The sequence below is a fragment of the Vigna unguiculata genome, chromosome 11, assembly GCF_037176805.1.
Source record: "Vigna unguiculata cultivar grain cowpea cultivar isolate G323 ecotype 2 chromosome 11, ASM3717680v1, whole genome shotgun sequence".
In the NCBI taxonomy this organism is placed as follows: domain Eukaryota; kingdom Viridiplantae; phylum Streptophyta; class Magnoliopsida; order Fabales; family Fabaceae; genus Vigna; species Vigna unguiculata.
Genome location: NC_140802.1, coordinates 39,276,620 through 39,338,014, shown reverse-complemented (window position 1 = coordinate 39,338,014; position 61,395 = coordinate 39,276,620). Strand labels below are relative to the sequence as shown.

The 61,395-nt window shown below is 30.7% G+C and overlaps 6 protein-coding genes and 1 pseudogene across 7 annotated transcripts; 5 read left to right on the top strand and 2 right to left on the bottom strand.

The window, feature by feature from the left end:
- The first annotated feature begins 12,821 nt into the window (after positions 1–12,821).
- On the top strand, positions 12,822–14,090 carry LOC114169023 (NAC domain-containing protein 90-like). The gene is made up of 3 exons (XM_028054032.2): positions 12,822–13,060; positions 13,170–13,459; positions 13,540–14,090. Exons 1-3 carry the CDS (start codon positions 12,889–12,891, stop codon positions 13,798–13,800), a joined length of 723 nt encoding a protein of 240 aa, XP_027909833.2. The 5' UTR covers positions 12,822–12,888; the 3' UTR covers positions 13,801–14,090.
- A 2,629-nt stretch (positions 14,091–16,719) lies between these two features.
- On the top strand, positions 16,720–20,590 carry VAMP714 (vesicle-associated membrane protein 714). The gene is made up of 4 exons (XM_028052863.2): positions 16,720–17,045; positions 19,031–19,221; positions 19,905–20,068; positions 20,212–20,590. The coding sequence occupies exons 1-4, from the start codon at positions 16,829–16,831 to the stop codon at positions 20,300–20,302; spliced, it is 663 nt and encodes a 220-aa protein (XP_027908664.1). The 5' UTR covers positions 16,720–16,828; the 3' UTR covers positions 20,303–20,590.
- A 5,032-nt stretch (positions 20,591–25,622) lies between these two features.
- On the top strand, positions 25,623–30,132 carry LOC114168496 (mitochondrial fission protein ELM1-like). The gene is made up of 10 exons (XM_028053336.2): positions 25,623–25,965; positions 26,887–27,125; positions 27,660–27,756; positions 28,503–28,652; positions 28,760–28,886; positions 29,000–29,112; positions 29,207–29,270; positions 29,351–29,444; positions 29,549–29,657; positions 29,791–30,132. The coding sequence occupies exons 1-10, from the start codon at positions 25,777–25,779 to the stop codon at positions 29,890–29,892; spliced, it is 1,284 nt and encodes a 427-aa protein (XP_027909137.2). The 5' UTR covers positions 25,623–25,776; the 3' UTR covers positions 29,893–30,132.
- A 2,254-nt stretch (positions 30,133–32,386) lies between these two features.
- On the top strand, positions 32,387–38,103 carry OTLD1 (OTU-like cysteine protease family protein). Of its 2 annotated transcripts, none has more exons than XM_028054671.2 (10): positions 32,387–32,529; positions 32,698–32,743; positions 32,833–33,627; positions 34,213–34,374; positions 35,178–35,255; positions 36,861–36,939; positions 37,013–37,158; positions 37,381–37,446; positions 37,539–37,716; positions 37,801–38,103. In XM_028054671.2, exons 3-10 carry the CDS (start codon positions 32,983–32,985, stop codon positions 38,010–38,012), a joined length of 1,566 nt encoding a protein of 521 aa, XP_027910472.1. In that variant the 5' UTR covers positions 32,387–32,529; positions 32,698–32,743; positions 32,833–32,982; the 3' UTR covers positions 38,013–38,103. The 2 variants fall into 2 exon arrangements, with proteins under 2 accessions (XP_027910472.1, XP_027910473.1); XM_028054672.2 differs by having other exon boundaries at positions 32,823–33,627.
- A 1,631-nt stretch (positions 38,104–39,734) lies between these two features.
- Positions 39,735–48,401, bottom strand: LOC114169344 (M28 Zn-peptidase nicastrin). Its single transcript, XM_028054460.2, has 14 exons — positions 47,902–48,401; positions 46,952–47,121; positions 45,603–45,706; positions 45,207–45,273; positions 44,441–44,533; positions 44,193–44,357; positions 43,942–44,082; positions 43,773–43,850; positions 43,252–43,364; positions 43,120–43,180; positions 41,575–41,742; positions 40,731–40,832; positions 40,221–40,310; positions 39,735–40,133 (listed from the first exon to the last, which is right to left on the bottom strand). Exons 1-14 carry the CDS (start codon positions 48,179–48,181, stop codon positions 40,071–40,073), a joined length of 1,695 nt encoding a protein of 564 aa, XP_027910261.2. The 5' UTR covers positions 48,182–48,401; the 3' UTR covers positions 39,735–40,070.
- A 3,536-nt stretch (positions 48,402–51,937) lies between these two features.
- On the bottom strand, positions 51,938–56,351 carry LOC114168777 (NF-kappa-B inhibitor-like protein). Its single transcript, XM_028053720.2, has 9 exons — positions 56,143–56,351; positions 54,584–54,750; positions 54,308–54,412; positions 54,059–54,115; positions 53,826–53,906; positions 53,566–53,600; positions 52,960–53,049; positions 52,690–52,849; positions 51,938–52,339 (listed from the first exon to the last, which is right to left on the bottom strand). The coding sequence occupies exons 1-9, from the start codon at positions 56,288–56,290 to the stop codon at positions 52,220–52,222; spliced, it is 963 nt and encodes a 320-aa protein (XP_027909521.1). The 5' UTR covers positions 56,291–56,351; the 3' UTR covers positions 51,938–52,219.
- A 3,602-nt stretch (positions 56,352–59,953) lies between these two features.
- On the top strand, positions 59,954–60,995 carry LOC114170391 (uncharacterized; annotated as a pseudogene).
- The last annotated feature ends 400 nt before the right edge of the window (positions 60,996–61,395 follow it).

The following is a 61,395-nucleotide window of genomic DNA, read 5'->3' as shown; positions in this document are numbered from 1 at the left end:
GTTTAATTCTATATTTTTTTATATGAAAATCATAATCATTAACCTGGTGAGAGACTATAATTTTATATATATCAGTCACTCTATTTAATGAATTTATATAATATTTACGATCACTTTTAACTTAAAAACCTTAAAATAATATAGCGTCTTATATATTTAATCTCTTATGTTTAACTTTATCTTCGTTACTTAAATTATTCCGAGGACATTTATGTACGAAATATCCAAGGAAGTGATAATGATAATGAAAGGAGTCAAAAGTTATTATCTTTTCCAAAAAATGAAAATATGAATTTATGACCTGCATTAATTTCTACTTCTTCTGTTCTGGTTTCTGACACAGCCAGCAAGGCCCGACTATAACATAAAAATGGAATTATGTGTGAGATGTGTAAATGGGACCACCAACAATAATTAAATTTCAAAATTGAAGAAACTTTCACTAATGAAATATTATTACGTAAATAAATTGTATATTTTGTTTAAACTCTTAGAAGATTATGTTTATTTATTTATTCAAATTATCAAACTTATTTATGTTAATCTAGTTTAAAATTTTACATTTACATTCACACTCTTACATTTTTAAGCAAACTTTGATGTTGTTATTTCCTCAGTCATATTTCTTACCACCAGAGCATGAAATTGGAATGCTTAATTATCAAATTTTAAAATCTTCAATTCAATTACATATATTTTGAATATGTTTTCTTAATTTTTTTAATTCCAGATGCCGAATATTTGACCTTCAGTTTATATTCATTACGAGGGTACCGTAGGTGCAGATTGCATTTCATAAGAACGCATTAATTGGTCCAACTAAAATATTAAATGATATTTTATGTGAAGTTTTTTTTTGGATAGAAAACAAATATATGATTAAAAAAGAAAGTTACCAAAATAATGATAGGTCAAAATTTTGAATATTGACGAAATTAATGAATGTTTCACTCTCATATAATACCGTAACTTAATATAAAGAGTTTGTGAAATTCTTGAGAGAAGAAAGATTGAGTTGGAACGATATGAACCTTTTACATTTAATTTGAAAGTTCTTGATTAAATAAAATGATTTATTTGTAAGTAAAATAATTATTTCAACAAAGATCTTTTATTTAACAAAATATAATATATAAAAATTAGGGTTAAGTATGTTTTTAGTCCCTGAACTTTAATCCAAATTTAGAATTCATTCTTGTCCGAAACTTTAATATATTTTGGTCTTAAACTTTAAAAATTAATAAATATAGTCATTTTAACTCAGTTACGTTAACTTTTTTTTGAGGTGTTAAACATATTTCTCAATAGATATTGAACCAGGAATGTATAAAACAGTATAAAAAAATTTCAATATTAATATGAAAAGCGTTCTACACCTCAAAAAAAATTAACATAATTGAGTTAAAATGACTATATTCATTTATTTCTGAAGTTTAAGGACCAAAATGTATTAAAGTTTCAGACAGGGACGAATTTCATTTTTGGGTCAAAATTCGGAACTAAAAACATACTTAACCCTAAAAATTAATTAAGACTTGATAATTATTAACTGTATATTTTATATATTACATAGTAAATGTAAGAATTAAAAATATGGCATTAATTCTTGTCCATTCTAATTTTTTTAAGTTTCGATATTATTTTTTTCATCAACTTAAAAAAATTTAAATTATCATATAATAAATTTATCTATGTTTTTTCATCCAACACGGTCCAAATTCGTTAAAAAAGAATTGGTGGGTATACTTTGCTGTCCCTTTGCCTACTCTTGAGTGAGGAAAATTTGACTAAAGAAATATAGAAACTAATGGTCAAATCTTTAATATTTGTTTATACAAAAACACTTATTTGAAAGGTGTAAAATTTGTCTATTTCCACATACTACGTACTTTAATCATTTTCCGACGTTACATCATTAATTACTAAGTCATAGATACGTTACTAGGTTATGTATTAGGCAAAAGGAAACGCGGAATCAAATAGTAGAAGAGTTTGTGTGTGTTTTGTTCAAACAAAAACACACAACAAAAGCTTTATTAATTACTACATTTTAGTTTGGTTAAGTTTGAAATAATCAGTTTTAAGGAATTGATTTGCGTATGAAATTATAAAACGATTTATGAAAGGAATCACTTACATTAGAAGTTATTTTTGAGGATTTTCGAAAGTTTTTTAAATATACTTTTAAAGAAAGTCGCAATTGAAGTAAGAACTTGTAACTATTGAAGTCAAACTTATCACAGTTAACTTTATAATGCGACTTGTTTCTTGATTAACATAATTATTATTATTATTATTATAACATAAAAAATATGAGTATAATGATGGGTAAAAGGGATGAATTTTATTTATTTTTACTAGATATCAAAAAAGTTTTCTATTTTTTTAAAAGTATTTCTTACGAAACAATGAAAAAGAATGTATTTTTAATTTCATTTTTACTCATTGTTGATGAGGAGCATGAAAATAACTTATTATAAAAGTCCAAGTCAAAACGTGGGGTATTTGGACACACAATGATTATAATTAAATAATGCATTATGTTTTTATTATTTTCTTGTTATTTCATTTTTTCTTGTTGTTAGATATCTCTAATTGTCTATTTGTTTGTGCTAAAGAAAATTCACTTTTTATTTCTAATATTTTTTCATTATAAATATTTGTAAAATATATTTTTATTTATTGTCTATAAAAATAATATTGTTTATGTAAACTTTAATTATTAAATCATTTGTGTCCATTAGAAATATCTTTTGGTTCCTGATTTGGTCTTGTTTTTTTACGCGTTCAATTTAGTTTCTGTTTTATTAAATTATTTTCAATTTCATCCTTTTGGTTGATGTCGTTTAAATTGATAACGACAAAGTGTACATGCTAACACTGTCTACATTACGTGACCTGTTTTAATTATCATTGTTTGTATTTTGTTCAAATAAGTCCTTATTTTAGTTAAATTTGTTTATTTTAGTCTCACCCTCTATTTCATTACCCTCAACCTCCACTTTATCATGACCCTCATCATGACTTTCATCATCCTCACTCTTTATTTATGACCATTCACCACTGCATCCTTTACCATTGCCACCACCACCATTATCGTCATAACCACAACCACAACCACACTAAAATCATCATCACCACTAAACTAAATTCACAACCACAACCACCACCACCACATTAAAACAATAACCACCACCACAACCACCCTACAACCACCCCCTACAATCATCACCATTTCACTACAATCACCACCACCACTAGCACCACACTAAAATCACATTCACCGCCTTACATTAAACCCACCAACAACAACACTCACGGTGGTAGGAGTTTCAGTGTGATGGTGATGAATATGTATTTAGTGTGGTAGTGGTGGTGGTGGTGATTTTAGTGTGGTGGTAATGATTGTAGGGTGGTAGTGATTGTTTTAGTTTGTTGTTGGTGGTGGTGGCAGCGACGCGATGGTGGTGGTCGTGGTGAAGAGTCATGAAATAAAGAGTGAGTGTGATGAAGGAGTTCATGGTGATGGTCATAATGAAGTGGAGGTTAAGAGTAATGAAGTGGAGGTCGAGACTAAATCGAACAAATTTAATTAAATTAGAGACTTGTTTGAATAAAACACAAACAATCATAATTAAAACAATCTATGTAATGTGAACAGTGTTAGTCTGTACACTCTGTCATTATCAATTTAAATGACGTCAACAAAAATGACAACATTAAACATAATTTAACAAAATAGAGACCAAATTGAACGCAAAAAAATAGGGGACCAAATTGAAACAAAACAATGACCACAATAGTATTTAAACCTTATAGATAAGCTCAAAATATGGTAATTGATGTAAGCTTCTTATGTTATATTTAAATTCCATTTTATTAATAACAATAAATTATGTCAATATACATGTTCAATTCATTTACTGTATGTTAGCATGTATATTGGTGGATAGGTATGTCAATGGGACGGGTAGGGTATGTGTAGTAGCTTTCTCGTCCCCTACCCACTAGATAAATATCACTCATCCTTATATTCATGCGAGTATTTGTTATGCGAGTATCTGTATATTTTCTTTAATATCAATGGATATTCACAAGTACCCACGAGTATTTACAACAAAAATTAAAATATTTAACAACATATTTTAACTATTCAAACAAGATACAATACATAACATTTATAAATTCCAAACAAAGTTCAAATAACTCCTTTAAATAGTGTTTAATGGCGGTTTACAAAGAAATTAATTATTTTTTTAAATCAATTGATTAAAAACAATCGGTTCAAAATCAATGTGTTTTTTTAATTTTTTTAATTTAAATTAGAGTATAACGAATACAAGTATCTATAGGTACGAATATTATGATAAAAAATTCTTGTACCTGCTATATATGGATATCTGCGAGTACAAATTTTTTTGACATCCTTGAAGCCTGATATCCTAACATTGTTTCATTATAATGGATATAATTTAATATATCAATTGTATTAGATTGAGTAAATTGATTAAAATATTAAAAACAGTTTACTCAAATTTATAATTTTAAAATATTACTTCTATAAATTATATTATAATTTTAGAAAAAATAGAGTTTATAATTTAATATTTACAAAATTGAATAATTTAATATTTAAAAAATCACTCTATTAATAGAATAATAAATTAAATTAAATAATAAACTGTCTTTTGAATCAATCACCATATTCAAGGCATTGTCCATCGCATTCTTGAGTCAATCACCACATCTGAAAATATTGTCTCTTTTGAAAGTTGAAATTCTGTCACGAGTTTTCTTCTCCACATACGAGATCAAAGTTTCAATCTCAAACTCGTATTTATTTAGTCAATTACCGCATCTAAAATATTATCTTCTTTTAGAGATTAAAATTTCATCACAATTTTATCATGCGTATATCAGTAATTGAATGAGAAAAATATATTTAAATGTCTTTGTGCAATGAATATCATAATAATTATGCTTTATGAATATTGACTGTGTAAATAGAAAAAATAGTGAGAAAATGAAAACTATGTGGAAGACCCTTGAAATTCTTTTCCATAGATTGGGTCTTCGGTACCTTGATGACATGTGGAATTACGTATATTCTCGCATGTGCCTACGTATACAATAATAGAGAAATGCATACATAATTATTATTATTTTTCATTGTTAATATGATTTTTCAGCACTATATGAGCTTTTGTGCATTATTCTGAGATTTTCCAGATTCATTCACATAGTATTAAGTTTCATGATTTTATGAGCAATTAGAATTTCTTTCTAAATTTAATTAATTTATGTTTAGTCCTATTAATATTTGAGATTTTTTTTTTTATAATGAAGTAAATTAGTTTTTAGGTAAAATTATTTAAAGTAAAATAATGTTGAATAAATATATTTCACCCCGAATTCAAAAATAGAACACCTAGTGCTAATAAAAAAGTCAACACACGTGAAGTCGAATTAATACACATGTCAACTGAGTTAGCATTCAATGTTTTTAATTCTTACATTATTAGTTATATGACAAAAAAGGAGAGGAAACTTCACACAGATATTTTTTATTTGATTAAAAAGAAAAAAAAAGATTCTTAAAGGAAACATTATGAAATTATCTCATTATTTTGTCTTCTTTAAAAATTTTGATAGAAAATGAAAAGTAATAATTTTAGTTTCTCATAAAAAACAATAGTTTGTGATAATTTTGTAATTAAAAAAACAAAAAATATCTTTGGTAGACTAGTATTATAATTAGATCAATTATTCCCTGGAAAAAGGTGTTGGTTGGATTGACCGGTTACAATTTGATATATTGAATTCCACTAATAAATAAATAAATATATATATTAAGATTAAATATGTTTTTTTTTTTAATTTTTTTATTTTAAAAATAAAATTTGTAAATTTAATTTTTTTAACTAATTTTTTTTAATTTATTTGACATTTCAAATACGCTTCAAAATAATTTTTGTAGTTAACACTAAAGTTGAAATATGTGTCAATTAGTATAAATAATTTAAATGTTATTACGAGACTAGAATATTAAATAAACTTAAAAAAAATTTAAATTTGGTTAATAGTACTAAATCTAACATTTTTAAAATTAAATAATTAAATTAGGTCAATGTTATAAAAAGAGACTAATTCTAATTTTTACTTTAAAACTAAAAAATCAAAAATATATTTAACCTTATAATATATATATATATATATATATATATATATATATATAATTTTTACTTTAAATAATATATCAAAATTAAATTTTTCACACAAAGTACTTAAAGGATTATATTTTTACATAACATTTTTGTCAAAAATTAATTTTACTTATCATACTAAACTATTAATATTATTAGTATATTTTTGTCTAGACTAAAAATAGTTAATAATATAGTGCAAATGTTAATATTGACAATCAACAGAGATCATTTTACAATTATAAAAAAAAAAAGAAGAAGAGTATAATACCAAATGAATAAATAAATTACATTAAAATTAATTTTTAGCAGAAACTTCAGATGACAAAAGTATATTTAAACCTTACTTATAATTAAAGGTCTTACAAATAATTGAAAGTTTGCTGTTTTTCAATAGGAGGTGATGATAAATGTGTCTGGTGCGTCACCCGAGATTTGCTATGTTTATTTAAAAATGAATTATTTTTATACACGAAAACACAAATGTTAATTTTTAGGGTTAAATATATATTTGATCCCTATTTTTGTCAAAATTATTCAATTTGGTCCCTATTTTTGTTGTTTGTTCAATTTGATAATCATTTTTGTAAAATCGTATTCAATCGAGTCCTTTTGACAAACGGTGTTAAAATTGTTAATGGCACAGTGACACGGTGTAACTTTTTGGGTTAAGTGTCAAATTTTGGAATATATGATGGCACACATTGGCACAGTTAAAAAGAAATTGGAGAAAAAAGTTTGAATTACGTAAAAAGATAAAACATGGTAAAGTAAAAAAAATTAAAAAGTTTAAATTGAGGGTTTACTGTAGCAAGAGTTCGAGAGGAAATTGGGCATTCGAGAGTTAGAGAGTTCGTTGAGTGAAAAATTGAAATTGGGCATTCGAGAGGTCGAGAGATAGGAAAAAATTAAGGTTGGTGAGAAAGGGGAAAATTAGGGTTCTTGGGTGGTGGAGTTTCTTGTTCATCAATTAGGGTTCGCGAAGAGGGGAATTTGCGCTTGAAGAGTGATTTGCGATTGAATCTTCGAGATTGCGTTGGAACCACGAATATGAGACCCACCGCAACTTGGTTGCCCCCAACTATTACAGCAAGAGGAGGAAGACGAATGGTGACAAGACATACCTCTCAAACACGAATTCTGAATCACCAAGTAGATTGTGCACAAGTTTCTTGTTGGGCACAATTTTGCTTGAAACCTATCAAACCCTAATTTCTTCCCCAAATCAATTTCACTAACTTTTAAACCTACAACGGCCGTAAAATTTCACTATGTCAACGTCACTGCCAAAAATTTGACACGTAACTCAAACAGTTTCACTGTGTCACTGTCTCGTTAACAATTTTAACACTGTTTGCCAAAAGGACTCGATTGAATGCGATTTTCCAAAAATAAGGACCAAATTGAACAAACAACGAAAATAAGGATCAAATTAAATAATTTTGACAAAAATAGGGACCAAATGTATATTTAAGCCTAATTTTTATAAAACTTTGAGTTAAGATAATAAAATATATATAATTAATTTTTAAGATAATTATAAAAATAAAATATGTATAGAAAAAAGTTTTTTTTTTAAATAAGTGTTAAAAGGTAAATTATTTATAAATAAATATTTTTAAAATAATAATTAAAGGTAAAACTAAAATATTGAAATGAGAATACAAAATATTATATCTTCTTTATATATTGTTATAAATAAGAGAAACTTTGTGTACAATTTTTTTATTATACTACTTTTATTTTAATGAGCTTTATCACTTTTTGTTAGTTTTAATTTTTAAAATTTATTTAAATAAAAATATCAATACTATTTGTATATTTAATATATAATTAATAATTTGAACGAAAGGAATATAAAAGAAATAATATAAATTGCATATTTATATCAAAGAGGAAGAAAGATAACTATATTATGAAATAATAATTCGTCATGTAATTTTAAGTGGATTTTTACTATTTTTTTTCTTTTTTATGGTTTGTATAATAGTTTTAAGATTTTAAATTTTAAAATACAATTAAGATTAAAATAAAAAATGAAATATCTACATAGTTTATTAATTGTTATAACGTTATTTTAATAAGTAAAAACATTCACGATAATGATAACATTATAAAAAGGGTGTGCAGAAAAAACAACAGTTATAAATTTGTATTGTAATAGATGACCATTTTTAAGTTTAATAATATTTTCAACAAGTTTTTTTTCTCATAATTTTTCCGCTGAATTATTTTCAATTTTTTTTTTATATTTTATATTTTTTTAATAGTTTTTTTATTTTATTTTTTATAATTTATGATGTAAATGTCGTTCTGTTATGTAGAGAATGCTGCGTGACTTAATAATCCCAAAGTATCCTATGAAAGAAAAGACTCACAATATAATAAATCTCAAAATAATCTTATTTTTCTAATCATACTTTTAGAATTAATTGAAAATTAAATCTTTATAAGTGTTAGTTTAAAAATATATATATATATATATATATATATATATATATATATATATATATATATATATAACATGCTATATTTGATTTTGTTTATGAATTAATTTATATATAAAAATTATAACTTTTAAAGAAAACAAATTCATTTGATGTTTTCCTAAAGAAGTTTATAGAAAATGTGTCAATGAACCACTATGGAGATAACTTTAGCTAACTAGCAAGTAGAATATTCAAAGTATAAACTGAATGTTAAATTATTTTAGATGCTAACTAGTAGCGTTCAAAATTTGAGTTCGAAAGAAAAATTGGAAAATGCATAATTCTTTTTTTTTTCTTTCAACTAATAAAACATAATAGAAAATTTGAATTTGATCGGAATAAAATTTAAGTTAATAATAATAATGTTAAAATACTTTTTGTCTCAATTTTCGTCAAATTTTATCAAATCAGTCATAATTTTGTTTTTTGTGTTCAAATATGTCATAATTTTTGTCAATTTTGTTCAATTCTTCCTTGCTAACACGGTTTAAATCATTAACGATTATGAACAATGATTATCACATGTCACTTCGTACTTCTTTTTTTTATTTTTTTTAAAATGTCCACGTGTCAATCCAATAACATGCTACGTGTCAAAGTCAATATTTGATATTTAATTTGATCTCTATATTTGTGATTTTTGTTCAATTTAGTCCCAATTTTTGTTAACATAAACCAATTTTGTCTCTCCAAATTGAAATCAAATTTATTTTTTATATTAAAATTCACATTTTTAAATAAATCTTTTTATCTAATATATTAAAATTTACATCATTATAATTTTTATATAAAAATTAAATTTGGTCTTATCTTAGACAGTGACAAAATTGGTTAATTTTAACCAAAATTGGAACTAAATTGAATAAAAATAATAAATATAGGGACCAAATTGAATATAAAACATTGATTCTGACACTTGGCACGCGGCTGAATTGAGACGTGGACATTTAAAAAAAAAATATTAAATCATATTAGCAAAAAATGACCTAATTGAACAAAATTGATGAAAATGAGGACCTATTTGAGCACAAAAATAACATTAGGATTTGATTTAACAATACTGGACGAAAATTATGACAAAAAATTTATTTTAACCTAATAATAATAAATTATTATTATTATTACGTTTTATTTTAAATTTTTTATAACTAAGATAATCATTGAATTTTATCAAATAATTCTTTTTTTAATTTATTAAATCCAACAAATCGTTTGTTACCTTTCATCAATTTTTTTCTTATTTTTTTTTCATTTCTCATTATTTTTTCTTTAATTCAAATAACCATATCCTATCTTAAATTCACTCCAAAAATTTTAAAAAATAAACATTGTCTAAACATTGCAATTAAGGATGATAATGAGACAGGACATGTAGAGTGGACTGTCTCGTTCTTATTCTTAGAGTAAATATTCTCACTCTCATCTTAAATCCTCAAATCTTAAAAAATAAACACAATTTAAGAGTTGTAGTTAAAGATGCCAATGAGATAGGACAAGACGCAATGAGTGTGACCATCTCATTCTTATTCACAAAGTAAATATTCTCAATCTCATCTTAAATTCATTCTCCAAATCTTAAAAAACAAACATAATTTAAGAGTTGTAGCTAAGAATAACAATGAGACAATATGCCATGAGTTTGTCTATCTCGTTCTTATTCTTAAAGTAAATATTCTTTCTCACTAGGTATGTAATTTTTATCTTATTCTCAAATTTATTGGAGAACTGGTATATCTATTTCTGTGTTAATATTCGTACCTTTATTGTTTCAAATATTAATTAATTTTTTAAAATTATCTATTAAATTAAAAATATATTTTATTAATTTAAAACAAAATGACGATAAGAACTAAGACAAATATTAAATGACAAAACGGATATGTATTTTTATATTTAATTTAAAAAATTAAACATTACATATTCATACTCATTTAATACGCACTAGAAAGATTCTAAATTTTAGACTACATTATCATCAAAGCTGGAATGTTGATCTCTACTTTGGTTTTCAACCCAGTTTATTTTACGTGGAAAGTGACATTACCAAGAGTTGGATTCTATGTTATTTGATTAAGAAAGAGAAGTCACTAGCACCGTACTAATCAGTGTTAATATTTGCTTTAGATGACTTGTTTTTTGGTCCCTCATAGTACTACTTAGTCATGGAATAAAAAACATAGACGATAATATATTTGTATTAAACTCAAAATAAAGAAAATAAAAATAAATAAAATTTGACTCTAGAAAATTAATTTAAAAACTTTTATTCTTTAACTAATGATAAATTTACTTTCCATTTTTTTTAATTTTAATTATAAAATTATCATGTTAATTCCAAAAAAGTAATTTTAACATTCTTACATGAACATTGAACAAAACAGTTAAACATATGGGAAATATTTTAATTGAATGACAAAGTAAACCAAAAAAAAAAAATCATATATAAGCAGACAACATATTTATGTGAAAATAGAGATTGTTACGTTTTCAACTATGATGCACCGATACTTCAATTTTGGACACGTATCGTGTCTGATACTTTAGGATACTTTATCAATATTTGTCAATGAAGTATATTATTTATAAAGTCATATTATACTACAAGAAAATATTTGAATAATGACCAATTTTAGTGACAAAAAATAATTAGTCATTATATAGTGACCAAATTGACAACTAAAATAGTTTCAAAAAATTATAATTGGTCTTTAAATTGATATTCAAAATAGTTTCAATTATGAATTGATTCTAAATTGGTCACTAACATTAGCTACTAGGTTTTAACTACCAAAATAATTGGTCTCTAATTAGGAAATTTGGATTCACACAATAACAATCATATAATTATTATATTTTTTAAGAATTATTGTACATTTTTCAATATTCATATATCACGTATCTATCACAAATCGTATCTTATTATTTTGAAAATAAACGTATCGATGTATCGGATACATGTCGTATCCGATACACGTATCGTATCTATGCATATGTTTTCAACAATGAAGATTCATATTTATATTGCAAGAAATTAGAAAAAGTAGACATAATTATAAAAATAAATATAAATATTTTTACAATTTTATTATAGATAATTTTTTTATTACGAAAATTTATTTCATTTTAAAAAATATCAAATCTAAAAAATATTAAACAAAAAAATTTAAAAATAATTTCTTAAAACATGTACTTAATAACACAATTCAAAAAGAAATATGCACATTAAAATAATCAATGTCTTTATATAATAGTATAGATAAGGGGTTAAAATATTTATTTTCATAATAAAATAAGATATAAAAACAATAAGAATAATTATTATTATTATTACGCTTTACTTATATAATTGGATTTCATGTGTAATAAAAAATAATACTACTTTGGTAGACTTCAATATAAACAATTCTTTTATCAGATACACTAGACTTAAATAAAATTTTCTTAGCACCCTTTATTTAACCGTAATCTTATTCTAAGAGATTAGTGTAATTTACGATGTAAAGTTTCAATCAGTGAACTTTAAAAAAAAATACTGAGACTAATGAAATTAAATAATAAGTGACTATTATTTTAAAACAGATGTTTTCTTTTAAAACGATTATTATACAATAAAAACAATTATTTTGCCAAATAAAACGGGGATAAAAACCACATTATTTTGTGGAGAGGAGAAGAAAACATGACATATCTGACTTGTTCCACCAGTGAGATTTCCCAGCACACAAATGTCCATTGACATGTTGACAAAAAAAAAAAAAACTCTGCAAAATTAGGCTTCAAGAGAATTAATTAGGTTTGCTTACACAAAAACCCTAGCTGACTTAAACATAAAATGATTGCATTTGCATACACCTAAAGAAGCAAACTTTTTTTCTTTTTTTTTCCTTCTTATGGTTTTGGAGAGAGGAGGACTTGTTCAAAATGAGATTTTATTGGATGTATAGGTATGTAGCCATCATAAGGTACCCAACATGGATAACATAGACGATTTCTCCTTCATTCCCATAACCGCGTCAAAGTTTCCATCAAAACTTCCCAAATTTTCTAATTTTACACGGTGAATCTCTCTGCCCCACCACCCTATCTTTTTCTCTTTCAACCCCCTTCACGTTTATACATATATATATATTCACTCATCCCATTATGCAGAAAAGTAAAACAGACATAAAAACAGCTACTTTCATATTACAAACATCATGGAAGACCATCATCCACCTGGGTTTCGCTTCTTCCCAACAGAAGAAGAGCTTGTTGGCTTCTACCTACGAAATAAGCTCGATGGTTCAATAAATGCTGCCGCCGCCGCCGCCATTGATAGAGTTATACCAGTTGTTGATATCAATGCCCTGGAACCATGGAACCTCCCAAGTATGTGACACATATTAAAATAAATAAACAAATTTTATGTATTCTCGTAACCTCTCTTTTAGTCCTGAGTTTTTGTTCATATGATTCATTAATTTTTTGTTGTTTGCAGCACTTGCTGGGGAGCTATGTCGTGGGGATACAGAGCAATGGTTTTTCTTTTCACCTGGGCAAGAGAGAGAAGCGAGAGGAGGGAGACCAAGCAGAACCACATCGTGTGGGTACTGGAAAGCCACTGGTTCACCTGGCTATGTTTATTCTTCTGATAACAGAGTCATTGGGGTGAAGAAATCCATGGTGTTCTACAAAGGAAAAGCTCCTATGGGAAGAAAAACCAAATGGAAGATGAATGAGTACAGAGCCATCTCAGTCCCTCACCAATCCAACCCTGTCACCCCTCAGGTACACACAATTGCAAATTCTTCGTGTCTCTGTTTTCCGACATCACATTCACATGTTTAATTATGATGTTCGGTGTGTAGTTGAGATGCGAATTCAGCTTATATCGGGTGTACATCGTATCTGGAAGCTTTCGAGCATTTGATCGACGTCCATCGGAGAGTGGAGGAACAGAGTCACGTGTTCATCAGAGTTCTTCATCTCAGGTTTCTCACTTGCTGGAACTTTCTCAGCTTTCTCAGCTCCCAGAAGGTGGAGGAGATTCAAGTAGCACGAACTGGAACGAGGAACAGCTTCAAGAACCGTCGTGGGAATTGGATTGGGAACACTTCAATTGGGTCTGATTCAAATGACTCAAGAACTCAATGACTTGACATCGACCAAATCATAGATAATGAAACTAAACTCTACCATATTTGTTTAGAACAGACAATAATCGTATCATGTTAAAGAAGAAGTTCTGTTATTTAACCCCATTTTGTTTGCAGACATAGCTTCTACTTAGACGACACTTCCCACTATTTTTATCCAATTTCAACATCAAGTCCATCTCTTTTCCACACCCACTACTAGCCTTTGTAAATTCTTCTTCTCATTATTATAACAATTAATTAAACATCAACTCCTCAGTTCATATATTGTTCCCACTTTTCGTTTCCCCAGCTAAACACTCACTCAGTGATTTTGGTTTCGTCGTGAAACTTTTATTTGTTTTTTTTTTTTAAATTTTGTTGACCAAAAAATAAAAGTAAAAAGTTTACTCCAACCAAGCACCAACAAGCAGTTAAAAGAATGATTATACTATGAATTACTGAAATTTACATAATTTTACATGATTATAAAATAATTTAATATTTATGAGACAAAAGTGTTAGTTTATTGGTACTAATCCTATTACATACTGAAAATGACATTTCCCCAACCAGGTAACAGCACGTGCGTTGAGTGCACAACAAACCACCGTGTACGGTTGAGTTTGTGTATGGTCAACCTGAATCCTGATGTTACGACTCCAGATACTTTAATTTTGTTTAGTCTTTTACTAATTTTTAAGAAAATAGAAGTTTCTCTTGGAAAAACTATATCTTAATGATAGTTTTTATTTTATAAATAATAGTTTCTATAATTTAGTATTATACCTGTAATAAATTTACTTATTTTTAAATATTATTAGAAAATACGTTTTAAATTATAATTGAATCAAAATTTAAATTAGTACCAGGATAATAAATCCATCCAAACTAATGGTTCCTCAACCGTACTACTTACTTCACTGAACAATCCCCAACCACGACCATATCCAATTCAACATTTTAACCTTACCTGAAAATAATAATAATAATAATAATAATTACCGTAAATATTTTAACGTCCAGATACATTAAGAATTGGCATACATTTAATGGTTTACGTATATATTATAAATTATGAATTTGCTAATTAAAAAATATATGTACGTAAATAAACGAAATTAAATTGTTTTAGGTACATTCAGAAGTTTTTTCTAGTGTTATATCTTCGTATCCCACTTACAAATACAATAAATATAAGAAATATAAGCTAAGAAAAAAGATAATTATATGTTAAATATGATTTTCTTTTTTTTTCTAATTAACTTTAGAATTTTGTTTCTTTTGTCTCTCATTTAATTTAGGGAACTAGGATTATGAAGAGAAAACATTGTACTCATAGTATGCATGGAAGACCAATATATTAGAAGTCATTTTCATTTAACAATAATAGGATTTGTAACCCAATAGTAATATTTAAGTATTTGATATCTATTTGACTTTGAATTTTGGGTGTTGTGTGTTATTAATTGAAATTTTCACATTATTGTTTTTAACATGCACGCTTAAATATGTTTTTAGTTTTTTAATTTTTTGTGTTAATTGAAATTCTTTTTTTTTTAACTTTAAATCAATTTAGTCTTTATATTTAAAAATACGTTGATTTAATCATTTTAACAAAATTTTATTAAATTTATTTAACGTTTCAAATGTATTTCATGATATTAGTATTTGAATTATTTACGCTGTATTTGCCTTCAATATTAATTTAGAAACATATTTGAAATTTTAAATAAATTTAATAAAATTTGGTTAAAATAACTAAATTCATATATTTTTAGAATTGAACGATTAAATTGAGTTAAAATTTTAAAAAAGAAACTAATTCACTAAAAAATAAAGCCAAAACCATATTTAATATTAATATGTATGCAATAGTTAGTCATTACTTCTGGGAATAAGTTATACCCTAAAGTTATGTTACTTGTTTATACTTATTACAATAAATTAGTATCAAAGTTATCAAATTTTTTTATTACGAATGACAATTATTGGATTTGTTATTCAATAGTTTAATAGGAACATCAACTTGAGAATGTGAGAGGTCCATATATTGATTGTGTTAACTTAACAAAATTTGAAAGTAACACTTTTTAGCAAACAAAAGAAAGTAGCACTTCAAATTTGAAGGTAGGATTGATTATATTTACATTGATCAGAGGACAACACAGTGCATGTTACAAGGAAAATTTAGTATCTTTTATATATATATATATATATATATATATATATATATATATATATATATATATATATATATATATATATATATATATATAATATGCTCATAAAATAAGAAAAATCAAACATATGTAGGTATAATAAAAATAATTATGAGTTTGGTGTTCATGGAATGACAATTTCTCCACTTGTCCGATGAATCATGTAATAATAAAATGTGTTGTGTATAATTAAGAAGACGATGAGTTTGATGTTCATGAAATAATAACTTCTTCACACATAATACTTATATTTTGAGAATAAAATATGGTAACAAAATGTAACAATTATATTTTTATCAAACAAGTTATTATTTATTTAATGTTAAATTGATAAATTGGAAAAAAATATTATGTAAATTAAAAGAGAAAGATAGTTAAATAAATGTTATAGATAATAAATTATAAATTTAGAATTAAAATTCGGGAAAGGTAACGCGCTCACCAAAAGAGAAAATATTTCCTTTATTTATTTTATTTTTATTTTTATATTATGTTAGATTATATAGATAATATAACAGTAATAATAATTAAAAACCATTTACATTTACTTTTTTATTCTTTGTCTTTTATAAATATATATTTTACTTATAAAATTAGGTTGTGAATGTTTATTCGGTGTAAAAAGAAAAACATTTTCCATAATTAAGTAATAGTAATAGGTACGAATTTCCATTATGAAGTTGTAAATGATCTGTTTTGTTAACAATGTTGCTGTGGTAACCAATTAGAAGATCTAGCTAGAGAGAAAGGGAGGAGCAGCAGAGAACGATCTCCCTGTTCTTCTGGATAGCTCTTCGCCGATGGCGATATTCTACGCCTTGGTGGCCAGAGGCACGGTAGTGCTGGCGGAGTTCAGCGCCGTCACCGGTAACACCGGCGCTGTCGCTCGCCGCATCCTTGAGAAGCTTCCGGCGGAGTCCGATTCCAGGCTCTGCTTCTCTCAGGATCGCTACATCTTTCACATACTCCGATCCGACGGCATCACCTACGTCTGTATGGCCAACGACACCTTCGGAAGTGAGTTCTTCTTCTTAATCGTAGTCTTAATTTCATCGTTGTACGATCCGATTCACTTTCTGTTAGAACGTAGGATCTACCTAAGAGACGTGGCGTGTGTTAGATGCTAGTTTGAACTCTTTGTGAGTGAGATGCGTTGTTTTGCTTGGACGAAAATTTCCCCATGACCTATTTTTTTAAAGTCAAAGAAAGCAGAACCGGAATTGAGAACGTGTAGAGAGAAGGAAGAAGTTAAAAACCCTAGGGTTTGACCGGAGAGGAAATAGGCAGGGTTGGCCTTGATATCTTTAATTGTATTGTAGACAATTGTTCTTTAGAACAGAAATTGTTTGGATTTCACTGCTTTTTTTGTATAGAAATATTGTGAAATTGTTGAAAATCACCAGCGTTGGTCTAGTAAGTAATTTGAACAACGTTGTAATTAAAGACTGCAAGCTTGTTTCTTTGTTGGTTCTTCATTGACTTGGAAATTCAACTGTTTTGCTTATTGTTTTTTTTTGAGAGTTGTCTGTAGCTTCTACTGAATATTGAGAACTAACATACTCTTAGTTTGAGTTCCACTGTTGTTCAAGATTTCCTTATACTGACATGTCTGTAACGTGTCGGTTGACAACTAACAATACACCACTTTTAATGCCTCTGAAAGACGCTTTGTAACTATAGGATTTAGGAATCATGTGAATTTCTTAATGTGATTCAAAACAGACCATCTAATCCCTACTTTTAATAAACGCCATGATGTCAATAAACGCCATGTTGTCAAATATCTTGCCACCCAGACATGATTTAGACTGTTTTTTATGGCCAAGTAACTGATGAAAGAAATTGAAGAAAATGAGCGAGATTGCATTACTTTAGCTTGCTAAATTAGAGGAAGTCCCGTTGCTGGATAATCATATACACAAATAGAGAACTCCAAAGGAGTGCAGATTGAACCTTAGCCCAAGTGCCATCTCACGTACTAGTCTTTTACTGCAGCAAATGAACTTTTTCGAAAACCAAGGGCTACCCTTTGTGTTAAGTTTCGTAGTTTGTGTCCTTTTAGCTTCCTCCTGCTTGACAATTCCTAATTTGTATGTACGAATGCGCTCTTAGATCACTAAGAAAATTCAGGCTTTAATAATAGTGCTTCTATGGCAATCCTGATAGGGTCTGTTTTTCAAGTGTTAATAATAGGATATCATCCTCAATGCTTTATTACGTTTTAGAGTACTCTATGTTTTATTGATCTTGAAACTAACCATTAGTCTTTCTGCATGAAAAATTTTACTGCCAATGCCTAAATGGATAGATTTAATGCTATCTCATAAAGGAAGAGGTGGGGTGGGGTTAAATTATGACCCTTTTAACGACATATAACATTCTTCTTTAATGCTATATTGACTTTTGAACTAGAAGACGTTCTCAACAATTCTCCTCTCTTTATCAACTAAGTCCAAATTGTCAGATTTATTCTGAACAAGGAAATGATCAATGATTTCTAAATCTATTGGCAAGCTGTAATGATATGCTTATAATTGATAGAAAAACATATATATAATTCGTTTTAAAGGCATATTTGATAATTGGTATAGACTATTTTTGGGGAAATAGTCACATCCTTTTGAAAGCTCTGTGATGAAGCTGACAAAAATAAGTGTTTATTCCTCCAAAGAAGCTGAACAAACCACACACTTTAACCTTTTAAGCCTACAATTGATAAATTTACGCCTCTATTCGAGGCTCCACATATCTAAAAACGTTTGTGAGAGAAAATAGATTTTGGTACTGTTTTTCAAAATTCACTACAGACAGTTCCTCAATCTAATCATTACTAGTCAAAGATGCCGATTCCTTTTTATTGTCAACACTGACTTAGGGGATTAATATATAATCTGTGTCAACAATAACTATCACTCAATATTAACCAAACTGTATACTACGATAATGTTACATCTTTGTTTTCAAGTGCTTACTATGATATGACTCATTTTCTCTGTATCCAGGGAGAGTTCCTTTCTCATACTTGGAAGATATCCAAATGAGGTTTATGAAGAACTACAGTAGAGTCGCTAATTATGCACCAGCTTATGCTATGAATGATGAGTTTTCAAGGGTTTTGCATCAGCAAATGGAATTCTTTTCCAGTAATCAGAGTGCCGATACCCTCAATCGTGTGAGGGGTGAAGTTGGTGAGGCAAGTACATTACAAAAAAAAAAAAAATTTGTCCCTCCCTATTTTTGTGTTTCTCCTTTATCCTCTCCCTTTTATTTATATTGCAGTGTAAAAGGGGAGAAATAAAGTTTTAGAATGTGATAGGGGAAGGTGTACTCTGTTTATATGCATCTATACTTTTTGTTGATAATTTTCCCTTTTTCCTAGCTATGGAATGTAAGTGACAGATAGTTTTATCCAACATATGATCTGGTTATGTAACAAGTTACCAATAACTACGGATGTGGTTTGTCGGAGGGACCAAAGAAAAACACAAATATCATATATTTGTTTGTGCCCCACCTTTTTTACTCAACAAAAATTAAACTCCATGACGAGTTATTATATTTGGGATTTATCTTTATAGAAAAGTTGGTTCGCCAAACAGAGGTGGTATACCTCTTGACTTGGAATGCTCCGGTGCATTTATAAGGTGCTTAAGGAGTGATAGGAAAAAACGCTTATTGGAAAAGTTATATACCTTTTTCCCTGAAATTGTAGTGTATTAATTGATTTACAAGTATGTTTGAAGAGCATTTGGATTTAGAATGTATATATGCTGTACTTTTATTTATTCTATTGATGTTTCACATTATGTGTCTTGTCTGTTAAGCCCCTTAGTTTCTCATAGTTGGTGATATTCGAACTTTCAATCTATATTACAGATACGCACTATCATGGTGGACAACATTGAAAAAATATTGGAGAGAGGTGACCGGATTGAGCTTCTTGTTGATAAGACAGCAACAATGCAAGACAGTGCATTTCACTTTAGGAAACAGTCGAAGCGCCTTCGAAGAGCTCTTTGGATGAAAAATTTTAAACTACTGTGAGTAAAATTTCTTTCATACGTTACACACAAGAAAATACATTTTGGAAAGTATACATTTTGTATCTGGGATTCAAAAAATTATTTGGATTTAAAGTCATGGGGCTGGGTTTTTTGACTGTATGTTTTTTGGTCTTTGACAGGGCCTTATTGACATTCTTGATTGTTGTTGTTCTTTATTTAATAATCGCGGCTTGTTGTGGAGGCATCTCTTTACCGTCCTGCAGATCCTAATTGTCACCCTGTCAGTTTATTTATTTTCTGAGCTCTGCAAGCATCATAATCGTTCCTGTCAATATGTACATTGGAGGACGTTTTAGTATTCCATAGTCTACGAGCTGAGAGGATAAATTTGATAAAGGACTCAAACGGTTACATGTATTTTCCTTCTATGTCGTTCCTGGTTCTGTATTATACAAGTTCATACTGCGGCCTGATAAGGTTATCTATGATTATGAAACATCCTTCTGTAAATGTGAATTTTTATTATATTTCATAATCCAAGTTCAATTTCTTTTTTTACGGATTAAATTTAAGTTGAGAATGATTATTTCCCCCATTTAGTTGTGGAAGGTTATAGATTTTCACTGCAATGCTCTGATTTATTACGATAAGATAATCCATTGCCAAAATGATACACACACGGTGTGTATGTGTGTGTAAACTTATGGGTGACGAATGTTGATAAAAGAAATTAAAGCTACTGGAAAGAAGTAAAAATATAGTTGGCAGAAGCAGTCTTCTAGCTTCAGAATAGGCAACAAACTAAAGCATCTGTTGTGATAATTGCTCGGTAAGGTACTGGGATTTGTTTGGCCATATCAAGAATGTCGTCAAATCCATTATGTAGAATGCACTACATTTTGGCTAGGCTACTGGCAGGACGAAACTACAACAGAGACTATCGATGGTGTGACAAAATTGAGTTAGATTCAAAATATAATGTGTGCCAAATCAAGCATCAGGAAATTCTCTGCGATGATTTGGATGGTCGAAAAAGATGTACAACTTTTGGTGCGAAATGTTTGTCAGGACTTTACCTTTTTAAGTACTATAAACCAATATGGCTATCAGAAGTTGTTAATGATATTTTTCCGAAAGTAGTTGATCATCCTTTTATTTGGAAAAGACAGTCTTCATGGATTGCAGGCACTCCCATTTGGGAATTAAGCCTTTCCTGGCTACTTTACAATTCTAGTCTTCCTATATTCTTGTATACATGGCATTCAATTCCAACCAAATATTTCTAAGTGAAACCATTGTTAGACGTCAATATTTATCTTGCATGTAGTTTAAATAGAAAGGAGGATGACTTCGAGTAGGTTTGATATTGTAAAAAATCATTACAAAGTGAACAATCTTTCTCTAAAATATATGTTGGATGATGGCTAGATGGGAGGTTAGGAAATACACCTATGACCATATTTTGTTTAACTGCTGCTCTAGCCTTTGAGAAATTAATTCAGTTGAATGTGAAATAACATCAACCCTGATGGGAATAACGTACCCTGATTCTCAGCCTCTGGTTATTGAGCTATGTTTTACATTATAACAATGATACATCAAGTCTCATTCATTTTAGACATCTATACCCGTTATTATTTCTCTCCATCATTCTCATCCTGTCACATGTTTTTTTTTTTTTTCTCTTCGTGTAATTTTTTTTAGAGTTGAATATATTTCTAAATTTTAAGCCATATGATGTAAAATTAGATTTTCTTTTTATTTCAATTTTTTTATAGTTTGATTTCTAACGACGTTAAAGATTTGTTAAACGTGTGACAATATCATTGTTACATCGATAAATCTTTAATGCCGTCTAAGTTTAGATGAAAATATATCAATTTGAAACAAAAAATTGACATCATAATTTAAAAAAAAAAGAACATTTTTTTAATGTTTATGTATAATTTCTGTGACTCAGTTTTCCCTTTGATGACAGATGAGGTGAGAACAAAAATATAAATATGATAGATAGATAAGATAATGAGATATGAAGTAAAAGAAAAAGAAAAATGATGAATGTAGTTTAGGTACCTAAATTGTTCCTGTTACAACTAAAAGTAATAAAAGGTGTACCCGTGGCATAGCACAATGTGGCCACCCCTTCCGGGCCTCCCCTCGACAAAAACACCTGTTCACTTCCCGCTTTCTCAGCTACATCAGATGCGCCATCTCTTCTATCTATGCATATCCATTGTTCAATCTTTAGGAATAATAACATCTTCTTTAACCACGACATAAAGCCTCAATCGAAAGAGTGACATAACTTTGTTAACCAAAACTAACAAACAGTCGAAAAAATTTGGAGATGGAATAATGGGAACAAAAGTATCAATAATTTATTTCCATGCATCGGAGACGGGCCTAATGGGGTGGTCAAGCTCCATCAATCAAGACACTGTATAACAATAATGAGTGTAGTTTGTACACATTATGCAAGATTCTTGAGTTGATCGAGTCGATAAAAATGAGAAACTGTGGTAACAAACAGTAATGCAGAAGAATCCATTGGTACCGAGCACAAGCATGCAGAAGGTCACGGTGGGTTTCAGAGGTGGGTGGTGAAAATGTCGAGGATATTCATGCTTTGGTGGTAGCGTATGAGCTGGTCAGGTTGGTAGAAAACAAGGTACTGCCGGAGGGGCCTTATGCAGTGCCGGATTCTGGTGAGCGACTCCCGGAGCTGGTGCTGGTGGATCCTCCGAAGCTCCACGAGATGGTGGTTGTTAAGATGAAGAACGTGGCCGTTGTTGTTGTGGTGGTGTGTGGGAGCGCGGCGAGGACGGTGACTGAGCAGGGTAGGGAGGAGTCTGTGGCGGGTTATGTAATCTTGGAGGTGATCAATGTGGCGGAAGAGCCGCTCCACCTGGTTGCGGCTCTGGGGATGTGGGTGGTAGCGGTGGAGGTGGGTCAGCCAGGTTGACTGGCGGAGATGGCGGAGCAGCAGCGTGATGCAGTGGAGAGGATAAAACGGTGGGCAGCCTGAGGCCATAATAAGTAACCAGGGTGGATATGGGATAGTGAGAGATATAGAAGATGAGATGTGGGCATTTAGTGGTGTGAAAGAAAGCATAAATGCAGGAAAAGTAGGAAAAACAAAAGGAGGGTTTGCAGGGTTTGATGGCAGCTTAAGTTGCGGCATGGTGGGTGAAACTAATAATATCTTTCAACGTTTAGGGCTGCGTATATTAATTGGTGAGTTCTACTTTGGTGGCTGATTCATGCAGTGGCGGCTGCAACATGTGTGTGAAAAGTAAGTCTGAAGTATAAAGCATGTGGATTTTCCTCCTGAGTCTCTCATAACCTTCTTTCACACTCACATTCTTCTTCGCTGTAAATTCAACATCTCTGTGGAATCAGTTCACGATTCGGCATGCATCACACACACGCCTGATTCTCGGACGTTAGTGGAATGATATATAGGAAACCCATGCCTCGGTTTACAATGTAATAACATTTATACTTTAAATGTTAACTTCTTTGTTTTGAAAAAATTGTTGTCAAAATTTGAGAGTATTTAAAATTTTTATATTTTTTAATTTAGGTTTTTAGTTATTATTTTTGTGATTTTACTGATTTGTCTTTATATATTAAAAAAAACGTGATATGCCATGTAGTTAATATAAAATAATAACCAATTTTTGTTATTTATATCGTTATTGCTGATGTAAATAACGAGGACGATCCTAATTAATAAATATTATATTATTAATTTTATCATTACATACTAAACAATATAGCGTACAAATGTTATTTAATGATATTTATAAATATGAGTTTTAATATGGACCTTAACTCAATGCTAAGGTTATATATACTAAGGTGTATAATTATATATATATATATATATATATATATATATATATATATATATATTATTTACGTTACTTAATTCATTATTGACATGATAGCCACAACTTAATGGATGAACAAGATGTCTGATGTGATTTGAAAAGAAAAAAAAGGTTTGTTGTATGTTAAAAAATAAATTTTATCAAAATTATTTTTTGTCAGAGTATCATAGTCCTATTTTAAAATAATAAAACGTTTATTTTCTCATTCTCATACAATCACACGTGAAACTTTGGTTCGCTTAGTTCACCAAAATTTATCTAAATCTCATTTTTCTCCACCAACAAAAAGTCAAAATTCAAGTATTTTTGGAATGAATGTTTTCATTCAACGATTAATCATTAAGAACTATCATGCACGAATATGTTACATAAATCGGATACACTAATATATTTATTTTGAAAATAATAAAACATGATATATGATATGTAATTATATATATTTAAAAATGTATAATAACTTTTTAAAATATGATAAATATAAAATTGTTATTAATTAAATCTAAATTAAAAACATAAATACATGATTACTGGTGTTTGAATTTAAATTAAAATTATATATTAAAATTCTTAACATAAAAATAATTTTATGATAAATATCGATAAAATATCAATAAAATATCTAATATGAATATATATGGAATATATATATATATATATATATATATATATATATATATATATATATATATATATATAACAATATATAAAGGGGATTCTCTTTTTTGTGTCCACTCTTCAAAATACTGATTTTACCCTTTAAATATAATAATTTATTAAATTTTTAAAATTGACCGTTACTTTTACAATTTTTTTATTAAATTGGATGTCTATGCTTCTTCTCTTCTTTATTTATCAATGGTTATTCTTTTATCTGGTCTGATATATTTCACTTTATTTTTAATAAATATAATTTTAATTTATATATTAATTTAATAACATTATAATATTATCACCTACTAATATAATATCACACATATTTAAAAAGTGCATACATAGACGTTAACACCTGTGTTACGCTAGTATATATATGATTCAAATTAAAATCAAGATACGTCATAAATCAGAAGTAAAATCTCCGAATCCACCCATAAATACCCTCACAAGCTCGTCGGCCAAGATTTTCTTGGCGTACCCTCACAAAGTTTTCAAATAACCATTTTATTTTATGAAAAAGTGACACCCAAAATATATATTTTGAGAACTTTACATAACAGATTTTTAAAAAAAATTAAATTGAAATTTAGAAACAAATTTTGCAAAATCAGAACAAAATTTTAGAAAATATATTTTCAAAATGCATAAAATACATTTTTGGAAAAGATTTTTCTTCCGAATGCATATAATGTCTTCCAAATAATGTGTTTCAGAACAAACTTTTTAAGCATATAAAATACGTTCTGAAAAGAATTTTTTAGAACCAGGTTTTTACTGGAACGATGTCTTCCCTGTTCTTTATTTTTTCTACAGCGGCGGTGACGGTGGAAGCTATTAATAGCGGAGTGGTGTGGTGTAGTAGTAGAGAATGCGGAAATCTTTTCTGATTATTGTAAGTGCAGTTAGTAATTGTAGGGTGCATAAAGCAATGGCTATGAAGCAATAGCCTGCAAACAAAAGAAAGCACTGGGCTTGCAGCCCACCTACTTTTACCTTTCGGTTCACGGGCCTTCACGTTTTGGTTTCGGTTTTTGCCGGGAATGCGTTTTTGTAGGCAAAATCTGCAAACTTCAAAGTTACGACTCTGGCACTGCAGGAATCGGAATTTTTGGTTCGCTTTCTCGAGAAAATTCGTGCTCCGTATTCTTGAACTGAAACTGTGTTCATATTTTGCCGTGTGCGTTTGAAGTCGAGTCGATGAGACGAATTCAGCTTCCGGAGCCGCCGAGCCCTACTGCCCGGAGAGGAACTCCGGACATATTCGAGTCTGGAGTTCACACGTTCGTGCGACGCGCCGTCGTAATCGGCAACGGCTTCGCCGCATCGGAGAATCAGAGCATCGGATTGGTTCGTGCCCTTGGCCTCGCCGATAAGCACGTCTTATATGTAAGAATGCATAACCTTTGATTTTCTTTTTGTTTCTCAGCAACTATTTTTTCGCGGTCCTAGCATGACAACTAAGTATAATTATTTGTCTAGTTTTGAATTTTGCGTTTGACTTGATCGAGAAGTGGCGTGACTGGGGATAACGGTATAACTTTTAGAAAAGTTAGTACCGAAGTTATTGGCTGAAAAACTGCGGCTTTAGTTGTTGTGATCCCTCAAAGTTAAAATTACCAATTCAGTCTCTGATGCCTGCAATTGTTCATTACAGCGAGATTAGTGTTGTGTTGATGACTACTGATAGGGAATAATTGCTAATGGAGGGCAGAATTGGTGGTTTAGGTTACTCTTCTTAATATTGGATGTACAAACTATTCAGGCGTAGAGGAGATAGAATTGTGTAGTTTGAAGATGTGTTGTGGATGAAGTTTCAATGTAGAAATATAAAATGTTGTTAGAGCGTTTTACTTGATTCGCTCAGTAACCCTATGTATTGCATACTGAATTCGTTGCATCATGTGCCTTGTAACATGTTGATTTTAAAGAAGGTATTGTAATAATAATTCAAGCAAATGGATGAATCGCAAACCTGTACAAAGAACATATCTGAACGTACCCATTCTGCTTGTTTGTTATCTGTGTTTAAAAGGGAAAGCAAATTATTGAAGTGAAAACAACATCTATATATGGATTTATCTATAAGTAATATTGGGTAATTGGCGTAGTTTAGAAACACGCTAAATTGAGAAAGAAGGGCTATATTTATGAGCTTAATGTTAAGCCTATTGTTAATAATTTTTAGGCATCTAATTTATCTTCTTAACAAAGCATTGGCATTATGTTTTGTCAAGTCATGTTCAAATTGAAAGCACCTCCTAACAGCTGAATGAGTTCACTTATCTTTTTATGACTGGTTTTTGGCAGCGTGTTACCAGACCAAAAGGGGGAATTAATGAGTGGCTTCAATGGCTTCCAGTCTCGCTCCATAAAAAAATAGATTATATAGTAAGAATGATTCAAGGTTATTCTCAGCTTACGTTGAAATCTCAGGAAAAGAAGGTTATGCCTTTACCTTCAGAAAATGGTGTCAGTGCAGGCTTGTTAGCTGTCTTGGAAGCTGATGCAAAGCAGATAGTTAATTTTGCTCGTGAAACTTATGAGAAGTAACTGCCTATTCTTTTGTCTGTAGACTAGTGTTATTGATGTGTGTTATGTTATTTATAGATTGTCAAATAACTGTGTTGTTCATTTCTGGATGGAGACTGATTCAAATGTCTGAGTAACCTTGCCATTAATAATCTTACTTGTTCGGAGCAGTGTACTTCCTTTGAACATTAGAAATATATACCTAATATGATGTGTGATATGAATTATTTGGCAGTGTTTCTCGTAAGTTGTAATAATTATTTTTGTGCAACTAAGACATCTACTAGATTTACAAGATTTCCAGTGCATTAATGTTAAGACATGCTTTTGTCTTCCCGTTGTGGTGCTCAGGATAAAACGTAATCTTGTGACTTGTTATTTAACTTCCTGTGCAAATCTCAGTATTCTGATTTTGATATTGATGTAATACGAGTCTCTCAATTCATGTTTTTTGACTTTCTCGTAGCATTCTTTAGCACTTTCTTGTATCATCATCTGCAACTGATTCTTCAGCCATTTACAAAAAATGACATGATTGATATTTTATCCAGGGAGGGACCATTGTTGGTTGTTGCATGTGGAAGAGACACCATTTCTACTGCAAGTTCCATAAAACGCTTAGCATCTGAGAATGTTTTTGTCGTTCAGGTTTGCAGACTTCATGTATATTAATCTTTAATTTAATTTTGTAAGATGTCTTGTAAATTATGCAAGCTTTTAGTTTGTACATTAAAATTTGGAAGAACAACTTATAACGTGACCATGTTTTAATGAAGGTAATCAATATTATTTCAGTGGCATCAATGCTAAATAAGTGCATGTCTGGGCAAGGATGTATTAGGCATGACCGCTATAGTTTGGTTGGTTTTGCAATAATGAAGTGAGATAAAACTAGGTTCAATGGTTTAAATTAACGAAGAATGGAATTAAGCTGGTGATTGATGAAAGAGGGAATTGTGAATGCAATAGTTTTATGATTTCTTTCCCTTATGAACTCTTATTCAGTCTACTTTATTTTCTTTACTTTATGTATCACATTCAAAGTTTTAAAATTATAGTTGTGGGCTTGTTTGTGGGAGCATTCTGTCATTTCAGGTTGATTTTAGTCGCGATGTAGTTTGTAACTTCAAAGTGATGATTTCTACAACCACACTTGCATGATTACATCATCCATGTAGTTAACAATTTAAAACCTTGTTATGTTGCTTCCAAATGTGGGCTTTATATTGTATATATGTTAGTGTCTATCACCTGGTCAAAATTTCGTTGCCTATGGTGCATTGTTATTTATCATTCTTGTATTTTGCTTTGATGTTCCTTACTGTGTAAGATGTAAAAGCATATGCTCTGATTTCTTATCTTGGTCTGTCTGATTGTATTTGTCTCATGACCAGATACAACATCCAAGGTCACTTTTGAATAGGTTTGACATGGTAATTACACCTAAGCATGATTATTATCCTTTGACTCCAGAAGGACAAAAACAAATTCCTCGGTTTCTTCGAAGTTGGATAACTCCACGTGATCCTCCAGATAGTCATGTGGTATGCATATTGTACTTATGTTAGACAGTAAATAGCTTTTTACTTTGATGTTGGTTGGTTACTGTCAATTTCTGAATGAGGATTCTTATGTGGAATTGTATGTTCAGGTTCTTACTATGGGGGCGTTACATCAAGTAGATTTCAGTTCAATACGTAGTGCTGCTGCTACTTGGCATGACGAGTTTTCACATGTTCCGAGGCCCTTGCTTGTGGTTAACATCGGAGGACCAACAAGTAATTTCTATTGTAAATTTGATTATTTGAAATGTCATCAAGACCTAGAGAGGAAGGATTTTCTGTGTGGCTAAAAATTTGGGGGTATTGACTGATGTCCACAATTGATTTAGGGAACTGTCGATATGGTGTAGACCTTGCCAAGCAGTTAGCAGTTTCTTTGGTCAGTGTTCTAGCTAGTTGTGGCAGTGTTAGGATATCCTTTTCGGAGAGGACACCAGAGAAGGTAAAGTCCTTCATTCCTCGTAACTTCTTAGAATAATAACACCCACCAACTTGTCCATCTCTTCATACTACTTCTCTCTTCGGTGTTTAAACAGGTGTCCAATATCATAGTAAAAGAACTTGGGAATAACCCAAAAGTTTATATTTGTGATGGGCAAGGTAAATATATGTTCCAGTTTCAATTCCAACATTTAAAATTTGGTTCAACAGATAAACTTAGACAGTAACACAACTTTCAGGACCTGACCTGCACATGGGCCATTTAGCTTGGGCAGACTCATTTGTTGTCACTGCAGATTCCGTTAGCATGATAAGTGAAGCTTGCAGCACTGGGTATGCATGTATAAGTATTTCTATTATTAGAATAGTAATGTTTCTATTTAATTGCTCTTGTTAAAAGTATTTAATGTTACCAAATTATTTTGTTCTATCCCCAGGAAGCCTGTTTATGTAATGGGCGTTGAGCGATGCAGATGGAAGTTCAATGAATTTCACAAATCTTTGAAAGAGATGGGAGTTGTTCGTCCTTTTACAGGTTCCGAGGATGTAAGTTATAATAGTGATTTTTGTATCAAACATAAGGGTTGAAGATTATTGTGGAAAGATTTCTTGTCTGGAATCACTCTTGTTGTCAAAGGTGTTTATTTTGTAATGGGTATATATTTTACTTAAATTTCAGACATCAGAAAGTTGGAGTTATCCACCCCTTTCCGATACTGCTGATGCCGCCAAAAAGGTTCATGAAGCGCTTGCTGCCCGAGGGTGGAAATTGAAGGTATAGAAATGCAGTTGGAAGTTGACAATATACTTTTTGAGGAATTTTTTTTGTCTAATGGGTTAACCATTTTGTTTGATTGGACGATATTGTTGTTACATAATATTTTATTCATACCATGAACAGGAAATACATATGGTATGCATGTAATCATTATCACCATAGCAATTTTGAATGTGTCATGTAAAGTAAACACATGTTTTTCCATTTTAAAGAATGAGGCAAATAAAAAATGCATTTAAAGAAGTCCCTCTACCCGTTCTCTTTATTTTAATTGGTGTTATTCAGGCAAGATAATCTATAATCTGAGGTTTGGTTCACTCTAAAATGGGAAATTACTTAATTATATAGTTACTAAACTAGCTTGAAAACACCCAAGTTGTTCACAAAATTTAATGTCCAGGTTCATGCAAATGACCTAAGTTATTGGTAAATTGAGACGAACTCGCCTTATCGTGGTGCTTTTGAAACCTTTAGAGGGAGGCTTTAACAGCATTGGTTGGACTAACAAATCCTGGTTCAATTGATTCAACCAGGTAATTGGTTGACATACAAAGCTAAGATTTGTGGGTTCTAACAACACAGTAGGCAACAGACAATCACTGAGAGATATATTGCTGTGTTAACACCTAAACCTAAAGGTTGAAGTGTACGAACATGATGTCGTTATCAAAACTTTTGCGGACATTGAGCAGTAAAACGAGGAGAACCAAATCTTTTACTTTATTTTTATTGTGAGTTCGTCCCAACAACTACTTCACAATAATATTTAAATTTTAATAATTAATTTTAAAATCAAGGCAATTAGATTATATGTTAGAGGTAAGACATTTCGTAGAATTTTTTAGCTCTTATTATTGATTCGGGCTATGATTACTAAATAGAATATTTTAAATTAAGATAATAGAATGATTTTATATGTGCAATTCAATTGAGTAGTGTGTATATTACCTTAAATGAATAAGGTAATTTCGTACGATGTCTTTTATGATTAAAATTAATTTTAGTATATGCTGTAATTTTGATTCTTTTATTTCTGGTTTATATAGTAAAAGGTGTGATATTTTTCTATGTAAAGGAGTTACTGTTGTATTTAAAAAAAAAAAAATACACAACTGGTGTTTGGAGACGAAGTTACAGCTTGTAATAGACTAAAAACAAATTCTCATGGTATAATTTAATTTTATATATATTTTTAAACAAAGATAAAATGAATAAAGCTTAATTAGTAATTTGTTTTATATATTTAAGATTTTATTTAATTGTTTCTTTAAATAGATGTTATTTTCTACTTTTACATTTTTTATGATTTTTATTTTGTTTTTCTTTCTTCACTTCTTCCACCCTTAACACCTTCCACCATATTCCTCTGTCATCTACAAAACCATCATATCTCACTTCATCCTCCTAAGTATCATGAAAAACTACCTCAAACATTTCATATATGTTTTTCACAAACCAAAATTTCGAGTAGGTGAATAATCCACGTTACTAAGAGACACTGTAAGATTAATGTGAATACGGACTAACCTTCCATCATCGCTAATGTCACGAGAATCGTGTTTTTTAATTTCAAATTTTTATTTTCTAAACCCTTAGTATAGTATAATGTAAAAAAAAAAAGGACATATTTGATTACACATATAAAATTCTTTGTCCATTATAGAATGATCGTCATAGTAAATTTGTCAATTATATAAAATGACATATCAAAATTTACGCGATAATTATAAAATATATTGACAAAATGAACCATAATTATATTGAATATTTCATATTATTCTTCTTATATCGAAAATGTTAAAATTTGTATGTTCAAAGATTATAAGAATTATGATCTATGTAAAGATTTATGATATGTATAAAATGTACTAAATGTGTAAAGGCTTGTCCAACAAATTTATTAAAAATATATATTGAGATGAATGGAAAGTTAAACGAGTTATTTTTGTCCCAATAATTGAAAATTGTATTGATTGCAAGAAATGTGAATATGTATGTATTTAACGAATTACTAAATGTATAGTTTATTTACTCGAAGCATGAGTGTAGTTCAATGATACAATTCACATACAAGTATTTTTTTTTTTTAATGGCAAAAGATCCAAGTTCAAAATAATAAAAAAATATTTTGAGTCTGTGTTTTTGTAATCTACGTATATGTTAGATAAAGATGGAAGAAGGCATAGAAATTCCAAATTACAAAAAGAGTTAATAAATTTAACGAAAAAGATATCCAAATATTCCTAAAAAACATAAAGACTCTATTTAAAAAGTAAGTATAAGAAAATAATTGAATAAAAACCTGTAAATATATAGATCAATTACTACTTGAGTGAATAAATAAATTAATGAACTCATAAAATAAAAAAATAGTAAAAATAATTTAAAAATATATTATTTATCTTAGAGAAGAAGAAAAGAATTTACATAGGGGTAGGGTGAGGTAAGTTGGCAAAGGATAAGACAAAGGAAGTGAAAGTGGCACGTGGGATCAAGTGTGGGTGGGTGGCCAGGTGTAAGGTGGTGAGGGAGGGGACGTTGGTGTTGAAACTCACCGTTCCTTCACCGTTAAAACCTTTCCACACTTTTCTCCATTCTCTATTCTTCTCTTCAAAAACCCTAATCAATCCTTCTTTTCAGGTCAGTCACTCAACCACTCCATCTCGCATTATTCCCTTTCTTCCATTTTTCTCAATTCTCACAAAATCATCCTCATCCTAATAATTACAATTGCAATTACATTTTTGCTTTCTTTTCTTTCGTTCCTCGGATCGACGCGCCAATTGTTTTTGGTTTCGATGCCTGCAGGTTGGGGTCGCGAAGGGTTTTGATTTTTCGGCGGCGGAAAATCTTGGTAAAATTCGTCTTCTTAACAAAAAAAGAAAGGTTTTCTTCTTTAAAGTTGGAGGGTTGGGTCTGATGAGAATTGTTAGGGGAATGCAGAGATCGCTTTGCCAGGACCACTGCTGCTGCAACGACTCTTTCTTTCAAGGGATTGGCATCACTACGCCCAAGGCCAGAACCCGGGACAAACTAATGATCCAAACCCTCTGAAAATCCGAGATTAGGGTTTGCGTTGCGTTGTCAATTACAATGACTCGTGTGTTGGTTCAGAGGGGTTCTTCCGGCGGTGGTTCTTCTTCTAACGCCAACCGGACTGGTGGCTCTTCTACCAATCCCTCGGCGCGCGCAGAGGCGCAGGTTTTCGTCTCGCCGGAGAATACCGATGAGGTTGTTGTTGTTGTGCCGGATGACGTTTTGGAGAGTGGCGATAAGGGGAAGAGTGAGGAGAGTGTTCATTTTGAACAGGGTGAGGGGTCGTGTGATGATGACGTGACTACAGCTGCTGCTGCTGTTGTTGAGAGTGATGTAAGGGAGGAGTTTGTGAAGGGGTTAAGTGGACTGAGAGTGGGTGAAAGGGTTGTTGCAGAGAGTGAGGGTGCGAATGGGGATTCTTCTTCCCTACCTGTTGGTGGTGGTTCGTGTCCCCCGCCACCTCCGGTGCCGCCTCCCAAGCCTTCTTTGGCGGGGAACTTGAATGCAAGGAGGAGTGTGGCCGGGAGTTTGATTTCGGCTAGTGTGGGATCGTCGAGGAGAACATCTGCATGGCCAGTTGTTCCGGCCAGGACTTCGCCTGCTGGGTCTAGGCCGTCTTCTCCCAGGTCACATAATGAAAGTGAGGGGTACAATAGTGCTGATGAACAGAAGCCTTGCCTGGTTTCGTCTTATGATGATTTTGTAAGTTGATGACTCCCTTTGTACTGGATTTCAGTGTCGCTATGAGTGTTTGTACATGATTCTCTTTAGGCCATAGTGTGTGAGTTGATTGTAAGAAGCGACTGGTAAGGAATGGTATTGATAGTTTAGCCAATTCCTCTTTTATAAGAGAATAATCATGATTTAGCAACTATTGAATTATACCTTTAGCATTTCTTGCTTGTTATGGATACAGAGTAATTGAAATAACATAATGGCATATTTGACAACACCGTTTAGATCTGATTAGACTATAGATATGCTATTAGTTCATTAAGTTGGATAGTGGTTCCGGGGATGTGTTTAATTTGTATAGAGCTCTTGTCATTATTGATCATTCATCTATGGAATTTCCTTATGCCGGCAATCCCGTGCTGGGTTGTGTTTGATACTTGCTTAGAGATATCTTAATGTATTCTGGTACGATCTTTTTTATTAAGTTTCTCAATGTGAAGTCGAAGATCCACCTTGGTATGACTTTTTTGTTTCTTGACAGCCGTTACCCTGATCCTCTACGTGGTAATATGTATTAATAAATTGAACTTGTAAAATTGACATCTATTCCAGGAAAGGGAGCGGCAGTTTGAAATTGATATCAGAAGGGCAAAAGGTTATGAAGTAAAAAAAATGATGGAGGATGGAAATTGTCTTTTCCGAGCTGTTGCAGATCAGGTGTATGGGGACTCCGAACTGTATGATTTGGTCAGACAGATGTGCATAGATTATATGGTATGATAATGTTGTATTAATTTTTATTTGTGGAAAATACCCACACTGAATGTGCTTCTGCTCACTAAAATTGATAGTATGTTCCTACTTACCTTTCATGATAAGAAGATGATCGAATTTCAATGGGTTTTAGTGATCTTAACAAATAAACAATATTGAATTTTGAAAGGATTTAGTTCTTTTTAGCTTTTGTATCTGATCAAGGACTAATAATATTTAATTAATACATTTAGCAATGTTTAGAACATTGTTTTAGGTTCCTTGTTTTTTGGGTGAAGAATGCATTGGGAGGATTGCCACTATGGTTGGGAAAAAGTAATATGGGCCATAGTTACATGATCAGCAGTAGATAAAATGAGAGGAGCTACCCTAAGCTCACAAATTTTTATGGAATGTTTTACAATTGTGGTGCCCTTTCAGATAAGGGATTCAGGAAAGTCCTGTAACTTTATTCTATATTGATTGTTTATTTTTATTTGTCAGTGACTAATACATGTATATTTGAACAATCTGCTTGAATTTCCTGTAATTATTGTTCTATGTCCTCTTTTCTTGCTTTTAGTTGGGTTGGAAATTTCTTGTTTGAATTTTCATAAATATGCTGTCTCTAATTCAATTGATAAATTGTTAAGTATGTACGTTCAACTGAATGGTGGAGTTTTATTGAACTTCTGATGCACGTACTTCCTCTTTTTATGCTGTCTCTTTTTATGTGCATACTTCCTAGATTTTTCTGTGCACGTACTTTGGTGGTGTTTTATTGAACTTCTGAGGATCAAGTATATTTGTGGTTTTATCTTCAGGAGCAAGAGAGAGATCACTTTTCTCAGTTTATAACTGAAGGGTTCACATCTTACTGCAAGAGAAAAAGAAGAGATAAGGTATGTGACCGTACAGTTGACAAACATTTGGTTTCTTAGTTCAAGGGAAAACTGGAAGTTATTATTGGTTTTTTTGGTCTTTTTGTTAGGATATAGTTGCTTTATTTCTCTTCCTTTTTATTTGCTATTGATTGTGTGGTTTTATTCTAAAGATATTTTTGTTGAACTACAGTTTACAATTTATATACTAAAAATAATGTATTGTGATAAACTGAAAGAATGCACGTGTTCCTTGAATTTGAGATATCCAGGACAATCCATATCCACAATACTAATGTAATGGGTGGTTGAAAATGCTTTAACACTTGTTAATCTTTGTGCTGGTTGTTCACTTGTCTCAGGCTCAGAGTCCTTTTGCCTTTTTATGTTCCATATTCGTTTGATACCTATCTATTTGACTGATTGTTTAGAATCTTCTTTCTTCATTCTTTTTGTCTACAATGATGTTGTGATTTAGTTTTAAGAGAGTTAAACCCCCTTTCATTAATGTGTCAAATAATCGAGTGTTGTCTTGACCCAAATGTTATGAAATATTGTTTGTTGTCATAATGGAAACATTCCTTGAATGACATGGGGCAATGAATTAGGCGAATTGCAGCTTGACTTCCGGTTAGCCTACTTTATGGTGGCATAGATTACCAACGCAATAAGAGAAAATCTAGAAATGTGATAGAACTGTCATCTTTTAATATTTTCCCCTGCCTCCCTTGACATAATAAATATCTCTAAGTTTTTGGCCTGTCTGTAACATCAGTGTTTCAAATATGAGTTATGTTGAATTTGGAACCGGTATGTTCCATTATAAATAATCCAATCTAGTGCTTGCGTGTTGAGACTGTTTTCTGTCTGTTATAAATAATTCAATCTAGGACAAATGTGTTGAGACTAGTTTTTCTGTCTGTCAGTTGTGCAAGAAACTTCATTTCTTTATTCCCATATATATTTCATGCAAACTTAATATAATCTCAGGCTTTCTTCTTTTTTTCTGCATTTTTATTAATGTGGATGTGGATTTTTCTTTTAAAGGAAGTGGGCATCATTAAATGTATTTTTGAGCTCTTATTTCTAGATAGGGACCTTGGCCATTATAGAACATTTGTATATGAATTTCTTGGAAAAAAGATCGAGTGCATTATTACTGTGGTAATATTATCTTAGTAGTATTCTCCATTTGGAATATAGGTCTTTTGACAGATCCGTTCAGTCTCTTGGTGTTTTGTGTTTCCATTTCTTATTTTTCAAAGTTGTGTATGCTTGCCTTCTTTATACTAGAAATTATACGGAAAGAACTATTTGTTGGTTAAGAGTAAATCAATCATATCAGTTTTCATAGAATTTATGCTGTCAACAACAATCATAGACAGTTTGATGGATGTAATAATAATTTCTTTGAATCGGCCTGTGTCATGTTCTTGAAATGTAGTTTGTTCTCTTATTTAGGTGATACAATACAAACCCTATATATGGGGCACTGAAATTGCATTATTTTTTATGCACTGCATATGACCCTTTTTTAATATTATTAAAAAAATAGCGTTGGTCTGTTAGAATGTATTTAAAGCTATTTTGAATTTAAGAAAAACTTGTGTTCATTCTTTCTGGCAGGTTTATGGAAACAATGTTGAGATCCAAGCCATGTGCGAAATGTATAATCGACCAATCCACATATACTCCTACAGCATAGGTGAGCCTCTGAAAATTTGATGTCTGATTGTTTATGTAGTACCCAGTGTATAATAACATCAATCATTATGCAGAACCTATCAATATCTTTCATGGAAGCTACAACACTGACACACCGCCAATTCGATTGAGTTATCATCATGGAAATCATTACAACTCCCTTGTTGACCCACGGCGCTTGACAATTGGTGCTGGTCTTGGGTTCAGCAGTCTTCGTGGAGTAAGTACATTGACTATTATTTCCTTAAGTTGCTGTCATTCTTCTCCTGTGTTATGACTTCATCTGACAACTGGATAGTTAAACTTCATATTGTACTCTGGAATAAATAATTATAGGAAACCTCATACATAACAATTTTAGGACTCAGAACTATGCAAATTGTGACATTAATAAATATGTTTACTAATCATTGATCCATATGTGTTTCATGATGATACTCAGACAAATGTTGACAAAGATCAAGTCAAGGCTGCTATTAAATCTCAACAGGACGAACAGATCAATAACGTAAGTATTTCAAATTGAAATGGTGAGAATGACGGATTTTTCTCTTAACTCGGTTGCAACAATAATTTTTTTTATCTTGTTGCTTCCAACAGGCACTTTTAGCCGAGGGTCGGTTTTACTCTGATCTTGAGCTGACAGAAAAGGAAATTGAACGCATGGTGATAGAAGTTTCTCGAGCAGAGTACCTTTCAGATAGTAGTACATTTAAGCAACAACTTGGTGACAGAGAGTCCTCTACCTCAAACGCTGAACCATCGTCTTCTGGAGCAAGTGAGTGTCACTAAAACTGAAATAGTTTTGTAGTTTTTCTATATTATATATAAAAGTTACTTAATGTGTTGATGAGAGGAGCAGGATCATCAGGCACTGGTCGGAAAACGACAGAAGATGGAAAAGAGCATGGTTGTGATCTGAGCAGTGGGATGCAAATTTTACTGTCGATGGGATTCACATACATCCAAGCGATTGAAGCTTACAGCATATTTGGGGACGATGTTGATTCCATGGTTTGTTACCTCTTAGAAACTGGCAGTAGCAGCAGACGCAAGGGCAAGGCCACTGAATGACACAACATATCTCTTCAACTTAAATAAATTTGTTTAGTTTTTCAACTGCAACTAAATCAGTTAAATAAATATAATACCCTGTTGTATCAAATCAACCTATTCAATTTCCTATCTCCCATCTTCATCATCAACCGTCCACTTTATTTTTCTCAAATTTGCAAAATTACTTTTCTTTTAAAATTAAGTGGCCGCGTATTCAATGAAGTAAACATTTTAAGGATATCGGCTATCTATATATAAAATCCATCGCTCATTTACGCTGACTAAATATGGCTCATATATTGAATTTTGGAAAGTTTTATTAGAGTAAGTCTTTTTTTCCTAGTTTAGGATTCTTCAAAACGTTAGTTTTCAAATTTAACCTACTTTACAATTATTCCTATTTTTATTTTTATACATTTATTCACCCTTCCTTTTAATATTACCTATACAAGTTTATTCTTATAAACTCACATCTCTAATAGAATAATTTTAATGAATAATATTAATTGTAAACAATAATATTAGGGTTTAGATGCTTGTACTTGTGGTGATTTTTAGGATTTTCCAAAGCCAATCCCAATGGGTCACTATTTTATAAAAGACTAGGATTTTTTTCTACTCTTATCACTTGAACCAATTTACTATACGTAAGTTTGACTGAATCTTTATCTAATTACATACATTATAAAATTATCATAAGACCAATTCATGTTTTATTTCATGTCAAGCACAACAAAATCTCAGCTGCTTTTCCTACCCGAGTCTTGCTCAAGTTAGAAGAAGTCCTCTCTTATGTGAAAAGAGATTCTCTCACTCAAACGAGTCTTTTTTACTTGGATGAGAGCTCAAATAGTGACACCTGAACCGAGCAGAGGTAAAAGTAAGTTTCTGCTATTCTTGTTTAGGCGAGATTTGTTCGTTTAGACGAAAAATAACAAGTTTCTTATTTGTTCTCACATGCAAACCATAAACTTCTGTTCAAGCAAACATGAAATCAGTTCCATACCACACAATCATCGATCCAAAACATTTCAACAACACGATCTAAAGAAAAATCAGAAAAATCACTTTAAAAGCATTCCTTATATCGAAACTGAAAGCAAACTACAAAAAGAGAATCTAACTAAAGAATATCAATGTAGCTTAAGAAGCTGGAACTGTTCAGATTTTATCGTGAAACAAAAGCTTAGGGACAAAATATCATAATTTTATCACCTTATGAATAAATAGTTCTTTTATATGTATGAGATATTTTGTCGTAGCATGCATATCAATACGTCATCTTAATCTTATACGTACTTCTCATACTTAATCTTTATCTACTTTATTTATTTATTTATTTATTGAACAAACTTTTAATCAGATTTCTAACCCTCCTCCTACATGAGTGTTCAACCCTTCTACATTGAAATATTTAAAAATTGTTCTTCATTCCATCTTAGTTCATCTAAATCTTTCATTCACCGTAATTCTTTTCTTTTTGCATTTTGATACCTACTCTAGCTTTCATATAAAATGCTTAGATCATTCACTTTAGCGTCTTATCGTAGAATTTCATGTTACTTCGTTTTCCGGTAAAAGATTAGACTAAATTTTCAAATCACTACATAAATCCTAACTATAAAAAGGTAAACATACTTACACATTTTACGAAGTGCACAGGTGACATCATCCGAACAGATTAATTTTATTTAGTATGCAATGTCAATTTACTTAAGCAAGCAGTAATGTGCAGTAATGTTTTTGATACATTAACCGAATGGATCCTTTATTGAGCCAAAACTAAGTAACGTGAATAAGCCTTGTCTATAATCGGGGAACCATTTGTTAACCAGCCAGGCATGAATTAGTAAACAATTTTTACACTACAAAAATGCGCCAAATGAAAACGGCCAGAAAAATATCAAAATTTTGGCGTTGTTAACTTTCGCACAGCCAAAAATAAATCTTACTGTCTTTAACCACTAAAGCAACAACTTGAGGAAATGAGGTAAAGATCCGCTACAGAACTTTTCATAGAAACTCGGATCCTAAGATACTATTTAAATCTTGAGAACTACGTAGGCCACTCACTCACTATGCAGTTTTCACTTTTCGAGATGGAGGCCGCCGAAATAGACTGATTAGATCATCAAGACCCTGTCAGACATCATCAGTTAGATTGAGAACATACGAACTGGATACCTAGAATTTTGCATAGGATTTTAGATATAAATAAATAGATACCCGAGTGGTGATGACCAAGAAACTGAAGAGCACAATTAAATACGATCCCAATACTAGAAGCAACAGCAAGTCAAATGTGACACTGGCGACCTGTAAAACCACAACAATTTCTTTCAATGCAACATGAAATTCCAAAGCAAAAAGGTAAATACTTAAATCAAATCTGGATTTAACATATTTTGGAGCATTAAATTTCTTGGACACCTTCAAAGAAATTTTGAATAAACTTATTTCCAAAGAAACATGCATATATTGGAAAAAATAATATAGATTTGTTTAGTGTGAAAATTTACTCCTTTTAAACTGGAAAAATGTCCTTCAAAAAAATAAGGGCGAACAGGTCAAATAAACACAAAAATGATGAGCTCTCAAGAAATAAAAAAGAACTGAATTACAAACTTGGTCAGGACTCTGGACTGAAGATCGTCTAATGACCAATGATTCATTAGGTAGATTAAAATGGCTAAACTTTATATACAGACATGGTTCAAAGAAAATAACTTCAAATACCTGATATATGTTCAGCTTTGCCCTGGTTGAATCATAGAAAGTGAACACTCCTTCTAGCACATCTCTATGCAGATTTACCTCGTCAGTGTGATCTTCTAATTCCTATATACGCATATAAAAACACTTGGTAAGTACAGAAGTGAAACTCCAGGTATGGAGAATTGAGGGATACGAAGCCTTCAACCTAACTCGAATGCAGTTCATTACAACTTTCTAGTAAAAAACAAGAAAGTAAATTTAAAGCCGTTTTTCTCCACAAATATTTCACAATATTAGCATATGTAAACTTCCGTATCAACCCAAATAAAAATTGCATACATTTGAATATTGCCAGAAACTAAAATGCAGATGATCTATGTTGTTCTGACTGTCTTCATGTTGGATACTGCAAAAATGCTTGTAATAATTATAGTTGTTTTCTTATAATTTTATCTTATATCAATAGAAATTGAAACACCGTAATGATTATATAAATCAAAAAGCACTTCTACGATATTTACAATGTAGCTCATACTTTTAGAACATCAATGATTTCTTGTGATTATTTTTCATTTTACATTATAATTTTGTTCTATTGTAGTCGTGTTGTCTTCATCAAGACTTATATATTTTCCACATCTGTATCACATCATATCATAATGGTGTCTGGCATCAGCTGATATACAAATTTTCTACATCTGTGCTTCCTAAGCTACATAGATTCTCTCAGCTGATCCACAACAAGAACCATCGTATTGGGGTGATCCTTTAACTTGAAAAAACAGCAAAAGCCGTGACATGACAAATTTATGCGCTACAATGCACTTTCACAAAGTAAACAAAAGCAAAAAGCATGCAACAATACCTTTTTCAGTGCCATGACAAAAGGATCATCTTTGGCGAGAAATGGAGCAACTCGAGGTGTTTGGGACAAAACATCTAACCATGATCGAACATAAGAAGGATTAACAGCCAAGTTAGTGTTGTCTGCAAATATCTGGATGTTCTTTCCTTGGTGTCCATAAATATGCCTCTGCAAAAAGTAGATCAGAAGAATGTTTGAAACAATAAAGTTGGCTTCTAATTAAAAAGAAATACTGGGAATCCAATACATGTCTAACGTAATTTCTGTTTGTGGCAATTCTTTAAGTGGAAAACAACTAATCATAGAATGGACATCTATTAAGTAATCTTGCTCTAGTCTCGCTAATTAAGCCAGTTTGCAATAGTCAACCAATGTAGTGTTTGACCCTTCTTTAAGGTTTTTTTCTTGAAAGAAAAATATAGACCAAACATATTTTCTGAAAATCTATAAAGAAAAAGCAACTTATTTTTTATAAATAATAAAAAGGGAAATGAGTATCTTCTTAGAAAAGGCTAGGTAGATCAGCTTTTAGAAAGAAAAATAACTACTCTCTCCACTCTCTCAATGTTGCCTCAGGAGTCTTAAAAGAAATGAAACTAGTGCTTCTACTTTTCCTTTAGAACTCTTATTTTGAACTATAATTTTACAGTAGGTTTTTATCGCAAAAATTAAATAGAACAGAAAATAGCCAAAGAATAGGTTCACACAAAAATGATTATCTTCTGTAAGGCGTACTCAAAATGTCAATGATATGACCAATTAAAATTTCAAAAATATTTTTTATGATCAAACTAGAGAGTGTAAACTTTGCAAATATAAGGAATCAACTAAGCAAAACCTCATCAGCAACTTTTAATGCAATGCTAATATATACATATACATATATATATCCTCATAAAATAAGAAAAATCAAACATGTGCAGATATAATAAAAATACTTATGAGTTTGATGTTCATGGAATGACAATTTCTCCAATTGTCCGATGATTAAACAGCACGTCATTAATAGAACAGTTTCATCGACATCCACAGTGCTAACAGGGATTAATTAGCTCAATTCAAGGGTCTTTGTTGGATTAGACAAAGTGGAAGGGCAACTGATTCATCCAAGGGTAAATAACCAAGTAAATTTGTCCTGGCTCAGTAGCGTTTTTCTTAACCATATAATGGAGCATCTTCTGACAGAGTAATATAGTAGGAAGTCAAATGGCCACAATGGAAACATCAGAAGATGTAAATGACCAAGTCCATAAAAAAAAATATCGGCCAAACAAATTCACATTAAACATTATACACAATCATAAAAAAGATTAGTTTTGAAATTAATATAAATGCACACTCACTGCAACATATATAGTGAATAATACTAGAACTAGTGCCAGGACAAACAAACAAACAAAACTCTGCCTCATGATTCTTCTTATGCCAAATGATTGGAAGGAGAATTAATTACAAGGACATTGAGAGGCTACATTCCTAATCTTTTGTTTATTAGGTGAGGGAATAAACATTGACTTCTAGTTTTTTCAGGTAAACAAATCTTACCGCAAGACTTTCAGCAATTAATTTCACACTTCTGACAATAGTTGCTTCATTAACAAAATGCCTGCAGAAGCTCTCAGTCAGCAAAAAGGTACAAAAATAATAAAATTCTGGCATTTAGGTCCAGATATGAACCTGCTATCAACCAAACCACCAGTCTTTTCTAGCAATTCAGGTGCTGTAGATAGTTCAGATAGAGTGGCAGCAGTAACTCTCAGCCTTGAAAACTGTTCATGCTCCCAAGCTACCTACAGCAGATGACCATCATTAATAACTAATATTAGAAGTAGCATTTAGACAAAATGGAGGAAGCAAGTGCTTTCTATCAGGAAATCTTTTACTAAGACATGAAGCACAAGCTGATATGACGAGGAGTATAAAGTGTAATCCATTAGGAAGATTAAGTAATAAAATACAATGGTTTGACATCAGATTAAAATGAAAATTAGAGGAACAGATCCATCACAGTTTCCAGACCTTTTTTTATAAACATGTAAACCATATATAAGGTGATTGTTCATGGTACTACTGTAATAAAATAATGTGACGATGGCAATTGTCTGAAAATACAACCAAATTGAGATTGAGCAAAAGCTAAGTATAAATTACTAAAGATCTTGGCAAGTGAAACAGAACACCGAGAATTTATCACTTACTCGAGGATTGGAAATGTTTATTTTCTTATGCTTCAAATTCACTTTAAAGCCTAATTCTTCTGCAACACTTGAAAAATCCTACACAAAATTTTCCATTAGAAATCATAAAGATAAAACTGCAAGTAAATCCATTATAGTAAAGCCTGCACCACTGAGACCATTCACTTACTTCCACAATTTTCTTAATGAAGGCATTTTCTGGAGGCTTAGACACATGAATCCACAATTCATTTTCCCAAGAACCAATACTATCTAAACAAATAGCATAGTCAATGCTCTCACGCATACGTTGGTCAAAGCTCCAAAGCCACTGAAAACGCAGAATTATGTAAAAAGAAATCCAGAACACAAAAGGGAAGGTTGATTACGTGTTAAAGAATTGTCTGCAAAAAATGAACTTCAAAATATGATATATATCACCTTACGAGTTCCATTGTAGTTGTAAGGCCCACCAGATGTTAACCCAAACAGCAGATTGTATTGCCCTCTTGTCTTTGGATTAGAATATAAGAGAGAAAATAGCCGAGCTACTTCAAGAAGAGCCACAATGCCACTTCCATTACTATCACTTCCCACCGATAATGCCTACAATTACAGATTTTTTTAACATGATAATCATATTATTTTGAACACTTTAGTTTTAAAGGTAGACTTCATAAACAACATACAGGAGCAGCCCCAAAGGTGTCATATGATGCCACTATCGCTATGGTGGGTAATTGATGAGCATCATCATCTGTCTTAAGTCCTGCCAACCATCCCTGCAACCATATAAAAGATACATCCACACAAATTCTATTTAAAGAACACCAATTTTAAAAGAATAGTACAAGAAAGTTATCCAATTAAGAATTAATCAGTTCTGTCGATACATGCAGCTAAACTGTTACTCAACACAGAAGACCTCCACGCTGTTTATACCTGTAGATTATCCAGTTATATTTGTACTGATTATCTGTGAAAATTCCTAAGGAAAACACACTAAAACACAAAAAGTAGCAGATTATTTCCTATATTGATTCACCCCAACAAAGACACCTGAAAGAGACAAGAGCTGTGTAACAAGTGACATGATCGCCTGTGAAATCTTCCAAGTAAAACAATTCCTTGTAACTTAGTCCAAATCTTGCAAAGGGAGGTTTTAAAAAGTAATCTTTCACAGTACGCTTCTCTGGTTATTAGTTCATGCTCAAACCCAGGGTTCTTCAAAATTATCTAGATCTTGCCTCGAGGCTTCCTAGAATGATTATAGCAGCAACCTGGGGTTTTCCTTAACCAAGACTTACATTGAACCAGTTGTTGTAGAATTTAAACAAAAAAATAAAATCATAAAAAAAGAAGGAAATAAATTTATGGTATGCATTCAAGCAACATAATTTTGATTTAGCTTTTCAATCACATTGCATTTATCTAAAAATAAGGTTGAACAAACACCTGAATATTTGTAATCGGAGGAGAAACAACTTTCCTTGGTTCAGCGGCTGAAACAACAAATTTGTATCTGCAGCATCCCAAAAAAATGGAAAGAAATCATTCAATGTTACTTCCAAGAGAAAAATAAACTTGGTAATACAATAACTCAACAAACATTCAAAATGAGTAACTACTGTAAGGAAGCCCAGGAAAGAGAATTAAAAATATAAGAAAAGCACCAATTATGAAATGAATAAGATAATTGAAACAGAATCCAAACAAATAGAACAGAAGGCATTCCCATATACGGTCCAATCAGTCAAACCATGAAGTTCCACATCACTTGCTTTGACCATCTAGAGTATTTTGTAATATTTAGTTAAAGCAATGAAAGCTTCATTTAAGATTTGTACTCACCCGCCAGTTGTTGCAGTAGCAGGTTGACCAGTGACATCATTCTTCTTGATATCAGCTAATACAGCATCAATATTGTCATCCTCAAATGCAAAATAAACAGGATACTGCAACAAGATGCAACACCATAAAAGTTACATCTCCCACAAAATGACAAGTAAAATGATAGAGGTATACATGATCATGTAATAAATGGGGGCAGGTGGGGACAAAAAATAAATGAAGGACACGTACTTCCTCACATTACAAAAAAAAGTATGTCATGTCACACAAGCCAAGACAAAAATATTTGTAAATCTTTTCCCTTACATGTGCATCCAATTAAATTTTAAAAACATTCTGCATACACCCCATGATAAGGGAGGCCATCGCAATGGTAAAAAAGGCAGAAGAAGCAAGTGTACTTTGAGAAAATATCTGAAGGTGTATCATTGTAATTTACTTTTAATAATAATACTCAGCACAGTGTTATAAAGTCTTCTTAGATAATTGAGAAACCACCTTCAGTAGTTCGTTTCTTATGCTGTGAATTGATTGAGACATGCTACACAAATGGCTCCATGATATAAACTGAAAAAATTATGCTAGAGCAGAAACTAGGCAGAAAATAAGTGTTAAGAAAATTTTCCAGTTTCGAAAATATCTCTCAGCAGTGATGAACCAGTCAAGGACCTAATATGCATGCAAAAGCATAGTCATAGCAAAATAAATTGTTAGTTTATGATCATTTACCACAAGTTCACAACCTAAAGATAAATACATAAGAACTTAATTAAAACACAGACAGTGTTAGGGCTTTTACACTGACATTCCATCATAAGTTATGTTAAAATTGTTGACTTTTGTAATAATTTCTTTAAAATTTATCTTTTTAGCGATTTCTAATTGATTGACAGGTTAAAAATATTTGCACTCGGTGTATAAATATTAAACACAATAAATAAATCATCTGCTACAAGCGAATGTACAAGTGCTATGGACCACTGCATGCATGCAATAACATTTGAAACCCAAAAAAGTTTAACTTGCACACACATTATGAGGCTATCCAAAGTCTTACAAGGCCAATTACCCTTTTCATCAAACAAACACTAAACCCTAGACTGAATGATAGAAAGCAATAACTTTTTTTAAAAGTGATCGGAGGTGAACACAGATAAAGATATAATAAAACCTGAGAACATAGTGGTAGCTGAATAAAATCACCACGACTGCGTCAAAAGGAATTCATAATTCAAGAACAAATTAATTGATTGTCACTTCCTCCTCCCCAGTTGGAAAATATTTTATTTTATAGGAAATTCCAAAAGAAAAAAAAATGAAAATAGTCCACAAAAAGGAAATATACTTACAGGTAAGTTCGCGTGTATGAGTATTTGTTCAAGTTCCGCCAATACATTCCTCAGCGGTTCTTTACTCTCATCTTGATTGTTACTCCCCATACCATCCTTGTTTTCAAAACTGAACATCCGGGGAAGCAAAAATATTAAACCCCCAAGAGGCTTGCTTTCAGCAATATATTCTGCCATATTGCAGTCACAAGATTTTGATCTTGTTAAATAACAAGTGAGACAAAATAACATCCTTCAAATAAAGATATAAATCAATATAAATGACAGGGACAAGAAATGTTAAGCATTCAACCAGAAAAAATGAAACACAGTTCAATTATTAATAAAATGAATAACATCAGGACAAACACAGCAATAACTACTCAATTTTATAAAAACATTAAACGTATAAGTTTTCCTGCTTAACTAGTGAACGAGAGCTTCTCCATACCTAAACCAACAACATATAAGCTACTACAGATGCATTTCGAAGAGCTTATTTACAGCTAGTTTGGGCTCATCCCATGACAGAGTAACTAGTGTAAGTGTTATAATACAGCTCACTCAAATAGTTTATGATATGTTTGTGAGTTGATTTTTAGCTCCTTTTCAGGATAGTTTATGAAAATAGCATACATAAATGATTGCACAGTAAAAACACTCGTTTAGTAAGTTCTTAATTAATTCGTTTACCCAAACGCACCCTAGGACATTTTTACAGGTATTATTCATGTAAAGTACCCCCTTTCAGACTATTATGCGTAACATCTTAACCAATCTAGAGTGACACTGAAGTAACACTTCTGCCACTTCTCAAACACCGTTCCTAACTTCCTGTCCACTTCCGCAACTCCGAATTACGTCACGCGCGACAATTAAGTCTCAGCAGAATTAACCCAAATAAATATTAATCAAACCTAAACTTAAAATTTAAAAAAAGGAAAGAAAAAAAAAACAGAAAGAAGAAGAACCTTTAACAAAAGACATGTTAAGTTCGCGAAGTGGTATGAGGAGGACAGTGCGAGAGAGATCAGTGTGTGGAGAGAAGTGGAGCGAGGCGGCGTGATGGTTGAGGCTGGCGAGTCGAGATCCGAAAGGAACGCCCGACATGTCGTACTGGATGAGGCGGTAGACATCGACGACGGTGGCGCCGTCACAGAGGTCGACGCAGGCGACAAGGATGAAAACGAGCGCGATGACGGAGTCGAACAGCATTTCACGCTCGCGATGTTTCCGAGGCGCCATAACCATGGAGCAAGGTGAGATCAGATCTGCGAATTAGGGTTCCCAAATTCGCGATCGACAAGTGGATAAAAGAAGACGATACCGATCTACGCTTAAATATATCTGTTTGAATCGATCAATATAATATTATAAATTAGTTATCTTTCATCTGAGCAGAAGGTAGCTATAATACAAAATGATGCAAGAGAAAGCGACGCTGATTCAAGAGATGAAGATGAGAAACCAGGTCACTTGCACTGAAATCATTAGAAGACTGTACTATAGTAGTATAGTAGTAGTGATTAGTGGGTTTTCTTTTTCTTTTTTTTTTCTTTTTTTCTTTTTTTCATTTTAATTCTTCTTTTTCTTTCAGGTGAATCTCAGAAAAAAATTTAACAACAACACTCATATTTTTCACTTGATTTTTAAATTCTGCTCATAATTTTTTTCTTTAACTTTTCAAAAATTTAAAATATAATTTGTATTTCTAATTCTCAGTTTGATAGTTTGATGTGTACTTTATTTAGTTTTTCAATCAATTAAATAGAATAGAAACAGATAGTTATATTCAAATTTAAAAATTAGATAAACATTGGTTTGCTAATATTATATGGAGGTTAAAATTATAGAAGTAGAATTAAAATGCGAAAAAACTTAAATAAAAGTAAAATTACAAGTAAATCCTTTTTTAAAATGATATGTTTTGACTAATCGTGGTAGGTGGCAACGTGGCTTCTTTTGGCATGTAAAAATGGTGCGGAGAGATTGGATGTTGATAAAATTATTCAAAAAATTTCCATAGTTTTATATTTCATTTTAATAGATATTTTAAAAAGTTAATTTTTAGCTTTTAGTTGATTAATTATGTCTACAATTAAATAAACTAAAAATATTATTATGTTTATATATTAATTTATTTTTTATAATGAGTGACTAAATTTAATTTATAAGTTATTTTTATGTATGAAATTACTTTTTTATGATTAATAATTAAAAATTAAGTTATAATGATTTAAATTATAATATTACTAGTGTACACAGACGTTGTCGCGTCTGCGTACGTATTTTTTAAATTTGTGTGATATTATATTAGTAGGTGATGATAACATAATATTTTTAAGTTAATATATAAAATAAAATTATATTTATTAAAAATAAAGCAAAATATATCAGAAAAATAAAAGAATAACGGTTGATAAATAGAAAAAAAGAGAAAAAATAAAGATAGACAATTTTTAAAAAAAACTTGTAAAAATAACAGTTAATTTTTAAAAATTTAATAAATAATTATATTTTAAAAGGTAAAATTGATATTTTGAAATATGAACGAATCTTCTTTATATATTACCATAGATTATAGATTATATTATTAACATAATAAATTAAATAATTTAATTTTTAAATTTTAGTTTAAGGAATTAGTTCACGAAGCAAAATAGTAGTTGTATTCGTTAAATTATGGAAAGCCGATAGAATGTCTTGACAAATCTAACTCACTTTATCATCTTAATTTTTAGAATAAAAATAACTTTTAATAAAATTCTATTTAAGTTGTTACTATCGTAATTAAAAAATGTTTTTCAATATTGTTTTTGAGTTTTATTTATATCAACAACTTGGTGGTTTATAAAGAGATGGTGAAGAGCCTAAACACTTCATTATCTTCATTATCGTAACTATCAATAACTTAATACTTTATTAAATTGGGAAATTGTATATATAGTTATCTTATTTAAGAAAACTGCATATATCTAGCAATTTAGATAGCTTTCAATATTGAAAACAAAAACTTTAACCAGATTAAATGAAATCACTTATATTACATTTATTTAAAATCAATTAACAACTTACACGTGTTGAATGGACATAAACATTAAAGAGAAAACTGGATTGAGGTGGAGCATTTATGTATCTCACATGCTTGTATCAAACTTTCAGTTTACCCGCAAGAGAGAAGCGTGTTGGGGTTCGAAGAAAATATTGAAAGAGAGACAATGTCACTTACGAACCTTAACATCATTTAAAATGTCACCCTTATGTGTGAGCTTTGAAGGCTAATGTTACCCTTAACATCATTTAAAATGTCACTTATGAACCTTGCAAAGTTTAATTTTCTTGTATCTCCATACGTATGTTTTATATCTTCTGATTCTAGAATTTAAAAATATAATTTGAAATTATCTTTGAAAATGTATTTTAGATTATACAATCTAAAACACGATTTTGAATATCTTATATTCTTAAATAAATTTTCAAATCATAAAATCTAGAATATATTAAACCTACAAATAATTTGAACTTTTTTCATTCTTATTGAGATATAGAAAGAAGGTACGTGCTGAGAAAAATACTTTTTTTATTAATTTAAAATTATAAAGATGTCAATTTGGTCTAGTTCATTAGGTTTGATCTTGATTCACATGAATTGAGGTAAAAAAAGTTTACAGAACCAAAACTCTCACAAAAGATCCAAAAAAGTTATGTGGATTAAGACCAACTCATGGACTTCCTTTTTTAAACATAATATATATATATATATATATATATATATATATATATATATATATATATTCTTAAACTTTTGATTTAGGTTACTTTTGTCTCAACAATCAACTTTGGACTATCCATTATCAATTGGCTCAACTCAAAAAATATAGGTTGTCGAGTCAGCTAATCTCGACCTGAACCGACTCATCTCTATCATGGACTTTGACGGACTAATCTCTGTCATGAACCTAGACCAACTTGTTTCAACCATGGAGCCAGGTCGAACCATCTTGGCTGTGGATAACTATAAAAGTATCTTGTATAATTGAGTAACATATTTTACATAGTTTGAGTGGAATTATGGGTGAAATTATGTTAACCCATTATCCGTGGGCTATTTACTTTTTTAAGATATAAAAAGTTTTAAATTATAAGCTTCATGCAATAGATAATAAATCAATCAATACAAACAACACTAGAAAAAATACTGTCATCTATAATATAAAATTACAATATAATATGAGAAATTAAAAATAAAATACAACGGATGTATAAATTAATTTTAAAATAGACATTAACATTTGTGATTTACGTCAAAAATTAACTAAAAATAAACTTCGCAAAACAACAAACATTTGGATTAGACAAAATAATGAGTAGATTTGTATTTGTATGGCCTAACTTAACTCATTCGTTGACTCCAAATAAGAAATATAATTTTGGAAAGTAAACGATACAAGAGGGGAAAATAATATAAGAGAAGAGGTATAATATTTATACGTGAGAATAGTTGAGTTACATATTTGCATTGATTATTAACTCTAATGAGGTGGTTGTTATTAACAGTTGTCGGACCCTTCATGATAGTCAGACCTGTCTAGTCCCAGGTCGTCAGGCACAGCCCTCCGAAGCTGGATTTAGTTTAGTCCATATCAACATTTATTATAATCTAATTAAAAATTTAAATTAAAAATTTTGATTGGATTTTTTAGATTATCCATTTTTGAAAATTTAGATTTAGAAAATGAATATTTAATCCATAAATTATATAAAGTGTAGATTAGATTGAAATCTATATCCAATAAAATAGATTTTAAATGGATTAAATTTTTAATAAAATGGATTCAATCAGAAAAAAAATAATTGGATCAACAAAATTGGATTTTTTGCCCAACCCTACCTGAGACTTGATGCGGAAAGTAGTAAATGTAAGATGTTTATTACTATATCCAAGATCAATGATTAAGGATGAACCTTCCACACTTTAAGACTATTTAGTGTGACAAGACAATATCATAGGATAAACGAAAGTGCATGTAATATTTTACCTTATAACAACTGTCAACAGTCAACAATTGTTAGTTTCAAGAACAAGATATTAATACACTATCTACTATTTACTGTAATGAAATAGCATCATCGTTCTAAAATTCAACAAAAGATGAATGCAGTGAAGGTTGTAACCTCTGTGATCAGTAGTACTCAGTTAATGCAGCAGCTCAGCATTTCCAATGTTCCAATATATAGTACTCTGCTGAGTGATGAGTGATGAGTGCTGAGCATAGGAAAATAAATACTTCAATCGCTTGATCCATCTTCGTTTTCTGGAAACACAAACCGCAAGCCTTCATTGTCTCTATAAACTTGCACCAGAGCAGCAGCCTTGTAGACAAACATTCCGAACATGGCTGGCACAAGCTACGGTGAACAAGAGACAAGTATAAATAAGTGACCAATGAAGTTGATGAAAGTTGAATAGTAACACTAAGATTGGATAAATTTCTCTATAAGTAGAAATAGAAGGGAAAGAAAAGATAAAATGAATTGAGCTTCTTTTGTAGGCTCATATCAATTTATGTACTTTAGCTTGTAGAAAAATTAAATGAGATAACTTTTATAAGAGTTAAGTGTATAACTCTTATATGAGAATTTTACTTTCGTTTTTCTTCCTCTATACGCGTTTATGATGAAATTTATTCAAAAGAAAATGCTTAGTGGCTGAAGAAACATTTTTTACATTTTTTGATATACATGCCAGAAAGGATTACCTGGAAATCAAAAAAGTCATTGGCAAAATATTGATGAAACAGGATCCAAAGTCCATATATTGTTGCTGGAATAACAAGCCTGGGAGATGAAAGTGAAATACTGCTACCCTTGATTGACCTCTCCAAGAAATCTTCAAGGTCCTCACTTCTTATACCAATTCTGGTTAAGAAACATTTGTTGACCAAAACAAGGGATAAGAAAATGTCAACATCAGAGCATGTTAACTGGCAGGATTACATCAAATTCAAAGCACAAGTTTTCATGTGTACTTCTTTGACTTCTTTTTCTTGAATATTTGAGGAACATTTTCATTGGATATGTTGTCTGCATGTTGATACAAGAGTTGAAGGTACAAGCAACTGCATCGAAACAATATATCAGTTAAGTAATAATAAGGAATGATAAGAACAGTTACTTGTTTTTTTCTCACCCACAAAGAGAAACAGTGATGAGTAAATATCAACCAAGGCTCTAAGGGTATCTCCAATGCAAGAGCCATAGTATGAGATCTTATTTTACTTTATGTGGATCCTACCATGCCAAATAATTTTTAAGATATTTTGCAAGTTTTGGTTCAATGAAAGAGTTTCATTGAGATGAAAAATATTTTTTTTGTTTACACTCCAATGCAAGTACAACCTTCATGAGATGAAGAATATATTTTTATTATAATGATCCAAGGTCTTGAATTTAAGATTCTCATGCCACATTAACATGCTCCAGTGAAGGTTTCTTATAAGACTCAAATCTTAAACTTAAGACCTTGACTATAACCCATGCATTGGAGATGCTCTAATGGTCTCAGCATAGTATCTTAGAGCATTAACAATTACTTCAATAAGACATAACCAATATGATAAAAGGCAATAACAAACCTGAAAAGTACTCCGATCCCGTAACTTATAGCAGCCTAAAAATATAAGAGAGGCACACATCAGTGAAGAAAATAATAAGAAACTTAAATCTTGGGGTAGTGTTTGAAGTTAAACCATTATGTTACTGACATCCATCTAAAATTAGAATTTGTCATGAAGAAAGAGAGAAAAATTGAGTGGTAAGAAGCATAAAAATTGTTCCTAATCACAATAGAAAATTGATGAGACTTTTTTGAGACAGCACGAAAATTAAAGTTTACCTGTACTGAAAAAATTACCAAGCAATATCCACTACATGCCAATCCAATACCCACAGATAGAAGTAGTAATTCCCTCTTGAGCTACAATTAAGAATAAAATTGAAATAATAAGAAGCTTAAACAACATCAGAACTTCTAATTGATCAAAACCTACAGCCTTGAGGTAAGAAAACACTGATGTCACTAACTTGAGCTAACAAAGAACAATATCAAGGTCAAGAGAGGTATCCTACAGATTCATACTTGAGCATGTTCAGTTTCTTGCGCCTTGCGCTGCTGTCCTGCAACATCTGTTGGTATATGAAGTGAAGCATCCAACATTATTGGATGACCGAGTTATTATTTATTTACCCGAGAGAAGGTGAATGTGAAGATTTTTGACAGAATAAAATATTAGTTGCAACATATCAATTTCACATTTCATATACAAATTCCCACTTCCTGTCAATGGGATGTAAATGAAAAAATACTCTAAAGCATACCTTAGCAGTCACCTTCTTGTTTATTGGAGGAGAATTGTCGCCTGTTAACCACTCTTGGGTTCTTGTAAGTTTCAAAAAACCGCCATCGTTGTCAGTTTCTGTGATCTACAAATATTAGAAAAGGCACATCAAATTGAATTACTTGACCAATGAATCAACATACAAAATTTGTAATGGATCAGTACAAGGCAAGAAACAAACAAAACTGACACAATTGATCAAATGTAATAAATTGGATCGGATGATTTGAAACTAGAAACAAAGAGTCTACTGCACCTGCTCTGTTTGTTGAGAAGTATTATCAGTCAGCGCGTTAATGTCATAATCACCAGAGTTTTTGAAGTTTCTTCTCCATAATAAATCAGAAGTTCTTGATATAAAATCACCATTTAATTCTCTCTCCTTAAAAAATATTTGCAGGACATCCTCATCGGCACCACTCACTAAAAATATAAGTTTCAACCAATTAGATTTCAACAGAAACAAGGTCTACAAGTGAAAAGAAAAAAGGATAAATTGCCAAGGATTAAGTATTACTTATGTTGGGGCTAAAAGGATAGAAATAAACATGTATTTTAATAGATATAGAAGTTACAAAGATCAGATATCTGCCAATGAATAGTTAAGCAAGAACTGATCAGCAATTTTTTTCTCACATGTTCCCTCATGCAAGAACCCTTTTAGGCCTTCAGGAGTAGGCAATGCTTATACTTAGCTATCTTGTCTCCAAATTTAATTTTTATTTACACCCTTTGATTTAAGGGCTCTATTTTTGTCCCAGGCTAGGACATTGTGTCAATACTTAAGACAGCTACCTTGTACTGAAATCCAACGGACAACTAGGATTGAAGTCTTGCGTACTGTATCAAAGGGACTCTAATACCATATCAATGACCAGTTCTCCTAAAAGCTTATGCTATTAGGTTTTAAACCGCATGAATGGTTATTATATCTTGCAGTACATGATTGGAAAGAAGGCCCCGGAGTTATAAAGAAAATTGAAATAAGAATGTCCAACCACACTAGCTTTTTAATTAAGATCTTGGAAGAAAATTTGCAACTCTAATATAAACCTACAATACAACACATATTTTAACAGACTAATAGTCAAAAAATGAATAACAATAATAAACAAAAGGAAGCCATTAAATTCCCCGACAGATAACTGAAACAGTTGTTTGACAACAGTCGTTTACTTGTTTTGATGCACCCTCAATTTGAATGTATCAACAAACTACTCATTCAAGAAAACTACACTTCAAATTCCTCTTCTTTCTAACGGTCCAACCTCATTCTCTTGCTATCCAAACTCCAAAAAAATAAATTTACTGAAATAAGATAATGTTTTCCGTCATTCTTAAACCTAGCTATCAAGTAATGTAACAAAAAATAAAATGTTTTTTTTTTTTTTTAATTATCCAAGCACGATAATATAATTTCAAAGTTTTCTCAGACTAAACATTCAGTTGAAACAACGATACAAGTCAGAATTATTATTTTTAAAAACAAGTGTTCCAAAGTAGCAAAGATTAGAGCGTCTTCAACTAATCTTTCCAATCCAGAATCTAAGTTATCAAACTGTAATACAAAGTATCTGCAAATAAAACTGAAGATGGTGTCTCTCTAGCAGAGGGAAACACTCTTCAGAGTTCAGACAAATGATATTTGTATATAAGTACTCATAACTATGAGAATTATGCTAGCATGTCCAATTTGCCTATTACCCATTACCCCAAACCCCTTATCCTCTCAAAAGATGCTAACTTTCTCAGCAAAGGATAAAAGGAAGTAATGAAACAAGTCCAATCGGGGACCCAAGAAACAGAGCGGCTAACCTGAAGGAGGACCAGCTCTTACTCTTAGCACTGAAACCAGTGGAGTGGTTGTGGAAAAAGCATTTGAGAAACGAGATAATACAGAGATTTTCGGGAACTGAAAGCTGGAACAAGTGGGGGGTAATGTAAACCTTGAAAGGGTCTCCATGACTTAGATGGAATGGAACCCCTACAATCTGAGCTACCTTACCCGCAACAGCATCACCTTTGAAAAAATACATATTAAGAAAAGTGTACCAAATTTTAATCGATATTGTATTTTTGGACTCAGAATTTTTGCATATAGGCTTTGCTCCTTATTTCCAACCAAGGATCCGGCAAATATAAAATAACACCTTACCTGAGATAAAAATTTGATAATTTTGAGTCTTATGTGTTGAATTCTTGATAAGTTTAAAAATTTGTAATTAAGTTTTTAATAAATTTATGTAATATTTTAAGTTTCTAAAATTTTAAAAAAATTTAATTGAGTTTTTACAGTTAGATATTCTGTTATTCTTAATTTATGATGTGATAATTATTTTTTATTGTCACATTGAATGACGTCCTATAATATTTTGTTCCAAGTATTTTATTTCAAAAGACCGATAAAACTTTCTTAAATATTTATTATATTTAAAGAAAATTGTTTTTAATTTTAATTAAAATTATAAAATCATAAAAACAAAGATAAGAAAATAAAATAAAAATACAAAGTTATAAAAATGTAAAATATGAAATACAAAATAATAAAAAAGTAAAAAATTACAAAAATTAACAAATTATAAAATTATAAAAAAAAATTCATAATTATGGAATATATAAATATAATATTATATAATTATAAAACTATAAAATTATGAAATTATGAAAATATGAAAATAAAAAATTGTGAAATTAGGAAATTGTAACTTTATACATTTATATTTATGTATTTATTATTTTTATATTTTAAATTTTATAATTTAAACTAAGTTAAAAATAATTCTCATTAAATAGTAAATATTTAGGAAAGATATGGTCATGATCGTATGTAACAAAATATTATCTGGTAACATTTAAGGAGGGTGGGTAACAGTGCAAGAAAATGGTCACATAACACAATTAACAGACATATTTAGATTCTTTTACAAAAATGGGTCGCTTTAACCTATTTATTACAAAAATGGGTCAGTCTACTAATTAATTACATAGCATGGTCAATTTACTAATGATTTGACTAGTTTTTTCACTAAAATGAATCAATTTACTAATTAATTACATCGCATGGACTGTTTACTAACGATTCAACATCTTTTTATTTTTTTAACTTTTATAATAATTTCTAAAGTTTTATATACATTTTTAAAAAATAATAATAATTTGATTAAAATAATTTAAAATATTAAGTTTTAAAATATCAAAAAATTTTATAAAATTTTATTTAAAATATTTTTAATCAAAATTTATTATTGTAAATTTTATAATAAAATAAATAATAAATTTTAAAATATTAAGTTTTAAAATATCAAAGTTTTAATAAAATTTTATTTAAAATATTTTTAATCAATTATTATTATTGCAAATTTTATAATAAAATTTTACATATTAATTTTTAAATGGTTAATTATGTTTTTCGTCCCTTAACTATTGTTAATTTTTTGTTTTAATCCCTCACCTAACGTTTGCAATATTTTAGTTTCTGACGTTTTGAATTGGATGGAATTAGCAATTGACAACTTGATATTTACGATCCAAATCACCCTGGATATTATGGTCTTTAAAGTCTATAATAGGGCATTTCGCTCTACCACTTTGCTTAAAGACGTGAATGACCATCCAAACTTCTAATATTGACAATTAGCAAACAATCTTTGATTCTTCTTCTCACAACAGACTTCTCTTCCTTGTTTGTAAGCCATAAATATGTCTATTGCAGCTATATTATGTGTTGATCACATATGTGGAATATAACCAGTCCATACGGCTATATTTCTCTCCTTTTGCAGTCATCCTCTGAGCAATATCCTCCAAGTTAGGTAGGGGAAATCCTTCCACCTTGTTTCTAATATGTTTCTTCCTTAGCAATTCACTTTCCTCTACTTGTAACACTGAAGCGAGTATGGTCAAAGATGAGTAGGCCTGAAAACAAATACGACTTCCTATCCCCCAAGGGGAATTTCAGAATTTGCTCAACTTCTTCAATAGTAGACGCTAGCTGGAAATTTTGAAAAGTAAAACACCTCAAAGGTGGATCATAATACTGAATCAGAGGTGCAATTGCCTCACTGGGCACTTCTACCATGACCAAGTGTAATACATTTCCATACAAACTCATGAAACTCTACGAAGCTCTGACACGGCGTCTGAGCCACGCTTTCCCGTTTCGGAGGCGCACCGGACACGGACACTCGTCGGAAGCGCACACAACGCGGTGTCAGACGCTATTTTCTGGGCCGGACACGGCCTTCTCTCTGGACGCGGAAAAGACACATTGTGGTGCTGCAAAAAGGTGGAATGTGGACGCAGTTGCAGAGTTGACACCGTTTACGTTGCAGACAAATTCACGGAGAAGAGAAGACAGAAGATAGGAAAGGGAAAATAAAGCAAAAGAAAAAGAAAAATCTGAAAAGAAAACATTATCATATTCTTATCAATTTAATAATTTAGTTATTTTATATGAAATTTGTTTTAATTTTACGGATCCCAAATAAATCTGTTCAGTTATCACATTTTCACTTTATCTAAAAATTTCTTCCTTCTTAATATAATATTTTATTTAAAGAGATTTTAATTTGTTTTATCAGTATATAATATATTATAATTAATTTTTATCTATAACATCTTTCATTTTTTATATGTAAATAAATATAAATAAATTACTAGATACATGTTCCGTATTTCAAATAAATATAAATAAATTACTTTATATAAAAAATAAAAAATAAAGATAAATATATAAATAATCTTAACTAAAAATCTTAATAAATTATATAGAATTAAAACTAAAAATTTTAATAAAATAATCCTCATTAAATATATCTATTTGAATATCTTTATATTTTATTTTTTAATAACAAAAACCTTATACATGTCGTATAAATACATAACAAGACTTACACAATATACAAAGAAAAAAAAATCAGTTAGAGGTAAAAGAAAGAAACGTTGAGATTTAGTGAGCGAAACACATAGTCATTGCAAGAAAGCTCTTGGAGGAAGAAGGAAGAAGGAAGAAGCTCGGATAGAAGAATAAGAATAGATATATTTTGAGCATGAGAAAAAAGTAAATACTGAGAAGAAGAAATGTGTAGAAAAAGGTAAGTACTCTCTACATCTCTTCTCCTTCTATCCATTAAATTCTTTGTCTTCTATATTAAATGTTATCCACACACTCTTTTCCTTCTACTTATTAAATCCATCCATTAAATGCTAATAATTTAACTTTTTTAATACTTAATGTCATTCTATGCATCCATCATATTTGCTATAACTTATACATGTGAGGGTACTATGTTCCTTGTTCTTTTTACAATATAAAATAATTTAATAATTTAACATTACTTTAAAAATATATTATATTATAAATAATTATATTTTATATTATGATTAGATTATACAAGATACTTTATTAGTTTTTAATTTCAGATTTCAATACATATGCGTTACATAATTTTAATTTATTTTATAATTTAAATTATAAACATAAAATTATAAGTTTTATATTTTGAATTTAATTTTTTAAATATATTATGTATAAAAGTTATTTAAATTATATACTTTTGTTTTTTTTTAAATTTTAAATATTAAGTAAATTTTGTATTTTCAATTTGTTTTATTATAGGAAATTAAGATGAGTAGACCTAATCAAGCTATTGAACAAGATGAAACAAAATCTCTTTGGAGATATTTTACAAAGATAAGAAAAACTCTCGGTGGTGGAAACTATATGGTCAACTGTACTTTGTGTGATTTTGAATTTAATGGATCTTACACTCGAGTGAGAGCTCATCTCTTAAAAATTAAGGTAGAAGGGGTTAGAGTTTGTCCAAAGGTGAATCCGACAAAACTTGCTGAGCTTAAAAGATTGGATAATGAAGCAACTTTGAAAATTGAAAATTCAAAGAAGAAAAAGGTCTCTCTACCACCTGTATCTGAGGAAAGAAAGCAGACAAGCAGTGGTGGTGTTCACCAAAAACTCAAGGGTCCTCTAGAAGCTTCTTTCAACATTCAAGCTAGAGATGCTCTTGATTGTGAAATTGCAAGGATGTTTTATTCTTCAGGATTAGCATTTCATCTCGCAAGAAGTCCCTATTATAGGAGTGCCTTTTCTTACACTGCCAATACTTCTAACCTTAGTGGATATGTACCACCATCATATAATAAATTGAGAGGTTCACTGCTTGATAAAGAAAGAGCTCATGTAGAAAATCTTCTGCAACCTATAAAGAATTCATGGAAGCCAAAAGGTGTGACAATTGTTAGCGATGGATGGAGCGACCCTCAAAGAAGACCTATTATCAATTTTATGGCTATCAATGAGAGTGGACCAATGTTTTTGAAAGCAATAGATGGATCTGGTGAGACAAAAGACAAGGATTTTATTGTCAAACACATGAGAGATGTAATTATGGAAGTTGGACCAAAAAACGTGGTACAAATTATCACAAACAATGCAGCAGTATGTAAGGCAGCAGGTATGATCATATAATCAGAATTTTCTTCAATCTATTGGACTCCTTGTGTAGTGCACACCTTTAATCTTGCATTGAAAAATATTTGTATGGCAAAAAGTACAGAAAGAAATAGTGATCTTTATGAAGAATTTTATTGGATCTCACAAATTGCTGATGATGCTACATTTATTAAAAACTTCATTATGGGGCACTCTATGAGATTATCAATGTTTAATAACTTCAATTCATTGAAGCTTCTTTCTGTTGCTCCAACGAGATTTGCTTCAACCATTATCATGCTTAAAAGATTTAGAAGCTTGAAAAGAGGACTCCAAGAGATGGTAATTAGTAATGAATGGTCTAATTACAAAGAGGATAATGTTGATAATGCACGAACAATCAAAGAAACTTTATTGAATGATAATTGGTGGATGAAGGTTGACTATATACTTGCTTTTACTGCCCCTATTTTCGATTTAGACGCTTCTCCGTGTCTGTGTCCATGTCGTGTCCGTGTCTGTGTCTGGGCTTCATAGGTGAAACTCCTAGACTGTTGCTTTGTCATCAACTGACTTATAATCTTTCAGCCTTTTGTACCTCCGACCTTCTTTTTTTTTTT

Bases quoted from the DNA above. Each gene is read 5' to 3' on its own strand.
- LOC114169344 (XM_028054460.2), bottom strand. From the start codon at position 48,181: ATGGTTATGGCGCCTCGGAAACATCGCGAGCGTGAAATGCTGTTCGAC. The intron at 44,083-44,192 runs GTGATATATATC...CTGCGTTTTCAG, and splicing joins ACTACAATGGAACTCGTAAG to TGGCTTTGGAGCTTTGACCA. The intron at 40,134-40,220 runs GTATCTATTTAT...GATGTCTGACAG, and splicing joins TCTTGGTCATCACCACTCGG to GGTCTTGATGATCTAATCAG.
- OTLD1 (XM_028054671.2), top strand. From the start codon at position 32,983: ATGACTCGTGTGTTGGTTCAGAGGGGTTCTTCCGGCGGTGGTTCTTCT. The intron at 33,628-34,212 runs GTAAGTTGATGA...CATCTATTCCAG, and splicing joins TTTCGTCTTATGATGATTTT to GAAAGGGAGCGGCAGTTTGA. The intron at 37,447-37,538 runs GTAAGTATTTCA...TGCTTCCAACAG, and splicing joins AGGACGAACAGATCAATAAC to GCACTTTTAGCCGAGGGTCG.
- LOC114168777 (XM_028053720.2), bottom strand. From the start codon at position 56,290: ATGGAGACCCTTTCAAGGTTTACATTACCCCCCACTTGTTCCAGCTTT. The intron at 54,116-54,307 runs GTATGCTTTAGA...ATATACCAACAG, and splicing joins ACAAGAAGGTGACTGCTAAG to ATGTTGCAGGACAGCAGCGC. The intron at 53,601-53,825 runs GTAAACTTTAAT...TTATATTTTTAG, and splicing joins TGGTAATTTTTTCAGTACAG to GCTGCTATAAGTTACGGGAT.
- VAMP714 (XM_028052863.2), top strand. From the start codon at position 16,829: ATGGCGATATTCTACGCCTTGGTGGCCAGAGGCACGGTAGTGCTGGCG. The intron at 17,046-19,030 runs GTGAGTTCTTCT...CTCTGTATCCAG, and splicing joins GGCCAACGACACCTTCGGAA to GGAGAGTTCCTTTCTCATAC. The intron at 20,069-20,211 runs GTGAGTAAAATT...GGTCTTTGACAG, and splicing joins ATGAAAAATTTTAAACTACT to GGCCTTATTGACATTCTTGA.
- LOC114169023 (XM_028054032.2), top strand. From the start codon at position 12,889: ATGGAAGACCATCATCCACCTGGGTTTCGCTTCTTCCCAACAGAAGAA. The intron at 13,061-13,169 runs GTATGTGACACA...TGTTGTTTGCAG, and splicing joins GGAACCATGGAACCTCCCAA to CACTTGCTGGGGAGCTATGT. The intron at 13,460-13,539 runs GTACACACAATT...TTCGGTGTGTAG, and splicing joins CCAACCCTGTCACCCCTCAG to TTGAGATGCGAATTCAGCTT.
- LOC114168496 (XM_028053336.2), top strand. From the start codon at position 25,777: ATGAGACGAATTCAGCTTCCGGAGCCGCCGAGCCCTACTGCCCGGAGA. The intron at 25,966-26,886 runs GTAAGAATGCAT...GGTTTTTGGCAG, and splicing joins CCGATAAGCACGTCTTATAT to CGTGTTACCAGACCAAAAGG. The intron at 29,445-29,548 runs GTATGCATGTAT...TTCTATCCCCAG, and splicing joins AGTGAAGCTTGCAGCACTGG to GAAGCCTGTTTATGTAATGG.